The sequence below is a fragment of the Erinaceus europaeus genome, chromosome 1 (genome assembly GCF_950295315.1).
Source record: "Erinaceus europaeus chromosome 1, mEriEur2.1, whole genome shotgun sequence".
Lineage (NCBI taxonomy): Eukaryota > Metazoa > Chordata > Mammalia > Eulipotyphla > Erinaceidae > Erinaceus > Erinaceus europaeus.
In genome coordinates, this window is record NC_080162.1 from 38,045,041 (window position 1) to 38,117,129 (window position 72,089).

At 41.0% G+C, this 72,089-nt stretch overlaps 1 long non-coding RNA gene across 1 annotated transcript; it reads left to right on the forward strand.

Moving 5' to 3' along the window:
- Positions 1-4,120: 4,120 nt before the first annotated feature.
- On the forward strand, positions 4,121-60,161 carry LOC132541810 (uncharacterized). Its single transcript, XR_009552892.1, has 3 exons — positions 4,121-4,294; positions 42,772-42,883; positions 58,899-60,161. It is a non-coding gene; the product is annotated as an uncharacterized LOC132541810 (long non-coding RNA).
- The last annotated feature ends 11,928 nt before the right edge of the window (positions 60,162-72,089 follow it).

Consider the following 72,089-nt stretch of genomic DNA (forward strand, 5'->3'; position numbering starts at 1 on the left):
AGAAGGAGAAGAGAGTGGGAGACACAGAGAGAGGGAGAGATAGAGAGAGATATCCATTACATGACATCAGCATCCATGGAATTCCATGTGGTGCTATTCATGATGGTCCCATGTGCATTAGTGACTCATGCTATGAATCAGTTCTTATGTTCTTAGTGTATTTCTAATATACAACATGTGTATGTCTTGCTCTTATATACTTTGACCATCTCAGTATTCTTATTGGTAGTTATTCACTCATATTCAATTGAAATTAATTTTGATATGATTTTATTAAGCCAGTTTTCATCATTGCTTTCTACTCATTGCCAGAAGCTTCCTTTAGTGCCTTCTCTGATATAATGACTATTTTCAAGATTTTCGGTGTATCTACTCTCAGAGAACTAATTTTACTTCTTTTATTAAAAATATTTATTTTTTTGGGCAGGGGTAGATAGCATAATGGTTATGCAAAGAGACTGTCATGCCTGAGGCTCCGAAGTCCCAGGTTCAATTCCCCGCGCCACCATAGGCCAGAGCTGAGCAGTGCTCTGGTGTTTCTCTCTGTGTCTTTCTCTCTCTGCATCTCTTTCAAAAATAAAATAAGTAAAATATTTTAAAATATATTTATTTTTTATTATTGCATAGAGACAGAGAGAAATTGAAGGGGGAGATAAAAATGGAAAGAGACAGAGAGATGCCTGCAGATGTGTCTCACCATTCATAAAGCTTTCCCCCTGCAGGTGGGGATCAGTGACTTGAACCCGGGTCCTTGCATACTGTAATGTGTGCGCTTAACCAGGTGCACAACTGCCTGTCTCCACCCCCAATTTATTTCTTTTAAAAATATTTTACTGGGGCTGGGTTAGACAGCATAATGATTGTGGAAGAGACTTCCATGCCTGAGGCTCCAAGGTCCCAGGTTCAGTCCCTAGCACCACCATAAACCAGACCTGGGCAGGGCACTGGTCTTTCTCTCTGTATCATTCTCAGTATCTCTCTCAATAAATTAAACAAAAATGTTTTAAAATAGTTTAGCAATTATTCTAGAGTTTCCAAAATTTTTAAAACTTATTTCCCACCAGGGTTATTGCTGAGGCCTGGTGCCTGCACTGTGAGTCCACTGCTCCTGGAGGTCATCCCCCCCCCCCATTTTTGTTGCCCTTGTTGTTTTTATTATTGCTGCTTTTGTTGTTGGATAGGACAGAGAGAGAAACTGAGAGAGGAGAGGAAGACAGAAAATGGGAGAGAAATGTAGACACCTGAAGACCTGCTTCACTGCCTGTGAAGTGACCCCCTGCAGGTAGGGAGCCGGGGCTCTAACTGGAATCCTTAAGCTAGTCCATGTGCTTAGAGCCATGTATGCTTAACATGCTGAGCTTCTGCCTGGCCCCTACATTCCAGTATTTTTAATAAGTACATCCTCAAATGGTTTTATAAAGTTTCTGTGTAATACAGATATTTCATCACATTACATTCTTAGTTGTTCCCTCCTATCCCTTGTAACATAGCTGTCATCCTTTTACATATCCATATGCTGTAATCACTCAATACATTGTTATTGTTTGCTATGTATAGGATTGTGTCCTCTCACCCTCAGTTCTTATAAAGGAGCTCTAATCCCAATGCATTTAAGCTAGGAACTATAGTAGATAATTAAAGATGCATTAAGGTTAAATCAGGTTGTAAGGGTAGGACCCTTATAAGAACAGACACCAGAACCTGATACTGACCTCTCTCTATGTGATTGCACTGAAGAAAGTCCTTCCCCTGCCCACAATTAAACGGGTCAGAACCTTTATCTTGAACTCCTAGTCATATACTGCCCTCAGACAAAATTAGGTAGAACCTCAGTCTTAGACTTTCCAGTCTCCAGAAGTGTGAGAAAATATTGGGCTGTTGGAAAAGTCATAATATATTTGTCTATGTTTTATCATGCAAATAAGCATCATGACTTTTCCGGCAACCCAGTAAATGTTTGTTAGTTATGCTAATCTGTGGTAATTTAGTGTGGAAGCCCTGAGCAGATGAAGCAATGACTATTATCTCAGGCAGCTATGTTTTAGATAAAATACAAATAAGAAAAAATAAGAGTTTATTTCCGTTTATTCTTTTTTCTTTAAATGTTAATTCCAGTTTACGATCTCTTTTTCCTTCTGTCTGACTTTTCTTGCAAAGTGTGTCCTCTGTCAATATCTCTTCTAGCTTTGGTTTGTCTGAGAAAGTCTTTATTTCTTTCAACTTTGAAGAATATTTTGCCTGAGTGTGGAATTCTGAGTTGATCTGCTTTTTTTGGAACACTTTACATATTTCATTCTTCTCTTCTTACTTATATGATGTTTTGATAAGAAGCCTGCTATAATTCTTATCCTTGTTGCTTTAGAGGTAAGGATTTTCTACCCTCCCTGCCTTACCTCAAAAACTTCTCTTTTATCTTTCGTCTTTGATAGTTTGATGACCAAGTGTAGCTTTGTATTCTCTGAGTCTCCCAGATCTATAGTTTCATATCTGCCAATAATATTGTGAAAAGTTCTCTTCCAGTTCTCTTTATTTTTTAAATTGTTTATATTTATTTATTTATTTATTTTCCCTTTTGTTGCCCTTATTGTTTAACATTGTTGTGGTTATTATTGTTGTTGTTATTGATATCATTGTTGTTGGATAGGACAGCGAGAAATGGAGAGAGGAGGGGAAAGCAGAGAGGGAGCGAGAAAGACAGACACCTGCAGATCTGCTTTACCGCTTGTGAAGCGATGCCCCTGTAGGTGGGGAGCCGGGGGCTCGAACTGAGATCCTTAAGCCAGTCCTTGTTCTTTTCGCCACATGCTCTTAACCCGCTGTGCCACCGCCCGACTCCCATCCAGTTCTTATTTCTAACATTTGAATTACATGTATCTTCCATATTTTGTAAATTTCTCTTGCTGCCTGGGGGGTTCTGCTCTGCTCTTATCATTACATTTTCTCTTTGCCTTTTAGTTTGGAAAGTTTGTGCTGCTGTATCTTCAAGTTCACTGATTTTTTTTTTTTTTGCAGCCATGTTCAGTTGGCTGATAGGTTCATTAGAAACATTCCTTCTTTCTTTAGGAGTGGCTTTGATATTTGGCATTTTCTTCTGATTATTTCTTAGAACTTTCATTTTTTGAGTTACATCTGCATTGCATGTTGTCTACTAATTCCATTAGCATCCTTAACATATGAATCACAGTTATTTAGAATTTCCGGTCTGATGATTTCAACATCTGTGTCATATCTGAGTCTGGTTCTGATATTTGCTTTGTTTCCTTAGACTGTTTTTTCATTTTAGTGTGACTGATATATATATTTGTTCTTGAAAGCCAGACAAGTTGTATCAAGAAGTGAAAACTGAGGTAAATAGGACTCTGTGGTGAGGATTTATGTTAAGCTAGCCTGGAGTTGGGTGTATTTAATGTCTCTTGTAACTTTGGGTACTGACTGCTCCAAATTCAGTACACTTTGTATTTTAATCCCTTATTGACTTTGAACTTCTCTAAATCCTCTTCTTCTAGGCGTTCCAGTGTTTTATACCCTTTAGCCATAATCCAGCTATTCTGCAGGAGCCCTAATTGTATTGTGGTGAATGTGGGGCAAGGTAGAATTCCACAACCTTCATTTCTCTCAGTGAACCATTTTTCTACCTTTGACTTGCTTCTCATTCAAAATTCAGTCCTTAGGTGAGACAGGAAGCCCAGAGGGGATTGAATGGAGAAGAATATTCTTCCTTCAGTGCCAGGCTTAGAAAAAGAACATGGAAAAGGGTAACACAAGCTTTGGAAGTACGTAATATAAGTGTCACAGAAAAATCATAATGCTGATTATAACAGGTGATTATGAGGGAGGTATTGTGCTAAGTCCTCTATTTTCCCTCAATTCTCTGCATGCAGCTGAGGAAACTATTGTCATTCTATCCATTTAACAGGAGAGAAATTGAAGCTCAAAGGGTCACATGATTGTTAAGTCATAGAGGGGACATTCAACCTATCTGAACGGCTTCAGTCGGTTCTACTTTTACAGGTTGGGGTGGGTGGGTGGTGGGTTAGGAATGTGGTCTGCAAAATCTGGGGCAGATTCACTATTACGCTTAAAAGATGAAAATGATTTTTTTTTCCTATGGGTTTATAAGCTGTGACATCCTGTTTTTTCAGACTCACAAGCTCATTCTCTTCTTTCCCAGTGACTCCGAGAGACTGTGTGAATCCTACATTTCACCATTCCCAGGACAATCTGCTTTCTCTGAGGGACTTCTCTGGAGCCCAGCAAGCTGAATATCACCCTCACACATGTGACAGTGTGAAAGGTAAACTGTAGAGCCTCTGAACAGCCTTGTGAGCTTTTCACACTGCATCTCATTTCTGTTAAATGATGGTTAAGTCACAAGAGCGAATAAACATATAATTTAGCATATACTGTAATTTAATGAAAGCTTGTATCTCAGCCCCTTTGCCCAGGTAACAACTTCCTGCTTTTGTATAAGGTGCTTTGCACATTAAAGTAATTGCAAAAAAAAAAAAAAAAACTTATGAGGATGACAGGAAAGTTTACTCTTCCTCTTTATGGAGAAAACAAATGTGTTTTTCTGCAGACTCTGCCAAGCCTCAGTTTTAATGATTTAGCAGATGGATCCAGCACATGTGAGCCTGCCGGGCGCAGCTGTCTGCTTTTTCCAGTCTGAAGGGTTTGTGACTGCACCCATAGCACCTACACAGGCAAAATAGCATCTGTCCTGGCAGTTATACTCTTGCTATTCCACAGTGTCACCTAGGGTGGAGTGGGGACCAGTTGGGAGATGAGGGTGAGAACAAGGCCAAAGCGGCAAGTAGAAAAGTCAACAGTTTTCTCTCATTGTTTTGTTTGTGTTTGAACTAAAATTCCTCTGATGTGTCCTTTGTCGGCTGGACCGTCATCCCCCAGACAGTAAGGTCAAGGTAAAGCCATTGCTTTTCTCCAACATCCCCAGTGTTTTGCTAACAACATGCCCCATCAAATAAACCACTTGAGGGCAAGGGAAAGCAAGAGAAAGGATGAGAACTTCACTTTGGAAAACTCCCACGGCTGCTTCAACTACTTTGGCTATATGTGCATTTGTTCTTTCCTTTGCTCACTTTCTGCTTTGAATTTAACCAAATCTGAGAGCTTGGGTGCAATCTTTGACTGCTCCATTTTCAGTATGATTCACTTAGGGAGAAAGGAAATGAGAATTTATACAAGTTCAGGGGCTGGGCTTATGAACAATACCTATTCAAAGTTATTTTAACTTCCCATTTTTGCTCTAACAATATAAGCTTGGTGACTTAAAGCAGCATAAATGTATTATAAATATGGAGGCCCAAACAAAGGTGCCAGCAGAAGTCTTCTTCCTAGGGGCTTCAGGGGAACATCTGTTTCCTTATCTCTGCTTTTTCTTTAAGTTTTAAAATTTTATTTATTTATTTATTGGATAGAGACAGCCAGAAATTGAGAGGGGAAGGGAGATAGAAAGGATGAGAGAAAGAGAGACTCCTGCAGCACTGCTTTACCACTTGCAAAGCTTTTCCCTTGCAGGTAGGGACTGGGGATTTGATCCTGGGTCCTTGTGCATTGTAACCTGCACTCAACCAGGTGTGCCACCACCTGGCCCCCTATCTCTGCTTTTTCTAAAGACTGTCAACTTTTGCTGACTTGTGGTCCCTTCATTCATTTTGAAAGTTAGCAGATAACATCTCCCAGTCTTTCTCTCTTTGACTCATTTACTTCCCTCTTTCTTTTATAAGGGGTTTGGGTTATGTTTGTTTGCCTAGATGACAAAACGATTCAGGAAAATCTTCCCATCACAAGACCCTTTACTTAATCACATTTCAAAGTCCCTTTTGCCATGCATGGTATCATACAGATGTGGACATCTTTGACACACCATTTTTCTCTCTATCACAAATATTTTTGAAAATAACTTCCCCTAAGAATGTTCATAGAAAAGGGACCACCTGGCACCAGATGGAATCATGAAAATAATTTATGTTGTTAAGGATCTTTTGGTTGTACATAATGGAAACCCACTCGACTTACTTAAATAGATTGAAGGTCTAGAACATGAAACAGAAAGATTCTGAATCACTAAGACATGTTTTTTTTTTTTTTTTTGGACTGTAGTCTCTGTGCCTTCAAGTTCCTCTTACCTGCAGCCATTTGTAACACTTAGCTCGGGTTTCTAGACCAAAAAACCACAGACTGGGGAATTAAGCAGGAGAAATTCATTTTCTCACAGTTCTGGAGGCCAGATTTTGATTTTATTTTTCTTATAGTTGGTAGGGCAGCAAGGAATTGAGAGGAGAGGAGGAGATAGAGAGGAAGAGAGGTAGCTGCAATGATGTTTCACCACTCATGAAACTTCTCTCCTGCAGGGAAGAACTGGGGGCTTGAACCCCAGTCCTTGTGTGTGGTCTACAGGGTGTGCCACCATCTATCACCTTGAGATCAAAGTGTGGGCAGGATTGGTTCTTTCTGAAGCTTCTTTCCTTGATTTGTGGAGGACTACCCTCTCCTTGTGTCCTTGCCTGGTCTTTCCTGTGTTCAGGAGTGTGACTCATCTCATCTATAAGAATGTCAACCATACTGAATTAGGGTCCACCGAACTGATTTTCTTTTCCACTTACTAACCCCTGAGAAGCTCTGAAATACTGGAGTTAGAATTTCAAGGTATCAACCAGGGCAGACACCACTCAGTCTCTTACACTACCTGGTAATCCTGTGACTCCTCCTAAGACATATTTTCAAGTCAAGATACTTTCGGTCTCTGAACACCATGCTGAAATTCCCCAGGGGGGACATTTGATAACCCTAGCTTGGGTAAAACAGTTATCCTCTTGCCGGGTGATGTCGGCCAGAAAAGTAAGTCACATGGTATGTTAGGCAGAGTTGGCCGAGTGCTATGACCAACAACATAGCAATCTCAGTGACTTAATATTATCAATATTTGTCTTCCTTAGTGGCATAACCTGGGTAGGGGGGCAGGGAGACTTCTCTACATAGTTGTCTAGAAGCCCAGAAATCATATGCATAGCTGAGAAGTTGGAAAGCTTTTGTTTGAAGATTCAGATAATAGAGTCCAAAAGGTGAAGCTCAGAAGAAGTGACATTTGATCTGGAGACTAAATGACATAGTTCTCCAGTTACTCCCAAAAAGGGGTTTTTCTCTTCAAGCTAATGAGCTCCCATCTGGACTCAACTAAATGTTTCAGCAAGAATCTCTTTGTAAGGTGCCAAATACCCTATTCTTCTATGTCTGAGAGGGAGTTTGTGATTTAGGACTTTAAGTTTTATGTCTGGGACAGTTCTAGACTAAATGGGAAGAGTAGATCATTCTACTGTTTGTTTAGATATGCACTTGTCTTTTTAAAAATTTATTTATAAAATTAACAATAGGATGAATATATATATATATTTATATATAAAACATAGGATGAGAGGGGTAAAATTCCACATATTTCCCACCACCAGAGTTCCATATCCCTTCGCCTTCACTGAAAGCCTTCCCATTCTTTAACTTTCTGGGAGTATGGGTCCAGGATCATTATGGGGTGCAGAAGGTAGAAGGTCTGGCTTCTGTATTTGCTTCTCTGCTGCATTATGGGCACTGACAGCTTGATCCTCACTCCTAGCCTGTTTCTATCTTTTCCTAGTGGGGTGGGGGTCTGGAGATATGAGGTTCCAGGGTACATTGGTGAGGTCATCTGCCCTGGGGAGTCAGGTTCGTAGCATCTTCAACTTGGTATCTGAAAAAGCATTAAGATATAAAGAAGAACAAATTGTTTAATAATATGGAACCTAAAGACAAGAATATAGCAGTTGAGATTTGGGGTCTCCATTTTAGAAAAAGTTGGTAGGTCTATTTTAGGTATATTCCAAGGGACCCATGACGTTACTAATTTTTGCCTGAGCCTGGCAGCTAACACGCAGGTGGGCCAAAGGTATTATCTTGGAAGATGGTGTCAGGGTGGAAATAGGATTAGATATGCATTTTCAATAACTGAGATAACTCTGAATTTTCATCCTGGAGTAAATGAGAAGACACAGAGATAATTCTTCATACAACTATGAGAAACCCTGCTGACAAATGCCTATTTCCCAAATCTCATTGATCAAACTCTTTTGCTTAATATCTGACCTGAAAGCATAATTCAATCGGAGCTTCCTTGGGCCAGGCACCTGCACTGTGATTTCGAGAAAGTGTGAAGGGACCTTTGGAGGTATGAATTTGAAAATACAGATACTCAACTTCTATTGACAAATCTGAGCTCTGACAAAGTGTGGCTGTATTTTCATGTGGTAACAAGTGTCTGGAGTTGTAAGTAGGGGATCCCATGGATGGCATTTGGGATTCCTGGTCACCATTCTCTCTTCTCCTGTGTTCATCCCTTTGACCATAACGTCATTGGACTAGTTGATGAGACAGCTGTATTTGCCATAGTTGGTGTTTTGCTTCTAAACTTTGACCCAGTCTTGGAAGAAGGAATTTTGGTTTGGAAGTTTTCCCATGAGACACTTTCTGGGGAGATTGTAACTTCAAATTCTACCTTAGCTCCCAGGATTTATTTTGATTTCATGGGAAAAGGGGACCAGGAAAAAGGCAACTAACTGGTTCAAAGTTCAGAACACTCCACTCCCACCCCTGACTCCCACTGATTTTGAACCAATCCAGCCATAGTCTGCATCTGCCAGCATCGTAAAATTCTCTCTTTGAAAGGCAGAGGAGCAGCCAGCCCTGGGAAAGCCCAGTGTATTGGGGGGCACACTCAAAAGAAAGTCATCCCCCCTGTCATTTTTCTTAACCACAGGGCTTCCACTGCCTCTTGGGCTTCTCTTAGAGAGTCAGACGTTTCTATTTACCCACCCAAAAGAAGGTAAAAGGTTTTATGCCTACTTTGAAATGGGTGTCTGCAGTTTGAATTATGCTCCTGAGTCTCCTAGTGTGTCTGCTTTTCTCTCCAATTCAAAAGCAAGAAGAAAAAAAGGACAGAACATATAAAAAGAATACTGTAGACATTCTAAGAAAAATGCTGTCCTAGTTTATTCCTAAAGGATGTTATCTCAGCCCTTTTGATGATGGAAATTGGCTGTAACTTTTCTGACTATAGTCAACCCTTATAAACAAATGTAAACACAGTAAAAGGAACTCCAGACATAACGACACAACATGGAGACATGTCACCTCAGGGGTGGGAGAGGAGGGGAGCAACCTGGGGCTCAGTGGGTGGGGCCAAAAGTGATTTTCCTGAGATATTTATTTACTGAACAAATGTGTACAGAGTATCCACTAGGTGCCTGGCACAGTGCAAGGGTGACAGTGGCATCTGGGCAGGTCCTCTTTCAGGCAGGTTGGGCTGGTCAGGGTCTCCAGAGAAACAGAACAGTAGGAAAAGAAATAGAACAATAGAGGAGATGAATCAATTAATGAACATAGCATAAATATATAGGTTAAATTACATATAATTTATATAAATATAGAAAATTATAAAAACTGTTTTAGTCATAGACTAATATATATACATTCTAGAGCAATTTTAATGATTAAAATATTTATATTTTGTGTAAAATATGCAAACACATACATTATGTTATATGTAAATTATACAAAACTTTTGTAAATATATAAAGTACATTTTATATAAGTAGACATTTTATTTATATAATCTGTTTATTTGTACAAATATAACTGGGTAAGGCAGTATAGATAGAAATGTATTTTTTGTTTATGTAGCATATGTGAAGAGATTACTGTTCAGTTTTGACCCTGTTATGTTGGCGGATGAGAGCTCCCACTATCTGTCATCCGCAAGTTGGAGACGAGACCCAAGAGAGCCACCACGTGTCTTTGCAAGCTGGAGATCCTGAACACAGATAGGATAAGCTCCAGTCTGAGTCTGGTACTGAGAACCAGGTACTCTGAGAGCAGGTGCTGTTGTGTCTCTGTGCAAACAGCCAGGTAGTAGTGGATCCCCCTGCCCTCCCTTGTCCTCTTTAGACCCTCCACAGGCAAGACAGTGCCACACCTGGGGGAGGGTGACCTGCTTTATCTGCTTCTAAGTCAAGGTGTTCACCTTATTTAGGAACACTCACTCAGACTCATGCAGGATAATGTTAGAATATTGAGAGGCCCATGGCCCAGACAGGTTGGCACAAATTGTTCATCACCACAGATGGGGTGGCTATGTCCCCGTCTCACCCAAACAGATCAGGGATCTTTCATCAGAGGAATCATGGGTAGGAGATGAAGAAAGAGTTTTGACAATGGAAGGAAGCCACTTATTGTGCCTTTGGGTAGTACGCTTGTGATAACAAGCCTTTTCAGGTCCACGGCCCTTATAGGTGTGCTGTCTCATTTCTTCGTCATTCCAGGTGCTCAAATAGTCATTGGTTTGGGGGAATGAATGAATTAGTCTTTGTGCCTCCCTTTGAGACTTTGATTTCTCTGTATACCCATTTCCTCTGTCTTTCAGCCTCAGAAACCCTTATTTCTTGTGGTCATGTAGCAACAGGGGCTTGGTAACAATTATCATAGTTGATACAATGCTCATTTGCTCCCCAGGTGGAGTCAGAGAACTAAAAATCACCCAACTGAATACCTATGTTACCTGTGAAACATTATTTCTTTCCGCCTTTGTGGAAATACTTCATCTCTTACAGGCAGTGGACAGGGCTTATCTTAAACAATGATAATGGGTGGGGACTCAGGAGATTCTTGGATGGGAGTTGAGACCCAGGTGTGTACTGTGCTGGGGCTATCATAAGTGGTCACAGGACTGGCTTCCTGAAGGCATTTTGCTAGGACAAAGCCATGGAGACTTTTGAGCCAGAAAGCATCTTGTCTTGCCCCTGCCAGCCTGCACACTGTTCTTCTGCTCTGAAACCTGTCAAGAGCTTCAGGATCTTGGAGCATGTCTGGGCTGCATAGAATGGCCTTTGGACATGTCAAATCCAGGATCTTCTGAAGCATGAGCCCTCTTTTTGCCCTAACACACAGGTGTGGCTCCAGACAACAAATAGAGCCCCTTGCCATTCTTTGTAATCCCTCTAATTACCTCAAGGGGAATGTCTCAGCCAACATGTTTTTCTTTTGCTTTTTCTTCATTTTAAATACCTCTCTAACAATTGCTCATCTCCCATTTTAACAAAGAGGAGTAAGACTCAGCCTCCAAAGTGGAAGTGAATCATATTTAAAGAATTCCTTTATATTTATGTCTACAAGGCATCTGGTTTATGGAAAGAGGTGCTTGTTTCTCCTTTAAAATTTTAACTCAAAACTTACTTTTAAATGCATCTAGGATGTAAAAGTCAGAGGTAATTTAGAGTTAATTGTTTCTAGTGGATGTGCCAGGTAATCTTACCTCTAGATACAACCTGCAAGGCATGGTTCTGAAAGCTCAGATCTGGTTACTCACCGTATGATAAAGACCAGGAACTCGTTTCGCCAGGAGATGGTGAGAAGTGCAGAGTGTTGTGCTTGCCCAAGCCTTGCTGGAGGAGAGAGTTTTCACTTTGACAAGAATGCTGAGTAGTTTGTTGCTATGTTTCATACTGCTTTGTTCCCCTTCCCTCCAACTCTGAGAGAATTGGTTTGGCCCTTGCTAGTTTCGCGCCCCTTTTTCTCCCCGCCCCCTATGCTAAGTTCCAGGAACACCCGCTGAAGGAGAAAGATGGGAAGCACATGGTGTGGTGATTTGCCCGCTCGTGAATAAAGATTAAACTGCAGCTTCTCAGCCCAGCCGTGTGTCCTCGAGTCTCTCTCTACCGCCGTGAAGCTAGCCCGGCCAGTTGGAGCTCCCAACGTTAACAACAGTAGTTGAAATGCAGGAGAAAATTTTGAGGTGCTATAGTTTAACGTATTGGCTATGTAAATTCTACTTTTTGGTAGACTCCTTGCAATTAGGGAGAATTTTCCCTAAGATTCAGAGCAACTTGCATCTTAGTTGGAAGAGATGTTTTCTACATTTTGTTATCTGTAAACCCCCCCCTCATTGCTCAACTATCAAATAGTGGAAGAAATGTAGGTATATGCAGACAGAGACAACAAATGCATGAACTGATGCACAGTTCTTACTATGCACACACTGTGCCCCAAAGAAGATGCTAGGTTGTGAGGATGAAGAGAAGATTAGAATAAGGAGTCTGCCCTCAGGGAGGCCTTAGAATCTTCCAGGGGAAACAGAGACACAAATGCATATTTACAATATGGCAGGGTGAGTACTGTACACAGGGGCTCCTGGAAACAAAGGGTGAAGAATACTGGATAGTTTGGGTTAGGGGAAGCTAGGGGACTTCCTGAAAGAGGGCCTTCTTTTTGCTGATTTAGAAAAGTGAAGCAGAACTGGGGCAGAAAAGGAAGAAAAATAATTCTAGGCAGTGCAGGTGGGAGAGGGGTTAACAACAAAATAGTCTTGATAGAGATTTTATCTGGAGAGAGATGTAGGAATATAGTATAGAGACTGAAAATCAGGACTCTTTAAAATATTTTTCATCAGGGGATGGAAAAGGCCAGCATGTATGTTTCAACATGGGACATCCCTGCTCAGGGCAGACAATGGACCAAGGACATATGTAGAATGAAAGTGACTCACAAGGGTTCCACTGGTTTGGTGGTGGTGGTGGTGGTGGGTTGATGAGACTTGAAAGGGGGGAGATGAAGGATAGGGGACAACTCTGAGAAATTCCCTCTATTCCTCTGGGCTAGGGGACTGCTTCAATAGACGTCCAATCTTTATTTGTTCAGCCTAGAACCAAATTTTACCTCCTTGAAGTAGTCAGTACTAGTTAAGGGCATCTTATGTTGAACTTCTTCCAGATTGGAGAAAAAAAAAAGAATACATATCACAGGGATGGAAATATAGAAAACAGGAGAAAGCTGAGCTTATCAAGTCCTGAGCATTCTGGACACCCAGAACTGCTAAGGATTCTGGGGGTTTGTGGCCCCTATAACTGGTGATTCCAACCAAAGGTACTTCTAGCTCCTATCAACTCACAGGTGCCCACCCACCTGTATTCAGCAGTCCCCAACTCTGTGTCCAACAGTACTATATCAGCAGCTCAACAATGGCTATAATGGGAATATTTATAAACCAGTTCCCACCCCCTAATTGGTAAAGACTGGTGGCACACCATGGCCAGGCAGAACAGACCAGCTTCCATGAAAAGTGTAGGGACTGAAAAAAGAGTTAACATATAGAGCCAAACAAATTGTTGACTAATCATGAACCTAAAGACTGGAATAGTTCAAATGAAGAGTTGGGAGGTCTCCATTTTGTAGATAGTTAGTAGTCCTTTTTTTTTTTTTTTTAGCCACCAGGTTCCAGATGCTACCATGGTGCCAACTGGACTTCCCTGGGCAGACGACCCCACCAATGTGTCCTGGAGCCCTGCCCTACTAGGACCCTGCCCTACTAGGGAAAAAGATAGACAAGCGGGGAGTATGGATTGACCTGCCAATGCCCATGTTCAATGGGGAAGCAATTACAGAAGCCAGACTTTCCACCTTCTGCACCCCCTAGTGACCCTGGGTCCATACTCCCAGAGGGATAAAGAATGGGAAAGCTATCTGAGGGGATGGGATATGGAGTTCTGGTGGTAGGAATTGTGTGGAGTTGTACCCCTCTTTTCCTATGGTTCTGTCAGTGTTTCCTTTTTACAAATAAAAATTAAAAAGAAAAAAAAAAGAAAAGTGTGGGGATAAAGAATCATGACTGTCATCCCAGTCACTTCTACCTATCCCCAAGGGAAGGTGACAATAGAATGAAGAGGTGAAATAGTCATTGTAGTTGTGATTTTTTTGTTTAGCTGCAAAGGATGTCTGAGCTGACAACTCCCTGGAGGAGGCCTTGTGTGCTTAAAAGGACCAAGGTTTACCTCAGAAAACCTGGGTTGTAAAGTTGGGAAAAATCAGGAATGTCATCATTAGCCCTCTTGTGGACCTCTCCAGGACCATATCCTCACTATAAAGTAGTAATGGTAGGGACTGCCCCACTCTCCAAGGGAAGGCTGGGTCAATCTACTCTGCCACTCAAGGAGAACTGGTCCTGAAATGAGTGCAGTCTAGAATGTTCTCAGCTGTGACCATGGACTGTGAGCTCAGACTGACTGGGACCCAGAGGTTACACAGGCTCCTATGATAAATATGAATATACATGGGCCCTGAATTAGATCAGTATGATAAATAGTTAATTATGTGTATATATATTTTTCAAGTTTGGAAGCCACTGTCTGCCCTTACTCAGCTTTCAACTTCTAGTCTCCACTCTGACACAGTGCACCCAGATAATATTTCGAATCCATCTTTATGGTAGCTATCAAGCTTTCTCTTTCCCTCTCCCATTTCCTCTCAATTTACCTCTGTCCTATCATATCAAATCAAATTAAAAGAAAAGCTGCTGGGAACAGTGGATTTGTAGTATTAGAATTGAGTGCCAGCAATAAACCTGGTTAAAAAGAAAAAAAGGAAGAGTGTTAGAAGTGAATAAAAAAGGGGACCAGCTTCCACATGAGGTCAGTCATCTTTGCCAAAAATGGCCCACATGCTTCTCTGGTGTGTGCCTTTTCATTTTCCTGATTAAAAGTTTAAAATAACCAGGGAGCAGAGAGAAGAAAGTTAGGGACATCCTTGATAGTCAACCAAGGAGGATGGGTATTAACACATTTTACCATGACTGAATAGCCTCAGGTAGAAATACTACCAAAACAGAAAGTTAAATTGGAAAGCAGTATTTTCACTAGGTCTTATTTTGTTGAGTGAAATTTTTTGGATGGGTATTATGCTACGATGAACTATCAGCTTTTAGTAACTAATTGAAGCTATAGTATTTTTAATCTTACCATCCACTTGTCCAGTTAAATTCTGAGTCTGTTTAAGGACTTGACATCTGCTTTTGCCTTATATTTTCTAGATAGTGGATCTTTGTTAAATCAGCTCTGTGAGTCACAGTCTCTTCACCTAAAAGACAAAGATAACTAGGAGGCTGAGTGGTGGCACATCAGATAGAGCGCACATTTCATCAAGCACGTGGACATGGGTTCAAGCCCCCAGTCCCCACCTGTAGGGGATGGAGCTTCATGAGGAGTGAAGCAGTGCTTTAGGTGTCTTTCTCCCCCTCCCTCCCCCTCTTCTCCTTCCACCTCAAATTCTCTCTGTCTTTATCAAAAACAAACAAAAAACCAAAATGGCCGCTGGGAGTGGTGGTTTTGTTGTATAGGTACCAAGTACCAGCTATAACCCTGGTGACAATAAAAAATAAATTAATTAAAGAAAAGAAGATGAGAATAAACAGTTCCTCACGTACAGTCTTGAAGCAAATGAATAAAAGTGCTTTGTAAGGTATAAGGTGCCTTACAAATATTTCTGATTGTTAAGAATTTATCTTGGGGATGATAACCTTCCTTTCTCCCCCCCCACTCCTACTCCTTCTTCCCTTTTCTTTCTACCTACCCTTTTTCTTTTCATATACCTTCCCTCCTTTTTTCCTACCTCTCTTTGTCCTCTCTTCCTCTCTCCCGTTAGTTTGTTCCACAAACATTTATGAAGCATCCACTGTTTTACATGCTTTGGGTTGGGCATTATTGTATCTCTGAGGTGGAGCAAGACATGGCCCAACTCTCTGTAGGTATCATGGGCTGATGGTGAGATAGGTTTGTTGATCAATAAATGGCTAGCTTCGTGATATGAAAGGAATATGTGTGTGTGCACGTGTGTGCATGTCCACATGGAAGGCATATCAGCACCTGCCTCACTATTTACTGACAGGCTGGCAGGTTCTGTTCTGAAAGGCACTGTGCCTGTCCCCATCTCCCTTGAACATTTGATCTGTTCCAATAAAATCCTATTTCTCTGAATGCCAGTTGATGAAAATTCATCAACTAAGCAGACTCAGATGGAGTACCTCACAGCCAACGTGTTGGCCACAGGTTGAGGCATCCTTGCCACCTTCTGGGGTGAGAACTTGTTCTGTCCCTCTCCTGATGTACCCCTTCCCCACTAGCCAGCTGGGTGGCATGCCTAGAACATGGGCTATGATATCCTACTCAGAAACAGCCCCCTCCATGGTCTGAAAAAAAGACTATAGCAGCCTAAGCACTGTTGGGTGTGCCTATGAACTTTCTCCCTAAATCTGGTGTGGAAGAACTGCCAAAGTCAAGGTGATGAGTGGACTTTCTTTCTGGAGACCTGGCTATTCTCAGACTGGGTGTGTGGAGAGTCCCTCTGGTGTCTGAAGGATGTCTGCAGGCTGGTGGGCCAGAAGAGCATCATTGCTCAAACCACTCTGAGTCACTTCATTTCTGTACCATTCCACTGCCCTTAGCAATTTCTCCTCCCCACCCTTGGCTTTTAAAATTTAAGATAGATAGATCAGAACAGCTGCTGTGCATGGAACTCCTGGGTGGGGTCAGGGGCTCAAACCTATGTTCTTGTGCATGATAACGTGCACACTGTACCAAATGAGCCAGTGCCTGCTGCATGAATTCCATTTGTTTGTTTATTTATTTATTTGCCTCCAGGATTATTGCCGGGGCTCAGTGCCTGCAAGACAAATCCACTGATCCTGGCAGCCATCTCCCCTCCCCATTTTATTAGATAGGACAGAGAGAAATTGAGAGAGGAGGGGAAGATAGAGAGGGAGAGAGAAAGATAGACACTTGCATACCTGCTTCACCTCTTGTGAGGCTTGCAGGTGAGGATCAGGGGCTGGAGCCAGGATCCTTGTGTGGGTCCTTGTGCTGTGTACTATGTGGGCTTAACTCGTTGCACCACTGCCTGAGCCCCTAGTCCTTTTAACTAAATCACGGTACAAGATGACCAGCCCCAAGGCCTGTGACCATGCTATGCTTGACTCTCTAGGGAGAAGTGAGCATGAGATGGGTATTTTCTCTTCTAGTTCATATCCATTTTGTTTGCTGACCTTGTAAACAGGTCATTCTTTTTAGGATCTACCTTCACAGTCAACATAGGGTTGACTCCGTTGGTCTCCGTAGGAGGTAGGAGACCTTGGTCCATGTTAATCAGATGGGTTTATCCCTTCATTCATTATAATGGACTCAGGCATGTGCAAATGAGTGTGCTTGGGCCACTAAAAGCTTAGCACCTAGACTTTGGCTGGGATTGTTGGGGAGGAAATGTCTCTTTTTTGGGGGGTGGAGTGGGGTGGGAGGTGGGGACTGGACATTAGCAAGTTTCTTTTTCACTTTAAGCATTCTGGAATTGATCATTGACACCTTTTAATGTATCAGTTGAAGTAGGGATTAAAGAACTTCTCTTGAGTTTTACATTTTCGGTGATGTCTATGTCATCATTCTGCTTTTCCCTTCTTGAGTGACAGTCCTTGCTTTTCAACCTTTGTCACTGCACTAGGGTGTTGTCTAATTCTGTGGGTCCACTCAGACAAAACATGTTGCATTCTAAGCAACTTTTTCAGCTGTCACAGGTGCCTGAAGCTCAGCAATTCCAGTGTGACAGCCACCATTAGCCTTCACCTGAGGTCCACTGGACAAACGGAGCCTCTTCTGTTTCCCTTGACTATTATAGAGTTCTCCCCCTCACCCTTACACGTTAGGGGCAGTTGTCACCCCTGCCTGCTCCTTTGTCCTACCAAGTCTGGTCCCAATATTTACCCATTTGTCCTACAAGTTAATTGGTTTTGCTAAGCACTTTTGAGTAAAGACCTTAGCAAAACCATATTTTATTACTGTGGGCCTGCCCAATTCTTTGATTTTAATATTCCTTGTCAAAATATTTGATTAGTAATTCTTCTTCTTATCTTTGGTCCCATAGCAACAGTGACAGAATCACACCTTGAATCTCTGGAACGTAGATATCTGCACCAAATGCTTGCTTGTTTTCTTTCTTTCTTTCTTCCTTTCTTTTTTTTTTTTCTTTGTGGTCTGATACTGCTGAGCAGCCTCATAAACCCATTTTTTTATGTACACACATATATGTATGTATATATATATATGTATATATATATATATGTATATATATATATATGTTTTAGAAAGGCAAATCCAGATGTGACTGGCAGCCAGACCTAGAGGAAATTGTTTTTTAAAAAATATTTATTTATATTATTTTTATGCATTATTCTTAAAATAGTTTATTCATTCCACACGTGAAGTCTCTGGACACAGTCTGAGGTGAAGCATGTTGAGGTGGCAATCGTTGCGTTGGTTAGGTTGTGATCGGCGGATGCAATATTATTTGGTTTGGATTGGGAGATGCATACGGGAAAGTGGGCCCTATCCAAGGGTTCCAGGACTGGGGGAAGTACGGGCTCTATAGTGGAGATGTGAGGTTCCTGCTGTCTTAGGGTTCAAAAAGGCAATTGATAGTTAATGTTATCATCACATTATTTGTTAATTGGGTTAACTTTGAAAAGTCCCTTTGTTATGGTTTGCTGTACAGTATCCAGTATCTTGTATATAGCTGTGCCATTGGATGCTTCTAATCTACTTGGTCTAGGCTTTTGAGAGAGTCCGCATATCAAATACACAGCCTATATATTAAAAAGATTCAGTTTGTGTTTTGAGAAACTTTGAGACATACAATTGATTTTCCCCCTCTCATATTAATTAACTACTGATTTATATGTCTACATTTTGCTAGGAGTGTACATAAACACCATTCCCACCACCAAAGGACTGTGACCCATCCCTCCCGCCCACTCCCACCCCCCACTGGCCCAGGAAGCTGCATGTCTACCCCTCACCACTGGGTTTTTACTTTGGTGCCCTACTTACAATTTGATCAGGTCCTGCTTTTAGTTTCTCTTTCAGATCTTCTTAGCATGTGGAATGACAACCCTTCAGCTTCATTACTCGGGTGAGACCTTTCCTTTTATAGTACACTCTAATTTCATCTCAGGTAGTTCACTTTCTAACAAAGTCCCATAACCTAGATATACACCAGTTTCTGTGAGAGAGAGCTTATGTTCACACGTATCCATAAACTACTGCAAAATATATACCTGAAAGCAGAAGTACACTAGAGTTTGCAGTGAGTACCTCCCTAACACTTCCTCTCCACTATTCCAAGCTTGGGATCCATGATTGCTCAACAAATTGTTTGGCTTCGTATGTTAACTCTCTTTTCAATCACCAGGTTCCAGATGCCACCAGGATGCTGGCCAGGCTTCCCTGGATTGAAGACCCCATCAATGTGTCCTGGAGCTCAGCTTCCCCAGAGACACACCTTACTAGGGAAAGAGAGAGGCAGACTGGGAGTATGGACCAACCAGTCAACGCCCATGTTCAGCGGGGAAGCAATTACAGAAGCCAGACCTTCTACCTTCTGCAACCCTCAACGACCCTGGGTCCATGCTCCCAGAGGGCTAGAGAATGGGAAAGCTATCATGGGAGGGGGTGGGTTATGGAGATTGGGTGGTGGGAATTGTGTGGAGTTGTACCCCTCCTACCTTATGTTTTTGTTCATTAATCCTTTCTTAAATAAAAAATTTAAAAAAAATAGGAAAAAAAAGTTTATTTATTTATTTATTTATTTTGGATATAAACAGAAAGAAATTGAGAGGGAGATAGGGAAAGAGAAAGTGATATATTTGTAACACTGCTTCACTATTTGTGAAGCTTCTTCCTGCAGGTAGGGAAGTGGGGGATTGAACCTGGTTCCTTGTACATAGTAATATGTGTGCTCAGCTGGTTGTGAAACCACCCAGTTTTTATTTATTTATTTTTTAGTGATAGAGGCACATAGAGAGAGATTAACACAGATCCACCACCACCACCACCAATGGGGGGAGAGAGAAAGAGAGAGAAGCCAGAATACTGCTCAGCTTTACCTTATGGTGGTATTAAGGATTGAACATGGGGCATCAGACCTTCAGGCATGAAAACTTTTTGCATAACCATTATTCTGTCTCCTCAGTCTTCTTCTCCTCCTCTTCCTCCTCCTTTCTCTTCTCCTCCTCATCCTTCTTCTTTTTATTATATATTTCAACAAAGGAGTGAAAAAGATGCAGAGAAAGTAGACACATCTCAGCACTGCTCCATGCAAGGAATGCTGCCGGTGATGTCCATGATGCTTCTATGTGGTGCCCATGCTCAAACCCAGGATCTTGCAAATGGTAAGGCATATATTCTACCCGGTGAGTTATCTTCTGGCCCCTGCACTGAAATTGACATCTGTGATCAGAAACAAGTAATGCAAGGTCAGTGAAGAGATGCTGCTTCATTGAGGGGGGTATTAGACTGAACAAGGGGGCTGTCAGGATGAGTGAGGGAGTCAGCAGGGTCAGCACAGTGAGTCCTGAACACTCACTGCTCCATAAATCCCTCCATGGACACCTTCTGTCCTTCCTTTCCCCCACTCACTTTCCCCATATTTATTTATTTATTTATTTTCCCAAAACTGTCTTTTCCTTATGTCTTTGTTTTCCTGGAAAAATTTTCTACTTACTTTCCAAAATTTGTTTAAATTTAACATCTGTTGTGATGGAAATTTTATTGAATTTACTTCTTAATTTGAACGAGGCTGATGTGTTTACAGGTACTGAGTACGAGGAAGCACAATTTGTCTCTCATTAGTAAATCCTCTTTTTCTTTTTTTCCTTTCTTTCTTTATAGAAAAGCAGCTATTCCTTAGTTTACCCCTAGATGTTTTATAGTCCTTTTTAAAATGATAATTCTGATGAGACTATACACGTTTCTATGTGTGACTTTTCATAGCCATGTCTATTTCTTGCCTTTCAAAAATATGCTTTTGAGTGTATATTCTGTTTTCTAATCTCTTATTTTTTATTTTATATTTATTAATTCCTTCATTCTGCTCTCCTTAGGCTTTTGTTGTTGCTCTTTTTATTTTATTTTATTGTTTCTTGCTTTCTTCATTTAGTTTAATTATTTTTTGTTAAAATATGAAAGCATTTCAGTCTCTCATTTTCTTCCTCTGGGTGTAGACTTGGTCACAACCCATACATTTGTGTATGTGAATTATTGTCATCTATAACATCTTTCATAAATAACTTCTAATTTAAGTTTTGACTCCTTCTTTGACTGGAATAATGTCACAAAGTGATTTTCATTTCTTGCAGATTCGGATTTTTGTTTATTTTCTTATTTTTATTTATTGTCTTGCTATAAGATTACAGTATGAAAAATGTTTTCATAAAATATGAAAATATTTCTCATGAAATATAAAATATATAAATATATTTTTCATAAAATATAAAAATGTTTTCATAAAATATGAAAAATTTTTCATGTTTTAACAAAAAATAATTAAACTAAATGAAGAAAGCAAGAAACAATAAAATAGAATGTACAGAAAATACAATCTGTTTATTTTTTATACTTTCAAATTTTTAGTTTTCTTTTGACCAAATAACTAGGATTTTTTTTTAATAACTACGCACAAATATCTAGGGAAAATGTACACTCTTGCCTGGATAGAAAATTGAATATATTTTCTAATTGTCATGCATCTAATGAACATTTATTGAATACTTACCAAGTTACTGAGTATTAGGCATTAAAAGCATAAAAAATGAACAAGGCAGACATTGTCTGAGACCTCCAGGCTTAAATTCTAATAGGGGTGAAGGGAGAGACAGTTAAACAGAAAACTGCAAATACTGACCATAAATGTTGTGATAGAATTCATAGAAAGTCTTCTAGAGGACTTAAAGTACTCTGGAAAGTTTTCTGTAGGGTGAAATATCTAAGCATAATGACAAGTCAAATCCATTTAGCTCTTTGAAACACAAAGATTCATGACTACCATATTACCATTGTGAATATGTCTTAATATGTATGTATATGCCATGTATGTAACAGACATCTTTGTTGACCCAGCAAGATAGTTCACTTAGGAGGGTGTCTGCTTTTCCATGCACACAAACCAGACTTGAAACAGACCCCCACCATGTAGGAGGAAGCTTCAGTGCTGTGGTGTTTTTCCTCTTTCCTTTGTCTTTCTGTCTCCCTTTCTCTCTGGAAAATGAAACTCAAGTTAGAGTGGTAAAACCTTGGTGATAGATAAAAAAAATAATAACCTTTTTCTCATGCTTTATGACTGAGATTCTACTATTTAATACTTTTGATAGTCTTTTTCATGGCCATTTCTTTGAATTTGCCATCTGCAGAAACCACACACACACACACACACACACACACACACACACACACACACACACACACACACACTGCAAGATTTCTGTACAGCTGCATCTTTATTTATCTTTTATATGTCTATGCATTTATTCTTGAGTGTAATTTGACTTTAGGTGATTCTCTTGTAAGTAGTGTGCTATCAGATATTCCTTTTGACTTCAATTGGTTTGAATTATTTTAAATAGATTTTATTCTCAGTATGGGAATAATGAGAATAAACTGTATAGGTGAATATTGAAATAAATAATTAAATTTGTCATTACTCAGGCACCCACATGCCTTGCACTGTTCAAGCACGTGACATAAATTAAGTCATTTACACCAGAAGAACCATTTGAGGTAGGAACTGTTACCATGTCCATTCGGCAAGTGAAGAAATCAAGGTCTTACAAGAAGCCAGGCAGGGTGTGCTGGGTGTCTTCACTTGTATGAGGTGCAGCAGGGATCTGATCCCAGACAATCTGGCTGCAGTGCTCATATGTGTCGAATCCTATGCTCTCTTTCTGTCCCCATCAACAGACCAGGAAATTGAGGCGAAGTCATTTGGTAAATAAGAACAGTTAACTGTCTCACTTTCCTGAGGATCCAAGGGGTTCTATTTGGTGGTTAAGTGCTTTTTAGTGCTAACATTAGGTCACCAAAGAGTAGGGACTTTGCCTTCTGCCCATTTCCACACCACTGGCCTTGGACCTCTGCTTCTTCCTGCAGTTGGTCCTAGAGTCCTGTAATGCCCACAGAGAAGTGGAGAAAGCAATGCAGGGACCATCTAGAACTTAGGCTGTAATGTATAGTAAATAGTGGTGGTGGTGGCGGAGGCTTCCTTGGTCCTTTGCTGCCATTAGACCTTCTCCTGCCTTCTCCCCACACAAAGAAATTCTATGATCATTGAAGAGGAAACAATAAGGCCCCTTCAGGGTAGAGAGAAAGGGGCCTCTGTCCTTTGAGGGAGCCTCCCTATCCTGGGGTCAGGGACTGTGGGAGGATCAGAGGTTGTGGGAGAACAGAATTGGGGTGGCCTTGGGGACAGACAGCCTGTGGCCTGGCCAAAATGGGGGTGTGGGGACTTAGGAGGGAGTGGAGGCATCCTCCTCCCAGATTGGGGTCATTTGGAGGTTGCTTGGAGAGGCAACTACCCAAGCAGTGAAGTCCACCCCCCCACCAAGTAAAGTTATTGCTGGGGTGGGATCTTCATGGGGGCACAATGTCCCCTTTGGGCTTCTCCCAAGTAGACTACACTCTCTACTTCCTTTTAACCCTTCATAACTGAGAGTGGTCCATTAACCAAGTCTTCAGTGAGCTACTGTCACCTTTTCCCTTGTGCCACTGCGGGGAAGGTCTCCCCAGTGCATATCTGTATACCTCTCCAACCCTGTCTGCTCCATTCTGCTCCCTCTTTCTTCTTGGCGGTACAATAATCTCTTACATTATATTAGATATTTGTACCTATTCAAGTGTCTTCCTCTGAACTAACCTATAAAGTTAGTAGCACATAGTAGGTGCTTAGGAGACAGCAGGAATGAATGAATGAATGATGGGGAATCTGGCTTTACAAGAAGTAAATGAATAAAGCAGGGGCTCAAGACTAGCACCACCTGGAATGATTTCTAAAGGCACAACCCCCCTAACTTCCAGCTTGTCCCTGCCTCTGTTTTCTCATGACCCTCTATGTCTCAGGTCTCTTTTCTTGTAAGGACAACTTATCTTTAGGGTCAATCCCAAATCCATGTGCTCATCAAGTGACCCTTAACTCACGTGAGTGCATCTCTAAGGAGATTTTTTTTCCAAATAAGGCCACATTCATGGCTTCTGGGGGTCATCACCTAGAATTTTTTGGGAGAGGGGCCAGTTTATTTAACCCACTGCCAGGAATTGAGACTACATGCACAGAACAAAACTGATAGGCCCTCAGTGTGGGCCCAGGCTACCTTCCCCTTCCTCCCTTCAGGGACGAGAGGACTTGGTTTACTTTATTCCTCCTAGCAGAACTTTGTAGAGGTGACAGTGAATTACCCACTCCTCAAAGCTGGGGCAGTCACTTGCTGTGATGTGCACTGAGACATCCAGCACCATCCTCTCCAAACTTGGCTGACATACAAAGTCAGGAGCAGCTGGGCCCAAACCCAGAGGTTGAATTAATCTGTCTGGGGTGTATCCCAGGGGTTGATAGTTCTAGGAAGCTTCCCAGCCAGGTTCAGAAACCACTGCCTGAGCACAAAATGTTGGTCCTATTTGGTCAAGAGTGCCAGATAAAATACTAGATTCCCAGTGAAATCTGAATTTCAGATAAACAACTATACTTTTTGCTTGTGTGTATAATTATGATCCCAACACTGTTTAGAATTTATGCATGTTAGCTTATTGGGCTCAGGCAAAAATTAGTTAAGTCATGGGCCCCTTGGAATATACCTAAAATAGACTTCCTAGCTTCTTCCAGCATGAAGATCTGAAATCTTACCTGCTATATTCTTACCTCTAGGTTTATATTTATAGGTTTATCTGCTTTATATTGTAATGTTTTTCAGCCACAAAATTGTAGATGCTACCATGATGCCAACCTTACATCTTCCCTGGGCAGATGATCTCACCAATGTATCCTGGAACCACACCTCTTCAGATCACTACCCCACTAGGGAAAGAGAGAGATAGGCTGGGAGTATGGATTGATTATTTGAAATTTGTATTTAACAGGCATATTGTACTTATTAATTTCTTAAAATTTACAGTCCTATACTATGTGCTTTGTGGAGGTAGTCCCATTGCTTCATACAAATAAGGCATTATAGGGCATTATACAAATATTTATAGGTCATTTAGTAAGCTTTTTAAAATTTTATTTATAAAAAGGAAACATTGACAAAACCATAGGATAAGAGGGGTACAAGTCCACACAGTTTCCACCACCAGAACTCCATATTCCATCCGATTGCCTGATAGCTTTCTTATTCTTTAACCCTCTGGGAGTATGGACCCAAGATCATTGTGGGATGCAGAAGGTGGAAGGTCTGGCTTCTGTAATTGCTTCCCCACTGAACGTGGGCAATGACAGGTTGATCCATACTTCCAGCCTGCCTCTCTCTTTCCCAAGTGGGGCAAGGAATCAGAGCTCCAGGACACATTGGTGGGGTTGTCTGTCCAGGGAAGTCTGGTTGGCAACATGCTAGCATCCGGAACCTGTGGCTGAAAAGAGAGTTAAACATATAAAGCCAAACAAGTTGTTGACTAATCATGAACCTAAAGGCTGGAATAGTGCAGATGAAGATTTTTTTTTGGGGGGGTCCTTTGTTTTGTAGATAGCTAGTAGGCATATTATAGTTATATTCCAAAGGGCCTGTGGCTTGACTTTTTTTTTTTTTTTTACCCTGAGCCTGAAATCTGATATGTAGGTGGATCCAAGTTATTGTCTGGGGAGATGATGTCATGGCTGGAAAAAGGACCAGAAAGCTGGATCAGGGAAGAGAGTAGCTTCCAAATATGGGAAAGGTGTATAGATATTGCTGATTGTAAACCCCATCAATTTGATGTGATCTGGGGCCCATATTCAGACTAGGAGCCTATGTGACCTCTGCATCTCTGTAGATCTGAGCTCACATTCTGTGGTCATGAGTAGGAACATTCCAGGCTGCCCCAATATAAACTCATCTTCTTCAGGTGTAGCATAGAGTATGTTGTCCAGCCTTCCTTCGGAGGATGGAATATTCTCTACTGTTGTTGATCCAAGTAGAGGGCAAGGTCCTATGGGGGGGCCCACAAAGGGATCTGTTGTGTTGTTCTTGATAGAGATGACTGGTAACAATGGAAAGAGGGATTTATTCAAGATTTAGGCCCATCATGTCTGTTTGGGAATCTCAGGACTCCCCGAATAGGGCCCTAGGTGATGGGGCAGCCTGATAGTGACTAAAAAGTCATCATTAAAGTATGCCAGTATCTTGCCCTTATTCAGCTTTTGCAGTCCTTTCTTTGGTAAGATTAGCTTTGGAGTGAGTGAGGGAAGTGTAATAGACAGTAGGTGAAGAGGGTATCTAAGTAGGCACTATTTCATTATGAACTTCATACTGACTCACTACAGACTATTACGCACTTTTGCTTTCAGGTATTTATTTTGCCCTAATTTATGGATACATGGGAACCTATGCTCTATCTCACAGGACCCGTTCTATATCTAGATTTTGGGACTTTGCTAGGAAGTGAACCACCTGGAACGGAATTAGAGAATCCTTTGAAAGGAATGGTCTCACCTGAGTAATGAATCTGAAAGGTTGACATTCCATGCCTGGCGTCTCTGGACACAGTCTGAAGTGAAGCATGCTGAGGTGGTACTCACTGCATTGAATAGGTTGGGATCAGTGAATGCAACATCATTTGTTATGAATTGAAAGAGGCATGTAGGAAAGTGAGCCCCACTGACGTTTAGTAAGCTTTAAGCAACATACTGCTGAAAAATGGGTGATGATCCCCTGGTTAAGGGTAAGGAGTATGGGCGTTAAAGTTCACACACAAAGTCAGATAAATCCACAAATAAGACACCTACAACCAAGAAAGGTTGCTATAAAAGTGTTCAGCTTTTACATAGGGAGCTTGGGGACAGTGGTGCGGCTAGCAGGACAGAATGGGTATGGTTTGATGAGTCAAAGTGAATGTGGCCAGGCCTTCTAGAGTGGACAAGGAAGGCAGCTTGGGTGGCTATTGGCTGAAGCTCAGAAGAGGCAGAGGTGCCATTCCTGCAAAAAATGCAAGTAGGTGGGAAGAGCAAATGTGATGCTGGGGGGTGAGTGTGCTGGTGAGTTCCTGGAAGAATGAGAGCCCAGTACCAGTGGAGCCATCCACGGTAGGTGATGGGAAGGAAGAGTCAGATCACCTGGGTTTGTCTGTGGGTCTCCGGCAGGGGTAAGGGGTGGGGGAGTGGACTCAGATGGGCCCTGGGTTTTCAGTGTAATGGAAAGCACTGGAGGACTCTGATGAGGGAGTGTGAAGATGTGGTCTGCCCAAACACAAAGTCTTTGGCTACTGTGGGAGCAAGAGTGGAAGGTAGCAGAGCCAGGGGGTGTTTTGGCTTCATCAAGCTGACGGTGCCTAGGTCTGGAATAAGAACAGAGAGGGTTGAGAATGGGAAGAAGGGGGGAAATTTTCTCTCTCCAGCCACAGGTAGTCCAGCAAAACATGGGAGAGCTAGGATATCCTGGCTGATGTGTCAAGAGTGGGTGAACATCATGCAGGCAGGCAGGATGAGGTGCAGTTGTCTGGGTGCATAGACACCAGATGTGAACAATCTGTGAAATTGCCAGAGATCTGGCTGCTCTTTGGGGGATATTCACCCTTTTTACCCTGAAGCATGTCAACAGTAAAAGTACTTCAACATGTCACACCCCTCAGCTCTAAGGGTTTTGCAGCCCATGTGGTTGCCAACCATCATGAATTTTTAATAATAAAAAGGAATCCTGAGTCCTTCAGTGAGGGTAGGTGGGAATTCAGCAACCCAATGTTCCCCAGAACACTTTTCTGGGGCCATTGGATCTGCTGTGTGCTTTCTGTCATGGATCTTGTTGAGGGTGAGTGAGAGCATCTTATTTAATTGCCCTATTATTTCCTTTCAAGATGTCTCAATGCAGGGAATAAGTTGGTGGCAAGCTATCTGAGATGATTTTTTATTGCTGCCAGGGTTATTGCTGGGGCTCAGTGCCTGAATGATGAATCCATCACTCCTGGCAGCCATCTTTTCCTTCTCTCTTCTTCTCTTCATTTTATTTGATAGAGCAGAGAGAAATTGAGAGGGGAGGGAGAGGGAAAGAGAGACACCTGTAGCACTGCTTTACCATTCATGAAGATTTCCCCTTGAAGGTAGTAGGGACTAGGGGCTTGAAACCAGATATTTGTACATGGCAATATGTGCACTTAGCTAAGTGTACTACCAGCCCTCCCCCCTCTCTTGGGTAATTTTTATTGCCAGTTATTTGACAGTTGTGTAAAAAGTTATAAGATTTCAGAGGTAATATTTCATACACATGTGTATGTAAGTTACTGTATTCATCACCAAAGTCTTGTGCCTTCTTACCTCTGATATGTAACATACTTCTCAGAAAGTCTAAAAGACAGTTTGGTTGCTTTTTTTTTTTTTTTCTTCCAAACTTGTTTGCTTTAGGTATCTATATTCCATAGATGAGTAAGATTATTTGGTAGTTGTGTTTCAACTCCTTACTTATTTCACTTAGCACAATTACTTCCTATTACATCCATTTTGTGACAGGTTCCTTCTTGACAAAAACCTGTTCATAGGGGTTAATCCACTCTTGGAAAACCAAGAGGTCCAGCCTTCCATGTTGTCTTGGAACTGGTCCCTGAGAGGGAAAGGCCATTCTTAGGAAATCTCTAAGATGAGAGCTTCCATATGAGGGTCATGTAAAAACAAACTCACAGGACCAGGTGGTGGGGCACCTGGTTTAGTGCACACATTACAGTGTCCAAGGAAGGACCCAGGGTCAAGTCCCTGGTCCCCACCTGCAGGGGGAAAGCTTCAAGAGTGGTGAAGCAAGGCTGCCCATGTCTCTCTTTCTTTCCCTCTCCATACATTCCATAACTTCTTTATCCAGTCATCTGACGAGGGGCATTTAAGCTGTTCCTACTTTTTGGCTTCCATGAATAATGCAGCTGTGAACACAGGGTGCATATGTCCCTTCTAAGTAGTGATGAGTGTTCGTCCACTGGATAAATGCCTAAGAGTGGTATTGCTGGGTCATAAGGCAATTCCATTTTCATTTGTTTAAGCACTCTTCATACAGCCTCCTACAGGGGCTGTACCCGTTTGCATTCCCACTAGTAGTGTAGCAGAGTCCCTTTTTCTCCCCAACCTCGCTAATACTTGTCATTTCCTGGTTTGTTGATATAAGCCATCTCTCAGGTGTGAGATTAACCACTGATAGGTATGAAAAAAAAGTATGTTTTCATATGAAAAGGTAAAGTATGTTTCATTTTCCACCCTCTACAAGGTATATAGTATTACTTATGCAAGTGGAGAAATTCAGCCTTTTTAGATAACAAGTCCAAAGTCTACAGGAGGCAAAGTGAGGATCCCAAGTCTGTTTCCCATCTCTGGGCTCTAATCATGTCTCCTGGACTCTCCTTCCAGGGCAATCTGGCCAAGACTCATTCTCCTCACAATGGGGACGAGAGCACAGAATACAGAACCCAGGACACAGACATCCATGCTTTCTGTGTGGGACAGGTTTCACACCCCGAGCTCACTAGCCTTTGAGTATCTGTCTTCTCCACTCACACGTGAACTGATGGATATGAGTAATGTATCTTCTACCTTCTGTTTTATCTGTGGAAAATAAAGAGAACTTTCAAAAATGAGCCCCAAACCAAAAGTCACTGTACAACAGCAGATGCTACAAAAATAGCTATTGGTCTCTAATTAAGCTGTAGCCTACCCAGGAGCATCTAAAGAGTGAAAACATAGTAGGTATGCTTAAGGAATTTAGCAAAGGGCAATGATTTTCTGATGCGTTGCTGTGCTGATTAACTAGGGATGGAAATGGAGAGCAGAAAGGCTTTCTTTATTGGTTTGTCTGGCTGGCATTCCACATTCAGGCCACAAGAGGGCAGCACCTGAGAGATTGTAATCCCAGGTTGATGCTAATGTCTCCCCTGGGGCATTGCAGGTGTGCTATTTCACTTGACTTGAGTTTTCTTGTTCTGTTCAAAAAATAGTCAAGCACCAGGATTCTTACAAGCAGTCCTCATAGTTTTTAAAGGTTAGTGAGGGGAGTTATGGTTCAGTGAGAAGTACTCTAGGAAGGCTGCCTAGAAGAGATGAATGGTGATGTCAATCAAGACCCCAGCACCTCAGTAACTCAACTCACCATTGTGGCTTCTGAGGTGGGGAAAAGCAGTGTGTGTGTGTGTGTGTGTGTGTGTGTGTGTGTGTGTGTGTGTGGCAACAATAGAGCCATGTGATACTGGGACAAAAAGCAAGTACTCTGACCAATGGAATAGAATAGAGAGCTCAGAAATAAACTCAAACATATGGATATCTAATACACAACAAGGATACCCAAGCCATACAATGGCAAAAACAAACAAACAAACAAAAACCTCTTCATCAAGTGAATCTGAGTGCCATTAACAGGTGACTAGATGAAGAAGATATGTGGTAGATAGAATTGAATACTACTCAGTCATTAAAAATTTGGCATTGTGAGGCCCAAGTCAGGGAATCCTAGGTTTCCTCCATAGATATGATGAACCTAGACATCTAATAGACTCCTCTCTCCACCATCACTGGTCACTTCCACTGGGAACATCTTCATAGACCCTTTCAAGGGCCTCTCTAGGACCTTGGCCTCACTATGAACTGGCAATGGTACAAACTGCCCCATTTTGCAAAGGGAGGCTGGGTTAGCTTACTCTGCCACTCTAGGAAGACAGGTCTTAAAATGAGTGCAACCTAGAACGTTCTCAGCTGTGACCATGAACTGCAAGCTCAGACTGACAGGGACTTGGAGATTATACAGGCTTCTGTGCTAAATATGAAAATACATGGGCCCTGGTCAGATTGATGTGGTAAACAGTTCACTGTATTTATATATTTTCTTCAAGTTTGGGAGCTACTCTCTGCCCTAATTCAGTTTTCTAGTTCTATTCTCAACTCAGACTACATCTTCCCAGACAATATTTTTAGCCCACATCCATGTTAACTATCAAGCTCAGGCAAAAACTACTAAAGTCATGGCCCCAAGGGACATACCTAAAATAGACTTTCTTGCTTGTTATCACCCTAAAATCCCTTTTCTCACCTGCTCTATTCCTACTTTCTGGTTCCTATTCATTAAACATTTTGTCCTGCCTTATAACTTACTGACACCAAGGTGTGTGTGTGTGTGTGTGTGTGTGTGTGTGTGTATTTCTTTTTAGCTTAAGAACCTGTGTAACCACTGAGTCTCTATTGGTCTGAGTTAGCAGTTCATGGCCACAGATGGGGATATTCTAGGCTGCACTCATTTCAGGGCCAGTCTTCCTCAAGTGGTAAGGGCAGAATGACCCAGCTTCCATTCAGAGCCTGGGGCAGTCCCCACCATTGCTGCTTTATAATGAGGACAAGGTCCTGGGAAGGCCCACAGAGGGCCTATGATGGCATTCCCAATGGAGTGACCACTGGTGGTGGAGAGAGGGATTAATTAGAGGCCTAGGCCCATCATACTTGTGTGGGAATCCAAGGATTCCCTGACTGGGACCCCAGATGATGGAGCAGTGTGGTACTGACGAAAAAGGCCATTATTAAGTGAGCCATTCTCTTGCCCTTATCCAACGTTTGTAGTCTTCTTTTTATCTGATGACCTTAGACTGTCTGCTAGTTGTTTAAGTGGTGAGTGTCATTTGTTGTTCTCAACCAGAATTAGGTTTTTCTGATCTGTCTTCTTTGGGCCTTTCTGCTAGATTGCCAAGCTAACTTGGTCTAAGTCTGATCCATTACAGAATCATGATACCTTCTTTCGGCACTTCCACTAGGATTCCAGGATTATTAGGTCTAAGTTTCATCACAGAGGGCTATTAAGCACTTTTACTTTGAATTACATTATTTCCCCTTGCAGAGCCCTATCTTTCTATAGAAAGAAAGAAACAGACTTGGAGTATGGATTGACCTGCCAATGCCTAGCTAGCTTCAAAGCAGTTACAGAAGCCAGAACTCCTCCCTTTTGCATCTCCAAAAGAATTTTGGTCTATATTCAGAGGGGGAGAAATGTTAGGAGAAGATGACTAAAGGGCTCTGAAATTCAACTCCATCAGGACCAAGAGAGGAAAGGGGGAAATAAAGGAAAGTACATTTGGAAGTAGAAATAGGTGTAGGTGTGACAAAATGGATGAGAAGGCAGGACCATAGAAAAAGTGGGAAAAAATATATATATAGTTATAGGAATAATAGTCAACTCACAGTTATAGAAACAACAGCCAACTCATATCTGTGACCTTGGGAGAATTACTGCAGTTTCCAGTGGAGGGAATGGGAGTACAGAACTCTGATAGTGGGGAGAGTGTGGAATTGTACCCCTGTTACTTTGTAACTTTGTAAATCACTAATAAAAAAACATGCCATTGTGTTGTAATGTCATTTATATTACAGTAAAGTATATAATTGTGTGTGTGTATGTTTGTGTGTGTGTGTGTGTATGCACATGTGACCAGTAAAGGGGTTAAGAACCTAAACTTCAGTAGTGAATAGGTCTCAGCCCAAGTCTCAGGTTGGCCCATACTATACTGTGTCCCTCTGAGTAACTTAATTTTTTCATGTTTTCTCACCTATAAATCAAATGTAATACTTGGACTTACTCTATAGGCTATTCTGTAGGTAAATTAAACCATCAAGGAAAAAACTATCAACACCTCAAGAATCCCAAATCACTTATAACTTGGCAATAGAGAGAAACAAAGCCATCCCTTTATTTGTGAACAGATATCTATAAAGCGCTTACTATGTATAGCCACTATGCCAAGCCCTTGGGATATGACACACAGTAAAAAAGAGAAATATTCCCATTTTCATGCACCTGATATAGAGAAATATCAGATAAAAATAACTCAATTCACAGTGAGCCCTAATCACTATAGTTTTTTCTCAGATATTTTATTTATTTTAATGAGATACTAAGGGAAAGATAAAAACATAGATAGACAGACCAAAGCACTGCTCAGTTCTAGATTATGGTGGTGCTGGGGATTCAATCTGGGGCTTCCGAGCCTCAGGAAATAAAGTTTTATTTGCAAAACCATAACACTATTTTTCCATCCCAGTTCACCATAGTTGTTATAGAGGAAATGAGTAAAACAAAATAGAGAATGCCAGTTTAGAGGAGAGGTTGCTAAAAAAACATTTATCTATATTGAAAAAAAATGTACATTTAAATATATTTGGTAAAACATTTAAAAGAATCAGTAGTCATTTCTAAGTCAACTTCTAAGATCCAAGAGGAAAATAAAGAAATCAGGAAGACTTGGTTTATTCAACAAAAAGTTAAAAGGGAAATGAAAACACATGGGAAACAAAAATTGAAATCAGATAACAAATGTTATCAAGTAGATGATATAGACTCTCACATTTCATTTACAGAGCGAAACTCAGTTATAAACTGTGTCCTAGAGATGTAACCTGTAAGCAAAATGATTCAGAAAGACTAACAATAAAGAGATGAATGGGCATAGATGGGGCAACATAAAGGGAAAAGCAAATTTGGGATAGAAATATCAGTATCTGATTAGGTAGGATTGTAGATCAAAGTGGTAAGCAGTAGAGAGAAGTACTTTATATTAATAAAAGTTACAATCCATCAATAAGACATTGGAGACTTGAATTCTAATCCAGCAGGTGTTTCTCTGAGCACAGACTCTGATACAAGACTTGACAAATCCACGGTTATAGCAATAGACCTTGACATTCTCCTCTCAGAATTTGATGGATCACATGGACCAATGGGCAGATAGAGTTTGAGTACAATACCAAGCTTGACTAGTTAATTATTAATACAACTTGGATGGAAAGGAAGAACCTTATTTTCCCTCTTGGTTCATGGAGTTTTCTCACTATTTAAATATGGACTTGGCCCAGTATGGGGTATTCAAATGCAAATAGCAGAAACAAGGGTTCAGATTCATTTAAACAAGTTTCTGGATCTACATCCAGAAAGGTTGGGAAGGTGAACTATTTCCAAGACCTGGACAGGAGACCCCTATTCTCAATCACTGGCCAAGAGGCAGACACTTCTCTTTGATGCACAGAATAAATTTCTCTTTAGTAATGTTTTCTCTTTCTTCCCTACCTGACCTGGACCAAATCAAATGTGCTGACTGGCTTTAACCACTATTTCTATGACTTTTATTAAAATGGACTGCACTCATGATATGAAATGCAAACAAAGGAAAGGAAGGGCATCTCCTTAGTATAGTCTTCAATTTTTCTGAAAAGAAAGTCTAACTGTGCACTGTTTAGTAGGAATATAATGTGCACCATATGTATAATTTCCAGTCATCTAATAAAAACATAGAGACATGCTAAATCTTAGAAATCGATGACATTAATTAAAAAATATATTTTATGTGTATCTCAAATTATCATTTCAACATATAATACATACAGAATTATTGCTATTTTGCTTTTTTTTAAAAAAAATTTTTTGAAATTCAGCAAGGGCATTTTATACTTATAGTATTTTTCAATTTAACTGCTAAGAACAGCTACCTCTTCAGAATTTTGTATAGTCTACAGTAGAAAAAGTAGATTACCATGCCTTAGCTATTCAAAATGTATTGAAAAGTTCTCCCATAAGAAAATTGTGTATGAAAACTCATTGAAGTAATTTTCTGTTAATATTTGGATCCTCACTGATAAGCTGGTCTATCTCTTAAGAAGTGATTTGACCTTGAAGCAAAAGCATATCAATTTTGAAACAAAGTGAAGTGAATTCACTGTGATACTCAGTATTATTAACGTTGAATGCAATTGAAAAATAACTCTTAATTTATCATCAGCAAAGCACTCTTCAGAATTTTTGGTAGCATTTACAGTGAATTTTGCTGTAAATTGCATTTTAAATAATTTGCCTACTGATTCATGTTGTAAAAATGTGAAAGTCATCATTATTCATTTGTATTTTAAAAGTATTAAATTTTATCATAAATTGACAACCCCTTCTCTTTCACTACCTGGCTAACCGGGTCACTAATAAACGTGTATTTTTTAAAAATATTTTTAATATTTTATTTATTTATTTTTGGTATAGATAGAGAGAAAGAGGGAAGGGGGAGGAGCATAGGGAAGGGGGAGAGAGAGAGAGACACGGATGTCACTTGCAGCAGCAGGACGCAGAAAAAGGAGGTTTGGAGCAGAAAGGGACTCAATCCTTTATTTGCGCTGGCACCTCAGAGTTGGGTGAGAGAGCAGCAGTTTTGGCCACGTGGAGGTAGCAAAAATGGCCTCCTCGTGCAGCAACCTTCCCTGCGTCTAATCACCGAAGTGAAAGGCAGGCAAGAGAGAAAGGGGCTGAAGAAGGAGGGCTTTTATGGGAATAGCTCTGGCAAGAATGGGAAGGGGGAGGAGTAACCATAGCTCTCCAGGGTAGGATAATAACTCTCGTGATAATGGGAAGGGGGAGGAGTAACCATAGCACTCCAGGGTAGGATAATAACTCTCGTGATAATGGGAAGGGGGAGGAGTAACCATAGCTCTCCAGGGTAGGATAATAACTCTCGTGATAATGGGAAGGGGGAGGAGTAACCATAGCACTCCAGGGTAGGATAATAACTCTTGTGAGAATGGGAAGGGGGAGGAGTAACCAGAGCACTGCAACTATCACGGGGAATCGACAGTGCCCTGAGGGCACAACATGGCAGATGTGACTGCATCTGCACAATTTCCCAGCAGAGAGAGAGAGAGAGAGAGAGAGAGAGAGAGAAAGCAACACTGCTTCATTTCTCCTGAATTTTCTGCTGTGGGTGTGGGCTGGTGGATGGGAGCTTGAGCCTGTGTCCCTGTGCACTGTAGTGTGTGTGCTCTACCAGTAAGCTTTTCTTTAGAGCTTCAAATTGTATACATTCTATATGCTGTGTGATAACAGTGAATAAACATTTTATTATTCTTATTTATTTATTGGATAGAGACAGTCAGAAATTGAGAGGGTAGGAGGAGATAGAGAGGGGAGAGAGAAACAGAGACACCTGCAGACCTGCTTCACCACTTGCAAAGCTTTCCCCTTGCAGGTGGGAATTGGGGGCTCTAACCCTGGTCCTTGCGCATTGTGACGTGTGTGCAATCAGGTGCACCACCACCTGTCCCCACAGTGAGTAAACTTTAAACCAAACTGCAATATTGGAGTCTTTGGTTTTGAATACATAGTATGTCATATTGTTTCAAAGCAGTCTTGAATTAAGAGTTAATACTAAGCAGATCTTCATAAAACTCTTTCAAGACTCAACCAGTGAGCAAAGAACACAAGATCATTAAATTCATTGTCTTCCACTTCTTTCAGCAGTTCTATAAACTGATGATGATTCATAGCATTTGTACGCAAGCACGCGATGATTTTACTGGTGTTATCAACGACATTTTTCAGAGTTTGCTGCAGAAACAGAGCAGAAATATTTCATATGTATCATATAGTGGAATAAAACATTAAGAGAAACATCAGTCTGTTGTTTTACAATACTAGCAAATCTAAAGATTTTAATCTAACATAGCTGAATTATCGTGTCGTCATAGAAACGAATCTCCTCAATTCTACTGAAATTCTTCTGACACATATAGGAGATGTAAAATTACCTAAGCTCTGAGTTTTATTTAAAAAAATATTACAAGACTTTTTTCAGAGAACAGTTTTAAGGCCAGCAGAAAAATTGAGCAGAAGGTGCAGAGATCTCTCATTTACCCATCCCCACCCATTCATGGACTCTTCTGTTACCAGTATCCCCCACTTGTAGTGAGGAAGCATGAGAGATTCCATCTTGCTATCCACATAGCTCTTATTTTTTTTCAACTCCAATATAGCTTTATTGAAGAAATGCTGGTTAACAGGATTTCTTGTTGTCCCAAGAGTACATTTCCACATTTTGCCAAGATAGATATCAGTGCATTTCACCCCCCACCATTTCATCGTCTTATCTCACCATAGGGTCTTAGGTTTCCAGCCTCTCCTTAGTAGTACTCCCTGCCCACTTCTGAGTCCCTTCTGAATCTGCTGCCATAGACTACGGACCACTGAAGATTCACCCTATATTGCCCTTTGTTTTGCTTCTTTGAGCCCATTTGTGAGTGAGATCATCCAGTTTTTGTCCTTCTTCTTCTGGCTTATCTTGCTCTACATGATTCTTCCATTCATGTAGGAGTAAAGGAGAACGTGCCATTGTTTCTTACAACTATGCAGTACTCCATTTTCACATATATACTTCCTATATCTTTTTCATCATCTCCTTAGTATTAGGAGTATTAAGTATTAAGAAAAAGTCATGTAGGCTTCCAGGAAAAATGTATTACTTAGTAATATCATATCAAAGTTTTAAAAGGGGGACAGACTGCCTCTTATCAAGTCACTGAAGTCAGTTGAATAGGCCAGGGCCCCCTTCCTTCTCTTCCACTACCTTTTGTGTCTTCTTTCCTTAGATACATAGAAACATTCCAGACTCCAGCCTGAGAGTAAGATTCGTTTTTTTTCTTCAGCCAGGAGGCTGCCATCTTCTCAGGTTGCTAGCACCTTAGCAACTTTCCTTTTCTCACATAACCCTTGTCTCTTGCATATTGATTTCCAAGTGGCTGGCAATCCAACATTTGGATTTTTAACACTCCCAGAGTGTGACATTACATTGACACATCATTATCATCCCAAGCCCAACATTAAGGTTCACTCTTCATAATGCAGAGTCTGTGGGTTTGTGTGTGTATCTACACTTCTAGTACCATACTGGGAAACCTGATTTTATTATTTATTTACTTATTTATTTATCTTTTTTTAAAAAATATTTTATTTATTTTCTCTTTTGTTGTCCTTGTTATTTTTCGTTGTTGTTGTAGTTATTATTGTTATTGATGTTGTTGTTGTTAGATAGGACAGAGAGAAATGGAGAGAAGAGGGGAAGACAGAGAGGGGCAGAGAAAGATAGACACCTGCAGACCTGCTTCACCGCTTGTGAAGCGACTCCCCTGCAGGTGGGGAGCCGGGGGCTCGAACCGGGATCCTTATGCCGATCTTGTGCTTTGCGCCACCTGCGCTTAACCCGCTGAGCTACAGCCCGACTCCCTTATTTATTTATCTTTACTTCCCCTGTATCTGTGCCTTGTCTTTATTGTATTTTTTTTAAAAAACTTTATTTTTCAGTTGTCTTTTCAAAGAATGCATTGTCATTTTAAAGCATGTATATTACTGTTTTTTAAATTTATTTATTCCCTTTTGTTGCCCTTGTTGTTTTATTGTTGTAGTTACTATTGTTGTTGTTGTTGGATAGGACAGAGAGAAATAGAGAGAGGAGGGGGAAGACAGAGAGGGAGAGAAAGATAGACACCTGCAGATCTGCTTCACCGCTTGTGAAGCAACTCCCCTGCAGGTGGGGAGCTGGGGCTTGAACCGGGATCCTTACTCCAGTCCATGTGCTTTGCGCCACCTGCGCATAACCCACTGTGCTACAGCCCAACTCCCATCTTTATTGTATTTTTGTCTTTCCCCTGTAGCTTTGTTCCTTTTCTGGAACACCTTATAGTTGTAGTCATACAGTATGTGTTTCTCTGTGTGTGTGTTTTGATTGACTGTTTTTGTTTAATAATGACCCTTTAATGTTCCTTCTTTTTTTTTTTTTCATGACTTGATTGTTCATTTCTTTTTTGACACAGAATGATATTCCATTGTCTGGATACATACACCACAATTTCTTTGTCCACCTACTATGGGATATTTGGTTTACATCTAAATTTTGACAATTATGACTAAGGTTGATATAAACATCTCTGTAAAGGCTTTTGTGTAGGTATATGTCTTTATCTCCTTTCAATAAATACCAAGGAGAGTAATGGATAGCTCATATACTGAGAGTAAGATTAGTTTTGAAAGAAATCATCAAACTTTCCTTCTGTTGCTTTCACATCCTCACCAGCATCTGGTGTTCTCATAGACACCTTACTCTTTGCTTTTATTCCAGTGAATCCCATTGCAGACCACTGACCTCCCAAACTGTGAGGTAAGACATCTGTGTCGTTTCAAGCTGCTAACATTTGGTACTTTATCATAGCAGGACCAGGAAACAGATACAGTAGTTCTACAAAACAATGAAGTTGTTATACAGGAAACACATTTTACTGTACAATTTGAACTCTACACTTTATTAAACTTACATTAAAAATACATGCAGTTTCCTGGATGTGCTACCCACACGGTAGGTCCTCAGGAACCACACACACACACACCCAGTGGCTACTGTGGCTACTGAACATGGCAGAACAGCTGGGTCCTGGCAAGAGCCTGCCTTTCTTGGTGAGTAAAGTGCTGAGGAGAGAGAAGAAACTTGGGAGGTGACTTAGTTCCCTTCGCAAAGAAACTCTTTGGGGGCATCTGACATGTGTTTCAACTGTACAAGTTTTGGGGATATTATTTAGTGTCAAGTTCTACTTCAAGATTGGGAGAGGTTTCAGCATTTGGAAATGCTGTATGGGTGGAGGAGGGGAAGAAATTATCTTAATAGAAACATTTTAAAGTATCTAAGTTTTTAAGGACTTGGACTCAAGACACAGCACTGGGTTGCTTAATAAGTATCTAATTTCAAGATTTCTCATGAACTTCTAGTAGAGCCTGACTCCTCTCTAGGAAGGATGTCTGCAGGGGCTGGTGAACCACATTCTTTCTCCAAGGGTTATAATTTCCATCTCCTCTAAGGGAGGAGTCCTACCTTAGAGGAGGACCCAGTCCATGCTTAAGTCTGGGAGTGCTTGGGAAGGATTTTGAGTTGAGGTAACTGCTGGGCTCATAGAAAGCTGGGATTGCAATGCACAAATAGGAGAGATTTCAGGAAGGGCACAGGCAGGGGAAAGAGAGTGAGTCAGTGCCAGCTGTGAGTTTGCTGCAGCATTTCCAGAGGGAGGGAGGGAGGGGAGGAGGGGTTCCTGCTTGGAGTTCCAGAGACCTGGGGTCATCTTAGAGGGGTGAGTGAGCACTCTTGGGAGTTTGTGTAGGAAACACAACTCTAGTGTTTTCTTTTCAGTCTTTCCCAGCAAAATAGCCAGCATCTTAGAAATCGTTTCTTTCAGTTAAAAAAAATTTTTTTCCTGTGGTTACAAGCTTGTAAGATTACCAAGTATAGTTCCACACTGCATCCAGACAATCTCTTCTTCCCCCCCCCCATTCTAATCTCCTTTCCCATCTTCCCATTCTGCTCTTGCCTCTCTCTGTCTTCTTCCCTGCCTGCCCTTACATTCCCTATCCCTTCCTTCCCTCCATCACCCTCTTCCTGTTCCTGACTGTTTTGTTCTTCCCCTGCCCCTCCTTTCTCCTCTCTACTTGTTGCCCCTTCTCCAGTCTTTTCCCATTTCTACTTTCCTTCTCTTTCTTTCCCTTCTGTCCCAGGTTTTACCACATGCTAGAACAGGACAAAACTACACCAGGAGTGAACTTTTGACTCACCTCTATCTTCTCTAAAAAGTTTAACAATTTGTTTCTTTTCACCATTAAGCAATATACGTTTGTTGAAAACATCTGATAAATACAACATAAAAACAAAATAGAGGGGGCAAGCATTGACATACCCAGTTAGGCTTGCATGTTAAACTGAACAAGGGCCAGAATTCAAGCCCCCAGTCCCTACCTGCAGTGAAAATTTCCAAATTATGGAGCAGTGCTGCAGAGCTCTCCATCTCTCTCTCTCTCCTCCCCTCTCAATTTTTCTCTGTTTCTATCCAATAAGTAAGCTAATTAAAAATATTTTTGAAAATAGAGGCCACCTGCAGTTAGTCTTCATGCTGTATATGTGTGTCTATGTGTGCATGTGTGTATACAAAGTGTTACAGAAATTGACTTTGGATCATTTAGTATCTCACTTTTTTGCAAGTGACATTGAATCAGAGATATTTTCTCACACTAATAAGAGTTTTTCCAAATACTAGATTATTGAAGGCTTGGAAGTTTTCTGTCTTATGAGTGTACCATTATTTATGTGTTGACATGATTTTTTTGGGTGTTCCCCCACACACACACCCCAGAGATTCATACTTGCCTACCCATGACCCACCCTCATCTTTCAATACAAAAACACTGATTTTTATTGTGGGTGACAATTTGCTTATTTAAAAAAGACCACATCTCCAAATGTCTTTTGCAGCAGCAAGTGGTAGTCAAGAACATGCCTACAGAAACCACTTATTTGATTTTCTGAGAAAGCACATTAAGAAGGTCTACCTCAGGCTGATGAAATAGGCCACTTGTAGAGTGCACTGCTTTGCTATGTATGCAAATCAGGTTTGAGCCTGGCCCCTACCACATCAAAGGAAGCTTTGGATTTGTAGTCACTTTCATTCTCTCTGCCTCAAAAAAAAAAAAAAAAAAAAAAAAAAAAAAGGAAAGAAAGAAAGAAAAAAAAGAAAGAGGGGGTGGTCTACCCTTTTTCTTTCATGGAATACAAAACATGAGACTAGAGTATCAGCAATCTTGGACCATAAGATAACCTTGATGACAGAAACTATGCACTGAGGACAAGGCAAGATAAGAACAGAAAGTGCCTACTAGGTCCCAGGGAATACAATATGTCTACACATCAGTCATGGACTATCTACCTTGGGACTTCCTTTATGTGCAAGAAAAATAAACATCCCCACTGTTTGCTTTCTATCTTTTTCTAGTTACTAATATAATTTCTACAATAGATTAATTTATTCTACATTCAAAGATGATAATTTATGCATGACTACCATGGACCATTTCCTGCTGATATGAACACACAATAGTGAACCAGCCACAGGAAAACTTCTGTTCTCAGGGAGCTGACATTTCAGTGGAGAGAAATAGAGGATAAAAAGGTGAACCAGTGAAATATTTAGGATGTTAAATCATAAATGCTAAGGAGAAAAACTCAAGTGGAGCAAAGGGACGTGTAATGCTTTAGGGAGTTGGGATGATGTTGAAATTCTGGATGATATAAGGAAATGGCTAAGATAACTATTCTCTTCCCTACCAATTCAAAATGGTACCTTAACCATTCGCTTCACATGCTTTCTGCTTAGAAATGAGTGGCTAATTTGACTTGGAGAAGAATTGGTCACTAGCGCCCTCTCATGAGGATTATCATTCACATGTACTAGCGGAGCTTCTGGCAAACGCTAGAAGAAGCGAGCTTCTTTATCTTGCAGGCCTAAGGAATTCAGTTCAAATAAACCTAGGAAAACAATATGACTTACAAAATTTACATACGCAGAACATCGTAGCTGTGTAACTGAATCCGGAGGGTCCCCAGAAATCTGTTCCCCTCTCTTCCAGCTCAACTCATGGTCCTCTCAGGAACCCTGCTCACCTGGGGTGGGGACTTTGCTGCCTCTGAGCGATGCCCCAGCATCCTAGTTGGCAGCAAATCTGTCTGGGAGCTCCCTCATTGGGCAGACATGGACCACGTGCCTATTTCTGAACCAATCCAGGGGCCAACTGGAGTCAAACAGGCTGATGGGTGGGGCCTGTGTCATAGGAAACCTTCCTAAGGGGGTAGTGATAGCATATCACCTCCAAAGATGTTTATCTAGCTGGGAAAATAAACTGGGACATGCTATCCAACCCCCTAGGAACTTTCCAGAAGAAAAGGAAGGTTCTCAACAGGCTTTCTTTCTGCTGGCCTCCCTCCAAGGCCTTACAGGTTCCTGGCTGGGGAAAAAAAAAGTTCTGCTTTAGCCTTCCTTTTACCTGGTGATTGTTTTCTTCTGTTTTACAAATGAACAACCAAATGCATAAAGACCATAAATTATAAAGGAGCCCCGTTCAAATGAGGCGAGTGAAGGCAATGAGTGAAATCTAATTAAGCAGCTTGAGATCTAAGTGATATTGTTATTAAAGTGCCGCATTAACAGAGCGTTTGATCAGCTCGCTAATCTGCTATGTGAGTGAGTTGGAGGCAAACTCTGTCTGATTGACATCAAGATCAATTCATTCTGCAGGAGAAGATAAAGTGCAGCTCCATTTAAGGGATAGAATTCTTGATGAGGCATTGCCCTTGGAAACCAGCAGCCCAGTCCAGCCCAGCCTGCCTGTGCCATCAGTCACAATCAGGTCAGAGAATTTGGGAATACTGCTTTTGAAATGCACAGTCACTGGTTTTGAAAGATATCCCTGAACTTCCCCAGGCTTAGTCCTAAACTTCACTCACTCATAAACTCAGAGTGTGTGTCAAGTGTCTCCTGTGTGCCCCTCACAGAGTGCTAGTTGTTGATTGATGGGTGGCAAATGGGCAAGTTTTGTGCCCTTCTGGGGCTCACCTTCTGGGTCCATACTAGTGGTAACCATCTGTCTTCTTTGTTTGTTTGAAGATGTATTTATTTAATGACAGAGATGAAGGGAAAGAGAGAATGCATGAGCAGAACATCGGTCAGGCCATAAGTAGCATTAGGGGCTAAACATATTTACAAAGCATGTGCTCTGCTGAGTCAACCATATGTCTTTTAAGACAAAAGAGGGGGATTTGAGTTATTCGTTCCCCTGGCACTAAAACATCCAGAGAGAAGTTCACTTGGTAATAAGGGACCAGGAACCTCCAGGCTAGGCACATGGGAGTAGAATGTGACTGGGGTGGGAACTCCTGTCTTAGTGGGGTAGTTCCTGCTAGGCCACTGCTGTTTTGCCCATGTTTGCTTCTTTGGACTGGAGACAAATGACCACTCACTAAGGGGGCTCAAGAAAAATTCAGACAAATTCATCCACAGCTTGGAGGCCAGAAGTTCAGAGTAAGAAGTGGGGAGAGCTGTACTTTTTCTAGAGGGTTCTGTGATGTACCAGCTCCTCGTGGTCTTAGTGTTTGTGGGTTTGTGATTACATTCTTTCAGTCTCTGCCTCCACTGCCACTTGGCTGTGCTATTATGTGTCCCTGTATGCCCTTGGGCACTGTTGAGTCACTTGAGCCCCCTCAAGTCTCATTTCCCCCTCATTTTCCCTAATCACATCTGCAAAGACCCTATTTCCAAATATGGTCACTGAGGTTCTAGGTGGGCATGAATGTTGATGGAACACTATTCAACCCACAGCAATGCCCAATGGCTTCTTAAGAAGTGTTGTTATATTCTCTCCACCTGATTTTTCCTTCATATGCTATTGAGAGTAAAATATGAAAAGTTAATTGGGATCATCAGTGGATTTGAAGTCTCCTTCCTCCCACATAAAACTCTGCTGAGTTTGAATTTCGGCTGCAGGATTATATTTAATGATTGTGGACAAGGAAGAGAGATCTGGAGGGCAAGCCTCATTAAATATTTATATGTAGTAATAATCTGGTTTGCAAACTGCCTGGGTACTTGCAGAAGTTAAGGTCACTTTTTTCCTCCAATGCTGTTGATGCATGGTACAGTTAATTATGTCTTGCCAAATATAATTACCTATCAGAATTCATTATCTGAGCAACACCTTGGGAGTCCTCTGTCCTGTGGGGACACTTCTAAGGTCCTGGGCCCTGGGCCTGTTGCCTCAGATGTCTTGGTTTGGTCTTAATCTGAGCACAAAGTTTAGGGTACTAACAAGGCTTTCTGCTTAACTCCTTAAGGTGTTTCTTTACTTCTCCAAGTCTCAGTTACTTAGTCTTTCAAATGGGAATTGATTTAATCAACATGTATGAGTTTTTGACTACTATGCATTAAGCACTGGGATTTAGTAGCAAGCCAAACAGACATGGTCTTTGTTCTCACAAAACTCACTGTAAAATAAGAGTGTAGCGGAAGAAACAATTAAGTGAATCAATGCACAAGGTGATGTGATGCCAGGTGGGAGAGGTACTAGAAAGGATAAGTGGATGGAGAGTCAGATGTGTTACCCTGAGAGATCAGGGAAGACTTCTTGGAGGAGTAGCATTGGAGCAGGCACAAAGTGGGGGTGGGTGGGGAGAATGAGCACCTTGGGACTATGTAGGGAAGGAGTGGTCCAGTAGAGAATACTGAGAATTCTTATTCCAGGAGATGAGTGAATGATAGGAGGGAGACTAAAAGAGACTAGTGGAGCTGAGGGCACCACAGCAACTTGAAGGAAGGAATGGGAGAGGAGGAATTCTGCATCTTTTTCTGGGTGGGATGAAAAATCTCAAATATTATCTATGTCAGACTCAGATCCCTATTTTAAAAACATTGGTTCTTGTTTGATCTGGAGAATAGGCAGTGGTATTGTTTTTGTTTGTTTTTTGGGGGGTGGGGTGGGGTTGGTAGGCATAGGGTGGGAGAGGCAGTATAGGGAGAGCAAGTAAGTGGTGGTGACCCAGGACCAGATCAGTAGGGGATGAGAGGACCTGCCTCACAGGGGATAAGGATCAGGGTAAACAGGAAAGTGCTGATTCCTGTGCATATGTGTGTATGTGTGCATCTCTCTCTCTCTCTCTCTCTCTCTCTCTCTCTCTGTGATAAATCTTGGTTCTTCTGTGGACAATTTTTCTGTAAGCTTCCTTTGGAAGGTGCCCATTGCTAGCTTTGTTCTCCTCTAGTACAGGAACAGTAGCCCAACTTCTGGATGCTGTCTGAGACCTGTTCTACAGTGAGCATGAGGAAGAATACAGCAGTTCATCCATCCATCCACCCATCCTGTTTTGATTGAACAACTCCTGGGTACAATTCTGAGCTTTGGGATGGTTGTACCTGCTGGTGCTCACATCCAGGGTAGCTTGTGGGCTTCTCTTTCAGTCTCTGATGTGAATGGAAAGGTTCCTATAGAAAGGTTGAACACTAACCTTCTTGAGAAGACCAGGGCTCAGGTGTTGGGTACTTCTGCTCAGTCTGTGGCTACCAATGGTGCATCTCTATATTTTCTTGTTTATTTGTGTGACAGTTATGTCCTTTCTTAGGCCCAAAAGGATTCTGGGGCCTTACCATAAAAATTGAAAAAATGATGAATCTCTGGGCACTGTGCAGATAAATCACCACACAGTCGCATACCCCCACTGATCCAAGAATCTAACTGCCATCTGCCTCTTCCCTCAACCTCTCTTCCTGCAACCCCAAAAGATAGAGTAGTGGAGTGAAAGGCTCACTTTGAAGGGCAGGCATGTGACTTTGAACCATTCTAAGCAGAACAAGCATGCAAGGGGTAGGCCCTGGAGAGGGAAAATGCATCTCCTGAGATTTACTAGAGCCATCTGGTTACAGAACTCTCTAGAACATTTCTACTCAGCTTTCAGGGGTCATGAGTGTAGCAGTAAAGGTGACATTAGGTGTCGTTTTCGACGGGTTAGGTTGTTTTCGCCGGGCTGGCTTCATGGGCACGGGCGGGTAACAGACGACCAGGGACTCATAGTTGAGCTGTAGGCAGTATCTCTTTATTCATGCAGGGCGCAGCACAATCTAAGCCGAGCTAAGCTAAACTAAAGTATATTAAAACTCACAATGCTGTCTTTATATATATTTGCCAAGTAGGGTGGAAACAGGATGTGAGATAGAGAGGGTGGAGAGAAAAGTGACTGGTAAAAATCAGAGTGTGACAAGGAGGGGGCAGATTAGGCGAGAATCCTATCACTGAACCACAAATGCCCTGGAGGGAGGGTGGAACTTGTTAACAGTAAATAGAATGAAGTGGTTATGTAAATAGAATAGTGTTAAGCAGGGGGGATTTAAACCAAATGAAACAGAAAGGGTCTCATGCATACCAACAATTAGGGAAGTGCTAGCTAACAATATCTTCTGAATTTAGGGACACCCGTTTTGGAGTGTTTGTCTTGGCCACCAGCACCTGTCCCCTTTTCTCCTGGTATGATCAAGTTCTGATCCTGGAACATATTCTTCCCTGGCAGACCTTTAGGATGAACCAAATAGGGGAGAATCAGAAGCAAGGGAATCAATTTTGTGACCTTCCAGAAAAAAAGTGGCAGGGTAGTAGAATAAGGGAGAATTCCTTCCTTCCTTCCTTTTTAACTTTTATTTATTTATTTATTTGACTTATTTGATAGGAAACAGAGAAATTTTGGAGAGAAGGGGGAGAGGGAGAGAAACAGAGAGACACCTGCAACACTGCTTTACCACTTGTGAAGCTTTCCTCCTGCATGTGGGGACCGGGGTTTTGAACCCAGGTCCTTATGCACTGTAATGTGTCCACTTAAGCAGGTGCACCACTGTTTGGCTCTGGGAGAGTTTCTTCACACTAGAAGTCATTGTGCCTTTACAATCTCATAATCATAAGCCCATCTGACAGGGGCTGCTTCTGGGCCTTGCTGTTATTTTTCTCCTTCTGAAAGGCAGCGGCTCCTTGGACTAATGATAGCCGAACACTGCAGACAGTCAAACCCCTTTCATTGACTTCTCCATAATCCCTGGTCCTACAGACATAAATCACACTGAGAGCTGTCCATCATTTGCTCACAGCTGGCACTTGGAAATGAGAGACTTGCTCCACACTCCCAATCAATGTCTGTCTGCCATCTCTGTCGATAACTGCCTGGCGGTCCAATCTTTCTCCTGATAGAAAGGCACCCGGGGGTCAGCCTGAAGATGCTCTGGAGGGTAAAGACAGTCTTTGATCCAGAACCTCCTCACTGCTGGGCCAGAATTAAGTTGGCTCTTTCTCTAATGAAACTGACTCTCAGAGCCCCAGGGTGTGAGACTCAATGGCTCTCAGGAGAGGCGGTGATGGGTGATAATGCTAGCTAGCGTCCTCTGTGCATGCAGCCTGCGTTCTAATGGCCCTTATGGTGCTGTTAAGACAGTTGGAGCCCTTTGAGTAGCTGTGGTTGTCCTGCTAGATGCTGAGTGCTGGGACACGGTAAATGTGTAAGACAGAGCCTGTACTTGCCTTTTTCATTCTCTGGTTGGGCGTGTGTGTGTGTGTGTGTGTGTGTGTGTGTGTGCGCGCGCACATGTGTGCAATGAATTAGGGGCTTGCTAGTGATGGTTTTGAGGAACATGAATTGTGCTTTTCTGATTACAACAGTTTTCTGCTTACAGAAACTGAACAGCACAGGGAACATACTGGAAGACCAGGGACTCTTTCCCTAGCAAATATATGTATATGTGTATGTGTATGTATATACTTCATTTTACTGTACTTCACAGATACTGTTTATATTTTGCAGTCTTGAGGCTTATGGTAAAAAAGATTACTAATCACTGAAGGCACAGGTGATGGTTAGCAATTTTTTATTTTCTCAGAAAAAAAACTTTGAAATTATGCAATACACATTAAAAAAGCTATAATTCATTAAACAATGTGGTACAAACACAACTTTTAAAAAGATATATTTATTTATTTGGTAGAGACAGCCAGAAATTGGGAGGGAAGGGGGTGAGAGGGAGAGAGACAGAGAGACACTTGCAACACTGCTTCACCATATATGAAGCTTTTCCTCTGCAGGTGGGGACTTGGGGGCTCAAACCCAGGTCCTTGTGCACTGTAACATGTGCACCCAGCCCCTCCATTTTTTCCCTATCTTATTGAAAGGACAGAGAGAAAAATTGAGAAGGGAAGGGAGTTAGAGAGGAAGAGAGAAAGACAGACACTTATAGACCTGCTTCATTATTCATGAAGCTTCTCCCCTGCAGGAGGAACTCGAAACCAGGGGTCTTTGTGCATGGTGATATATATGCTCAATTGAGTATACTACTGTCCAGCTCCTTATTTGTTTTATTTTAATGAGAGTGATAGAGACTAGAATACTATTCAGGTCCCACAACACTCCCTCTAATATCTCATTGGACAGAACTTTAGTTACATCACCAAACCTAGTTGCAAGAAGACCAAGAAGACAGGGAAAGGGCTAGAGAGATAGCATAATGGTTATGCAGAGACTCACATGCCTGGGGCTCCAGAGTCCCAAGTTCAATTCCTTGCACCACTAAAAGCCAGAGCTGAGCAGTTCCCTGATAAACAAACAAACAATTAGGGAACATAGCATTTTATTTTATTTTATTTTCCCTCCAGGGTTATTGTTGGGCTAGGTGCCTGCACCATGAATCCACCGCTCCTGGAAGCCATTTCCTCCCCCCCTTTTTTTTGTTGCCCTTGTTGTTGTAGCCTCGTTGTGGTTATTATTATTGCCATTGTTGATGTAGTTCATTGTTAGACAGGACAGAGAGAAATGGAGAGAGGAGGGGAATACAGTGAAGGAGAGAAAGACACCTGCAGACCCGCTCCACCGCCTGTGAAGCGACACCCCTGCAGGGGAGCCAGAGGCTCAAACCGGGATCCTTACGCTGGTCCCTGCGCATTGCGCCACATGCGCTTAACCCACTGCGCCACCGCCCGACCCACCTAGAACATAGCATTTTAAATGGATGACAGTAGCATTCTGGAAATAGAGGGAAAAGAAAGACACCACAGAACCACTCCACTGCTCATGAAACTCTCACTTTGCATGGTGTTCCTATGCAGTGATCAGTCTTAAACTGGAATCTTTGTATGTTTAAAAGGGCACACTCTGCCAGATGAGCCATCTCTCACCCCAGCAAATATTTTCTTTTTATTATAAGTACATCAGATATTATATGGGCCACACATAGCACTAACACTTGTTATTAGCTAACTTGAGTTATAAGAGAGTTGGAAGGGCTTGGGAAGATGAGGGAAGATCTGAATGGTCACATGAAGATGTTAGGAATCCCTTTCATCCAGACTGGGAGTATGGATCGACCAGTCAATGCCCATGTTCAGCAGGGAAGCAATTACAGAAGCCAGACCTTCCACCTTCTGCAACCCACAATGACCTTGGGTCCATACTCCCAGAGGGATAAAGAATGGGAAAGCTATCAGGGGAGGGGATGGGGTATGGAGATCTGGTGGTGAGAATTGTGTGGAGTTGTACCCCTCCTATCCTACTGTTTTGTTAATGTCTCCTTTTTTAAATAAATAAATAAATTTTTTAAAAAGGGAATCCCTTTCATCTCATCTGTCCCTCTCTTAAGCATGCTGGCCTTCTCCCTGTCACTATTGCTGTGGATGGTCTGTTAAGAATCCTTGGAATTTCTCCACCATCTAGAAAATGAGACAGCCACATTCATCAGACCCTGCTGATAAATTACATATCTAAGTTCATTTAATCAGATTTATGTACTATTCTCTTCCACAAATGATTTGCAGAAATCCCACAGACTGTTGATGAATTGCATCTATAGTATTTTCATAAGATTTATGCTCCCCCCTTCCTAAAGGTTCTGAGGATCTTTTTATGAAATTCATCTCAAGGAAAAAAATAACAGGACAACTAAGAAGATCAAGCAACAAAAGCTACTGAGATACAGAGGAATGGATTTCAGGTTCAGGAAGAGTGAGCTTTGTGCTGACAAGTGTGATTTAACATCTGGGTGGAGATGAACAAAGCAATTTTGCACATTGATCTCAACTTTGTGCATTGAGTCATTTTGCTACTAAAGATAAATTAGGGCATTGTTATATACCTTGTAAAGCGACCCTGCAGGTTGAAGATCCCCTTGGTTTTTTGTTATATCATGAATTCTCCTTGTGGCAGGTGGTCATAAGGTGATAAGCCTGAGAAAGTCCTGCTTCCTTACCCTTGATGGATCACAAAAATCACCTGGAAGTTTTCAACATCCAGGAAGTCCAAGTCATACCCTAGAATATGACATTTGAATCTCAAGGGCTGGCACAGGTACCAGGATACTAAGAGATCTCAAATCAAGCCTACCGACTCGAAATTTCAACTACAGAAGTAAAAGATTCTTAGTTACTTTCCGCCTGAGAAAATAGGCTTGCTCATGGGTGTGGGTTGTTCTAGTGGGGATAATAAATCTGAATAGGGACTCTGGCCCTCTGACCTAATTCATGGCCCATTTGGCATCTGAAATACTTGCTAATCACTTGGCTTTTCAAATCAGGTGAAGAATCAGGATTGCTTTTTCATCTGGGTTTTCTGTAGAGTTGACCAGATTAAGAACTGTAATTTGGATGTGTGGGCCGGGTGGTGATGCATCTGGTTGATTGCACATGTTACAATGGATGTGTGGGTGGGATATGGATGTGGGGTTATACAAAAGTCTTTCATGCCTAAGGCAGTAAAGTCCCAGGTTCAATCCCCTCACACTATGACAAGCCAGGACTGGATAGGAAATAAATTCTGTATTTATTTCTTTATTTAAATTTCTTTATAGGGGGTTTAATGTTTTACAGTGGACAGTAAATACAATAGTTTGTACATGCATAACATTTCTCAGTTTTCCATATAATAATACAGTCCCCACTAGGTCCTCTGTCATTTTTTTCCAGGACCTGTACTCTACCCCACTCCCACCCCCACCAGAGTCTTTTACTTTGGTAGAACATACCAACTCCAGTTCAGGTTCTACTTGTGTTTTCTCATCTGATCTTGTTTTTCAACTTCTGCCTGAAAGTGAGATCATCCCATATTCATCTTTCTGTTTCTGACTTATTTCATTTACCATGATTTCTTCAAGCTCCATCCAAGATGGGCTGAAAACAGTGAAATCACTATTTTAAATAGCTTAGTAGTATTCCATTGTGTATATATACCACAACTTGCTCAGCTACTCATCTGTTGTTGGACACCTGGATGGCTTCCAGGTTTTGGCTATTACAAATTGTGCTGTGTGGTCTGGGATATGACACAGTGGATAAAGTGCTGGACAAGAGAAAGCATGAGGTCCTGAGTTCAGTCCCCAGCAGCACATGTACCAGAATGATGTCTGACTATTTATCTCCTCCTATCTTTCTCAATAATAAGTAAATATTTTTAAAAATGTGCTGCTATAAACATAAGTATACAGAATGTGTTGGGTTCCTTAGGATATATGCCTAGGAGAGGAATTGCAGAGTCATAGGATAGGTCATTTCTAGCCTTCTGAGAGTTCACTAGACTGTCCTCCACAGAGGCTGGACCAATTTACATTCCCACCAGCAGTGCAGGAAGGTTCCTTTGACCCCACACCCTCTCCAGCATTTGCTGCTGTTACCTTTTCTGACTTATGACATTCTCACAGGAGTGAAGTGGTATCTCATTGTTGTCTTTATTTGTATTTCTCTGACAATCAAAGACTTGGAGCACTTTTTTATGTGTTTCTCAGCCTTTTGGATCTCTTCTGTGGTAACTATTCTATCCATGTCCTCTCCCCACTTTTGAATGGGGTCATTTGTTTTTTTGTTGAGTTTGGTAAGCTCTTTATATATTTTGGTTATTAAACTCTTGATTGATGTATGGCATATAAAGATCTTCTCCCATTCTGTGAGGGGTCTCTTGGTTTGGGTAGTGGTTTCTTTTGCTGTGCAGAAGTGGTTTAATTTGATAATACTCTCATGGGTTTATACTTGCCTTAGTCTTATTTGTAATTGGATTAGTTTCATTGAAGATGTCTTTAAAATTTATATGGAAAAGAGTTCTGCCAATATTTTCCTCTACCTATCTGATAGTTTCTGGTTTAACATCCAAGTTCTTGATCCATTTAGACTTTACTTTTGTGTTTGGTGAAATACAGTGGTTCAGTTTCATTCTTTTGCATGTTTCAACCCACTTTTTCCAACACCATTTGTCGAAGAGACTCATCTTTCCCCATTTAATATTCTGGGCATCTTTATCAGACATTAGATGTCCATAGGTGTGGGGGGCTTACTTCTGGATTCTCAATTCTATTCCACTGGTCAGTGTGTCTATTCATGGTCCAGTACCAAGCAGTTTTGATGACAATGGCCCTATAATACAGTTTGAGATCTGGGAGTGTGATGCCTCCAGTTCCGTTTTTTCTTCTCAAGATTGTTTTGGCAATTCTAGGTCTTTTCTGGTTCCTGATAAACATTTGTAGCTTTTGTTCTATTCTCCTAAAAATGCGCTTGGGATCTTCATGGGAATAGCATTAAATTTGTATATGGCTCTGGGTAGTATATTCATTTTGTTAATGTTAATTCTTCCAACACATGAACACAGAATATCTTTCCACTTCTTTGTGTCTTTTTCAATTTCCTTAAGTAGTAACTCATAATTTTCAGTGTATAAGTCTTTCAGTTCTTTGGTTAGGTTTATTACTAGATATTTTATTGCTTTTGTTGCTATAGTAAAAGGAACTGATTTCTTGATTTCATCTTCTTCTAACTTAATGTTTGCATAGAGGAATGTCACTGACTTTTGTATGTTAATTTTGTAGCCTGAAACCTCGCAATATTGCCTGATAATTTCCAAAAGTTTCCTGCTGGATTCTTTAGCTTTTTCTATGTATACTATCATGTCATCCACAAATAGGGAAGAGTTTGACTTCTCTTCCAATCTGTATCCCTTTAATTCCTTGCTCCTGCCTAATTGCTATGGCAAGAACTTCCAGCACTAATGGTGATAGTGGGCAACCGTGTGTCTAGTACCTGATCTGAGTGGAAATGCTTCCAGTTTTTCACCATTGAGTATGATAAGAGTCTGTATTTATAAAAGTGGCATGTGATGTGATGGACCCAAGGACCATATCATTCAAAGTTGCAAGGACTTAACTGTCCTCATTGCTATTACTTTGGGTTTGCTTATTTTTGGTTTGTTTTACTACTGAAAAATATTCTCAGTATTGTGATCCCAAGAGGAGTTTGGGACTGTTAGCATATGAATGATGTCTGCCTGAGGTGTGGCACACAGAGAAGGGAATGCATAAAAGGCACCGAATTGGGGCAGGTCACTCTCTTTGGCTGCTGCTTCTTCTCCTGGTCAGAAGCATATTGGCAGAGGTGCTCCAGGTATCTGCTATGGCTACTTCTCCTGGGAACTGAACATGTGTGACTCTGCTAACTGCTAAACTTTTAGACCCCTCTACAGTCATGAGCAACCTTTACCAGAGCTGATAATTGGTTATTTTATGGGACTAAACTTTTGATAACTATACACTGTATTTATGGACCTAGCATACTCTTAACCCTTGATGACAATTGCTTATTTTGCCTTTTACTTGTTTCACCCTAATAAACCTTGTATTGTTTAAACCCATTCCCAGATCCCTGCTGTGAATCCTTTCATGCACTACATCGCTCTTCAAAACCCCTTTTAAAGTAAAGTTTCAACACTCCGTAAGTATGTGAATACCAATGCACAGTATGGATACTGTCTTATGTCTCCACCCAAGTTCATAAGATCACTGCATTGTGAAGGTCAAATCAAGCAACAGCAATATAACATTATTTCCATTGGGTTTATGTTCCTCTGGACATTTACTACATAGTGCACTTGGCAGCTATGTAAGCCCATGAGGAGTTCTCAGTTCAGTGCATAGGAGTTAACTTTAGAGCCCATGTTCATATTAAGGAGCAAAAATTTCCCCTGCCTGGACAATGCAGAATTTTGAAGGAATTCTTCCTACACCTGCCAGTCAGATTTCTGTCTTTATTCTGATTCTTCTCAAAGCAAATCTGAGTCAAACTTTGGGTATATGTTTGGGAGATGATTCTGAAAGTGTTACTGGAGGACCCAACTTAGGTGTGTGTACCTCATATGGAATTGAAGTCAAACACAATAGCACTTGAGGTTGGGGAGAGAAGTGAGACTTATTGAGAACTGGCCAAAGTGAGAATGAGAGGGCAAAATCTCTCAGCTCTGTTCTATGTGAACACAAAGTGTTTCATGGAGACAGGGAATGCAGCAGAGGCATTCTTCAACCCATTATCTTGGGTAATCAGATTTCTTAATATCACCTATAGTCAGAACAATGTTGTAGGTAGTTAGTGTGAGTATTAGCCAATTAAGCCTAATGACTTTGGTTATATCAAAGCTGATTCTACCAAATTCTTTCAGAAGAGAATCGCCTATTCCCTAGAACTTTTCTTGAGGTCAGCATGACATCTCATGTCAAAACCAGACAAAAACATTTCTCTTTCTCTCCCTCTCTCCCTTCCTCTGTGTATGTATGTGTGTAGAGCACTTATACAAATGTCCTGAATTAAAATTTTTAATTATATTTGCCATATTAAATAATCAATCCATGATAACCAAATAGAGCTTATACCAGGAATGCAGGGTTGATATTAATTTATTTCCTTAAATACTTGAAAAAAATCATCAGTCAAAACATCTGGAGCCAGTTTTTATTCACAAATTTCATATCTCCAATAGATAGTTTTAGGACTATTCAAGCTATTTATTTCTTATAGGGTGAGCTTTGGTGGAATGCCTTTTTCAAATAATTAGCTCATTTCATCTAAATTTTTGAATTTGTGGGCATGAAGTCCTTCATTTTATTCCATTTACTCTTTTGATATCCATACAATCTGTAATTTGTCTCAATATTTCTGACAGTCATAATTTACATCTTCTCTCCTTTTTATCCTGATCAAACTAGCTAGAAGTCTACTGATTTGATTGATCCTCTCACAGACTCATATTGAGATTTTGTTGCTTTTTGGTTGTTGTTGACTGGTTATTCTGTTTCTGATTTCCATTATTTCTACCCCTACCTTTATTGTTTCCACTCATTTGCTTAGTGTGATTTTACTTTTTTTTTTTTTTCGTTGTTCCATAATCTGGGGCTTATGGCCACCGATTTAAGATCTTCTTTTTAAAGAAGGTATATGATGTGCATTTTGCTACCTAAACTAGTTTAGCTATATCACACAAAGTTTGATATATTGTTTTTCACTTTAGTTCTTTTCAGTATACTGAATGATTTCCATTTTGATTTCAGTTTTGATCCTTGGGCTACATAGAACTTTTTTATTAGATTTCCCAGTGACATTTCTGTTGCTAATTTCTAATATGCTCTGTTCTAGATAATCATTCTCTAATTAGATTCAAATGGATTATAATTGCAGCTACAGAACATGCTTTTTGTAACTTTAATTCTTTAAAAGTTTTTGAGAAGAACTTAAAAGAAGACATGGGCTGGGTAGATATCATAGTGGCTTATACACAGACTTCCATACCTGAGGCTCTGAGGCTCTTGGGCTCAATCCCAAGCACCACCATAAGCCAAAGAGCTGAGCAGTGCTCTGGCTAAAGAGAATAATTAAAAAATAGTTAAAACATAAATGAAAGAAAATAGTAAGTTGATGTTGTGGGCTGGAATGCTTTATAAATATTCATTAGGTTAAATTGGTTGATAATATCATTTAAATCTCCTATTTTTTTTTGCTGACATTCTATTTGTCTTTTCAAAGAAGAATAACCAAATTGCTGACTATAACTGTTGATTTTTTTTTCTTTATAGTGACATAAATTTTTGGTTCATATATTTTGAAGTTCTGTTTCTATTTCTAGGTGCCTAAACATTTAAGATTATGTCCATTTAATGAGTTGACTTCTTTATAATTATGACATAAGGATCTTTACTTCCTTGCTCCAAAATTGACTTTGGGGCCCTAATCAGGGAATCCTGAGATTCCCAAAGAAACATGATGGGCCTAGACCTTGAATAAATCCCTTTCTCTATTGTTACCAGTCATTTCTATTAGGAACAACACAATAGACCCCTTTGTGGGTCCCCATAGGACTTGCCTTCAACTTGGATCAACAATGGCAGAGAATGTCCCATCCTCCTAAGGGAAGATGGACAACATACTCTATATGCTACACCTGAGGAAGATTGGTCCTGATATTGGGGCAGCTTGGAATGATCCTACTCATCACAGAATGTGAGTTCAGATATAGAGGGATGCAGAGGTCACATAGGCTCCTAAGCTAAATATGGGCCCCAGATCACATCAAATCGATGGGGTTTACAGTCAACAATATTTATACACCTTTCCCATATTTGGGAGCTACTTCTTCCCTGATCCAGCTTTCTGGTCTTTCTGCCAGCCATGACATCATCTCCCCAGACAATAACTTGGATCCACATGCAGATCAGATTTCATGCTCAGGGGAAAAAAAAAAACAACAACCAAAAACTGGTCAAGCCACAGGCCCTTTGGAATATAACTAAAATATGCCTACTAGCCATCTACAAAATGGAGGCCCCCCCCCCCCAACTCTTCATCTGCACTATTCCAGCCTTCAGGTCCATAATGGTTCAACAATTTGTTTGGCTTTGTGTGTTAACTCTCTTTTCAGCCACCAGGTTCCAGATGCCAGCATGATGCCAACCAGACTTCCCTGGACATACAACCCCACCAGTATGTCCTGAAGCTCTGCTTCCCCAGAGCCCTTCCCCACTAGGGAAAGAGAGAGACAGGTTGGGAGTATGGATCGACCTGTCAATGCTCATGTTCATCAGGGGAGCAATTACAGAAGCCAGACCTTCCACCTTCTGCATCCCACAATGACCTTGGGTCCATACTCCCAGAAGGTTAAAGAATAGGAAAGCTATCAGGGGTGGGGATGGGATACAGATTTATGGTGGTGGGAATTATGTGGAGTTGTTCCCCTCTTATCCTATGGTTTAGTCAATGTTTCCTTTTTATAAATAAAAAATTAATTAAAAAAGAATAACAGAGTTCAGATTTTAACCCAGAAAAAAAAAAGATTGGATTTATCTGATAGGAGGATAGGTGTGGTAATGTTCTTTTGTTTATTGTGGGCATTATATGCCATTTCCACTCTTACTTTTTCTCTATTTGTGTCTTTTGTGTCTTCCTTGCTATACATACACCAGGAAGTTTCTTAGGGGCAGTTCACAAATGAGTTTTTAATTTTGTTTTTATTTTATGTAGTTCTTACATAAATAATGAATTTGTTAGAAGGATGAAGAGGGTGAGAACAGAGGACAGGAAAATAAAGTTAATCAGCTGTCCTTTAGAGAAGAACTGCCCAAGTCTTTTAATTTTAATCTAGATTTACTATCTGCCTTATAATTAGAGTGTTTAGACAACATACCTTTAATGTGATATTAAAATGTTTCTGTTTAAATCCATTATATTGCAGTTTACATTCTATTTTGTATCTATTCTCTATTTCTCTTTCCTCCTTTTTCTGCCTCCTTTTTCATTTGTTGGATAGAGCTAGAAAGACAAGGGACAGTAAAAGCACAGAGGAGTTTATTGGGAGGTGGGGCTATAGAGTATCAGGAGCTGCATTTCTCTCCTTTCTCTCTGGTCAACTAGGAATATCAAAGAAGATCACCTGAGACTGCAAAAGGATGAGACTAGCACTACTTTGGGAACCCACCAAGTTACTGGTTGTTGCGAACATGTGTAGCTTGTGGACAAAGAGGAGCTTAAGGAGAGATTACTGAGGCTAAAGTCCATATCTACTACTGAGCAGCTGGTAATAGTCTGGAAGTTTGCCTGTTGAAGAGCCACTTCCAGTCTTTTTTACCAACAAAAAGACTGCTGAAGGGAGAAGAGAACTCCCCCAAGGCTCACCAAATACAACTGTGAGTCTCCATTGCTACTGCTCCTCAGAGGCTGGAGCAACAGTAGGGAGGCCCTGTGCTGACATCAGGGGGCTGGGGACGGAGAACTGACCAGGAAACTCAGGAGAAGATCTACACCCCAGTGGTCTAGGGGTGGGGCTGTTTAGTGGGGAGCCTTTCTACATTGTTCTCCTGATGATAACATGATGAATAATTGCCTCAAAACCCACAAAGTACAAATGGGACTTGTTTAGAAAATCACAGGACCAAGTAGTGCTGCCTGGCTTGGCTTTGACTGTTGTCAGAGCAGCTGAATTGAGTTTGGGGCTTTGGATCCTAGGGGCGTGAGAGTCTCTTTGCACAACCACTGTGCTATCTCTCCCCCACTCTGCTTTATCTCTTGGCCAGGAGTGTATGATTAAACTGAAAAACCTACTTATAGCTAAAAATCCCTCAGGCTCCCATAACCTACAGGGAAGAAAAAGAACAAAAGGAGTTTTAACAGCCACTGTGTTTGAACTCAGGGATTGAGATAACATTGAAACAACTGTTACTTTACTGTGAACTCTTTAAGTACCTTACTTAGACACAAGTCAATCTAGGCAAGAATGATCAATGGATTGAAAAGCACAGATGGGACTGGGCGGTAACGCCAGTTAAGCACACATGGTGTGCTGACCTACCACCTCTGACTTCAGTTCCTCTTTATACAGAATCCATTGGCTCTGACTTCATTCTTACATGTTTATTGACCTCTCACTTTTCTCCCAATGTTCCTCGATGTTCAAGGAACCTCACCTTGACTTCTAATGTGTATGTACCTCCTCTGTTTGTGTTTTGGTGCAACACCACCCTATATTTTCATGGTAATTCTTCTCTACCTGGTCCTTGCCTTCTAGTTTTGCTTGTTCCACAGCTGACCCTCTATGAAGAAAAGAATTTCATCAGTTGGCGCTGACGACCACCAGAGGACCAGACGTGCTGTGGTTTTTCCCCTGACCATCGCATCGACTGACTGCTCCCCTTAGACTTGCTGGTGGACTTTGGGACAATCTCTCTATGCTGCTGGACTCATTGAAAATCAACTTCAACAGTCCATTTGACTTCACCTCTGACAGCTTGGAGCCTCTCCAGAGACAGATAAATTCCCTTGCTAAGGTGGTAATCCAGAACCGCCATGGTTTCGACTTCATTTATGCTAAACAGTGTGATCTTTGTCTAGAAAAATGTTGTTTCTTTCGTAAATGAAATTATATTTGTAGAACAGAATGTTGATACCTTGCACAAACTCAGCTGTGATATTAAGAATTCCTTTCCCCTTTTCAATACTAACTCTTGGCTTTCTTCTCCTTTAACTGCTTGGCTTCTGCTTCTCCTAGGCCCTTTGCTAGCTGTTGCAGTCCTATTACTGATTGCTCCTTGCCTCATTCAATTCCTCAAGAAATGCATACATGACATTATTCATGTCACAGTGCAGAGGGTCTCTGTTCACCCTTACACTCGTATTCCTTTAGAAGAGATAAATGTTCTTGCTGACACTGATCCATAGACATTGTTAATTAATTAAAGAAATAAGGAGGAGATGTTGGGACTATGTGTAAGCTTGATATAGCTTAGGGAGAACTAAGAACTAAGAACTGAATGGAGGTCTGAGAAGATACCCCCTTGTGAGTCTCTCTCAACCGAGGTGAGCAAAGGGAAGGAACTCAGACTTAGTTCTTTCCTTCTTGACTCTCAGGCCCACAGAAACCCCAATACTTCTCCCAGTTAACTGCAGGCCACATGGCTGACTACTTTAAGATTCATTTACTCAAAGTCACCTTACCTTCTGATCACAGAGGAGAACACACCTTATCACACACTCCATCATACACCTCAGACCCCAGACAAGAGAAATTCCAAACTATATGGCCTTTTGATATCCATCTTCTCTCTGTCTCACCCTACTGGTTTAACCCCTATGCTTCTCTCAAATACCTTTGGTTAATTAAGTTGCTTGTGTCATGGAGAATAACTGTCTTGTATCTCATCAATTCCTGTCATACCAGCCCCCTACCATAAGGGCAAGCTGACCTTTAAGACACCTGTAATTTCTGACATATTTCAATAATTCTCTTTGTTTGGTTTTCTATTTAACTCATGTCCACTGGCTAATAAACGAGATCTGAGCATGTGGCAGTCTCCCCGGTGTCTTTACTTCGTGTCGTCTCTTGTGCAAGCAAGCAAGAACCGGTATGTTACCTTTCTCCTGGAGATCATCCAGCCAGAGACCCTGACAATGGTGCAAAGCAGAAGGGCCAGCTTAAGGATCCTGGTTCAAGCCCCCAGCTCCCCACCTGCCGGGGGTGGCTTTGCAAGTAGTGAAGCAGGTCTGCAAGCGTCTATCTTTCTTACCTCCTCTCTATCTTCCCCTCCTCTCTCAATTTCTATCCTATCTAACAACAAGAACAGCTGTGACAACAATAACAACTACTACAAGCATAACAATAAGGGCAACAAAATGGGGAAAATTCCCTCCAGGAACAGTGGATTCATAGTGCAGGCACTGAGCTCCAGCAATAACCATGGAAGCAAAAAAAAAAAAGAACAGAGCGAGGGACCTCATAACACACTATATACAGTGGTTAAATCATAAAGAAACACTGGAGAAATGAACCAGAACACAGCCCAGCTAAAAGCCCTCCAAAGGTAGAAGCACATAAGGACAACATCGAAACACTAGTTGAGACATTAGTCACAGGAGTGAAGAAGATTTTGAAAGAAATGTCATCAGAAATGGGGAAACACCAAATGAAACTATGAAAGAAAACACTAACTATCTCAAGGTGATTAGAGAGATGAAAACTGAAATAGCTGAGCTAAGAGCACAACTAGCTGAACAAGGTAATACAGTATCAGAACAGGGTAACAAAATAGCTGAGCTATAGAAAACAACAGAGGGGACAGAGAATAGAATAAATGAGGCAGAAAAAAGAATTAGCAAGATTGAGGAGAAATTAGAGAAAACTAAGAAAGAAGTAAGTGATCTCAAAAGGAGATTAAGAGATACTGAAAACAACAACAGAAACAAGTAGGATGACTGCAAAAGAAATAATATACACATTATTGACCTACCAGAGAAAGATAGAGAGGTAGGGGAAGAAAGCATTCTACAGGACATAAAAACTTCTCTAGCCAAGACCACATAAAAGACATAAAAGTTCAAGAAGCCTGGAAGTTCCCAAACAGAATTAACCCATACTTAAAGACACGATGGCACATCATATTTAGAATGGAAAGGAATAAGGATAAAGAAGGATTCCGAAGTCTGCAAGAGAAAAACAAATAGTCACTTACAGAGGAAAACCCACAAGATGAGCAGCAGATTTCTCTACACAAACATTATGGGCCAGGAGAGAATGGCAAGATAGCTATCGAGTGCTCAATGAGAGAGGCTTCAACTAAGACTACTGTATCCTGCTAGACTGTCATTCAGACAAGATGGAGGCATAAAAACCATCTTAGACAAACAAAAGTTGATGGAATCAACTATCACCAAGCCAGCCCTGAAAGAAGTTCTGAAAGATCTATAAATAATCACATTATTATAAGCATGCCATATATCAGAACACTGTAAAAATCTGCAATAATAGCATTAAAATATCTTCAGTCTTTGATATCAATAAATGTCAATGGCCTTAATTCACCTCTTAAAAGGCATGGAGTAGGAAGATGGATCAGAGAACACAACCCAACCATATGTTGTCTGTAGGAATCCCACCTAACTGAACAAAACACACACAGACTCAAAGTGAAAGGATAAAAAACTATAATACAAGCCAATGGACCACAAAAAAGGGGGCAGGAATAGTTATTTTTATATCTGACATGATAGACCTTAAAATAAATAAAATAAAATTTAAAAATGACAAAACTTTCAAGAAGGAGTTAAGCCCTCTATCTTTAAAAGTCTTCCAGAAGATTGAAGACACAGGAATACTCCCTTCCAGCTTCTATGAAGCCAACATCACTTTGATATCAAAAGCAGACAGGGATACAACAAAAAAAGAAAACTATAGACCGATATTGCTGATGAGCATAGATGCTAAAATACTGAACAAAATTCTAGCCAACCAGATACATTAGTATATTAAAAAGATTACTCACCATGATCAAGTTGGGTTTATCCTAGGGCTGCAAGGTTGGTTTGATATATGTAAATCAATCAATGTGATTCACCACATCAATAAATGCAAGACCAAATACTACATGGTTATATCAATAAATGCAGAGAAAGCCTTTGACAAAGTCCAATATCCCTTTATGATCAAAATGCTACAAAAAATGGGAATAGATGGAAAGTTCCTGAAGATAGTGGAATCCATATATAGAAATCCTACAGCCAGTATCATATTCGATGGTGAGAAACTGGAAGCATTTCCCCTCAGCTCAGGTACTAGACAGGGCTGCCCACTGTCACCATTACTATTCAGCATAATGTTGGAAGTTCTTGCCATAGCTATCAGGCCTGAGTAAGGAATTAAAGGGATATCCGATTGGAAGAGAAGAAGTCAAACTCTCCCTATTTGCAGATGACATGATAGTATACATAGAAAAACCTAAAGAATCCAGCAGGAAGCTTTTGGAAATTATCAGGCAATATAGTAAGGTGTCAGGCTACAAAATTAACATACAACAGTTGCAGAGCATTTCTTTATGTAAACACTAAGTTGGAAGAAGAAAGCCAGAAATCAATTCCTTTTACTATAGTAACAAAAACAATAAAATATCTAGGAATAAACCTAACCAAAGAACTGAAAGACTTATACACTGAAAATTATGAGTCACTACTCAAAAAGACATGGAGAAATAGAAAGATATTCCATGTTCATGGACTAGAAGAATCAACATCATCAAAATGAATATACTACCTAGAGCCATATACAAATTTAATGCTATCCCCATCAAGATCCCAACCACATTTTTTAGGAGAAGAGAACAAAAGTTACAAATGTTTATCAGGAACCAGAAAAGACCTAGAATTGCAAAAACAATCTTGAGAAGAAAGAACAGAACTGGAGGCATCACACTCCAAGATCTCAAATTGTATTATAGGGCCATTGTCATCAAAACTGCTTGGTAGTGGAACATGAATAGACACACTGACCAGTGGAATAGAATTGAAAGCCCAGAAGTAACCTCCACACCTATGGACATCTAATCTTTGACAAAGATGCCCAGAATATTAAATGGGGAAAGGGGAATCTTTCAGTGAATGGTGTTGGAAAAAATGGATTGAAACATGTAGAAGAATGAAGCTGAACTACTATATTTTACCAAACACAAAAGTAAATTACAAGTGGATAAACTACTTGGATGTTAGACAAGAAACTGTCAGTTACTTAGAGGAAAATATTGGCAGAACTCTTTTTCATATAAATTTTAAAAATATCTGGGGCTGGGCAGTGGCGCAGCAGGTTTAGCACACATGGTATAAATTTTAAACATATCTTCAATGAAACGAATCCAGTTACAAATAAGGCTAAGGCAAGAATAAACCAGTGGGACTATATCAAATTAAAAAGCTTCTGCATAACAAAAGAAACCATTACACAAAGAGACCCTTCACAGAATAGAAGATCTTTATATGCCATATATCTGATAAGAGACTAATAACCAACAAACAAAAAGAGCTTGCCAAATTCAGTAACAAGAAAACAAGTGACCCTATCCAAAAATTGGGAGAGGACATGAACAGAATATTTACTACAGAAGAGATCTGAAAGGCCAAGAAACATGAGAAAATACTTCAAGTCAGTTTGTCAGAGAAATGCAAATAAAGACCACAGTGAGATACCACTTCACCCCTGTGAGAATGTCATACACAAGAAAAGATAGCAGCAACAAATGCTTTGAGAGGTTGCAGGGACAAATGAACCTTCCTGCACTGCTGGTGGGAATGTCAGTTGGTCCAGTCTCTGTGAAGAGCAGTCTGGAGAACTCTCAGAAGACTAGAAATGGACCTATCCTAGACCCTGCAATTCTTCTCCTGGGGATATATCCTAAGGAATTAAACACACCCATCCAAAAAGATTTGTTCATAGCAGCACAATTTATAATAACCAAAACCTGGAAGCACCCCTGGTATCCAACAACAGATGAGTGCCTGAGCAAGTTGTGGCATATATACACAACGGAATACTACTCAGCTATTAAAAATGGAGATTTCACCATTTTCAGCTCATCTGGGATGGAGCTTGAAGAATCATGTTAAGTGAAATAAGTCAGAAACCGAAGGGTGAATATGGGATGATCTCACTCTCAGGCAGAAGTTGAAAAACAAGATCAAAAGAGAAAACACTAAGCAGAACTTGGACTGGAATTGGTGTATTGCACCAAAGTAAAAGACTCTGGGGTGGGTGGGTAGTAGGGGGAAGGTTCAGGTCCTGGAACAGCTTGGCAGAGCACCTAGTGAGGGCTCTAAAGTTATGTGAAATGTTATGCATGTACAAACTACTGTATTTACTGTTGACTGTAAAATATTAATCCCCAATAAAGAAACAGAGAGAAAGAGAAGACAGTGCACATGTTTCCTTCTATACCAGAGGGACTGGACCTGAACCTGGGTCATGCATATGGCTAAATAGTACATTATTCAAGCAAACTATTCCATTGGTATTGTCTTCTTTTGAATAAGTGTTTTTTTGTTCTTGCAATTTACCTCCTTTGCTTGTTTCTTATGTTAATTGCTTTGCTATGTTAATAGTTACTTTAAAGTTAATAGTACATATCTTTTATTTGTCACAATCTAACCTCAGGTAAAACTATGTTACTTTTATGTATGATATCACTGAACACTATACTTCTATCTCTCCCTTCCTAGTCTTTGGTTTACTGCTAGATGCAGTAATTGCAGTAAGTACTTGCAATTCCACAATAAACTGACATTATATTTCTTTAGACATTCGACTGCCCTTTTAAATATTTATTTATTTATTTGCCACCAAGGTTACCCCTGAAGCTCAGTACCTGCATTATTAATCTGCCACCCTTGGCGGCTGTTTTTCCTCTCTTTTCTCCTCCCCCTCCCCCTCCCCCTCCCCCTCCCCCTCCCCCTCCCCCTCCCCCTCCCCCTCCTCCTCCTCCTCCTCCTCCTCCTCCTCCTCCTCCTCCTCCTCCTCCTTCTTCTTCTTCTTCTTCTTCTTCTTCTTCTTCTTCATTTTACTTGATAGGGCAGAGAGAAATGGAGAGGGTGGGGGAGATAGGAGTATGGATCGACCTGTCAATGCCCATGTTTAGCAGGGAAGCAATTACAGAAGCCAGACCTTCAACCTTCTGCATCCCACAATGACCTTGGGTCCATACTCCCAGAGGGATAAAGAATAGGAAAGCTATCAGGGGAGGGGATGGGTTATGGAGATCTGGTGGTGGGAACTGTGTGGAGTTGTACCCCTCTTATTCTATGATTTTGTCAGTGTTTCCTTTTTATAAATAAAAAAAGAAAAGAAAAGAAAAGGAGATAAAGTGAGACACCTGTAACCCTGCAGGTTGTGAAGCTTCCCCTTCAGCAACTGGGCACCAGGAATTTAAATCTGAGTCCTAGCACATACATGGTGATGTGTTTGTTCAAGTATTCAGCCAGATGTGCATGACTTGCCAGTCCCCAACATTTTGGTTTGATTGTTATTTTTTTTTAATAACGTTAAAGTAATCAGGGACCAGGTGGTGGTGCACCTAGTTAAGCACACATGTTACAATACACAAGGAGCCAAGTTCAAGCCCTGCAGGGGGAAAGCTTTGAGAGTGATGGCACAGGGCTGTAGATGTCTCTCTTTCTCCCTATCACCCTCTTCTCTCTCAATTTCTCTTTGTCTCTATACAATAACTAAATAAAGATAATAAAAAATTAAAAAGCAAAGTTAAAATAATCTTCATTTACCCACATATATTTTTAAAGTTTTATTTATTTTTTATTAATGACTTAATAGTGATTAACAAGATTGTGGGATGAGAGGGGTACTATTCCATACAATTCCCACCAGCAGAATTCGGTATCCTATCCCCTCCACTGGAAGTTTCCCTATTCTTTATCTCTCTGGGAGAATGGACCAAAATTCTTTTTGGTGTGCATAAGGTGGGATGGCTCCTTTCTGTAACTGTTTCTCCTCCGGACATAGGCGTTGACAGGTCTATGCATACTCCCAGCCTGTTTCTATCTTTCCCTAGTGGGGTAGGGCTCTGGAGAGATGGCATTTACCCACACACTTAATATTTATGGTGCTTTTCATTCCTCTGTGTGAGTCCACATTTCCACCTTACATCACATTCCTTCTGCCTGATGTATTTATTGTTCATTGCAATGTGGATCTGTTGATGATGCAGTTATCCAACATTTGCATGTCTGAATAAGTCTATGTCATCTTTGTCATTGAAAGATATTTTTTCACTGGGTATAAAATTTTAAGTTAAGTATTTTCTTTTCATGTAGTTTTTTTTTTTTTTTTTTGACCTCCAGGCTTGGTGCTGGCACTATGAATCCACTCTCCTGACAGTCTCTCCCCCCCCCCCATTTTATTGGATTTAATGGAGGGGGGAGGTGGAAATGGAGACGGAGAAAAAAGATAGACCTGCTTCACCCCTTGTGAAGCACCCCCCCCACACACACACAGTGAGGAGGCATCAAACTTGAATCCTTGCACAGGACATTGAGCTTTGTACCATGTGTGCTTAACCAGGTGTGCCACCACCCCGTCCCCTTCATGCAGTACTTTTAAGATGTTACTCTATTGTCCTCTGGCTTACATTTTCTTTCCCTCCTATCATTTTTTTCTTTCCTGGTAATCCTGAGTTCCATCCCTGGCAGCACATGTGCCAGTGATGTGTGGTTCTTTCTCTCTCCTCCTATCTTTCTCATAAATAAATAAAATCCTAAAAAAAAAAAAGAGTTCTTGTGACCAATGCAAAAAGTCATTTAAAGCCCAGATAGTAAATATTTTAGGCTTTGGTCCCAACGATTCAATACCACTTATAATTGTAGAGTCAAAGCAACCATGAACACTGAGTAAATGAACAGGCATGACAATAGTCTGATTCAACATTATTTCCTGAAATGAGGGAGGGCCAGACTTGGCTCATGGACCAAGGTTTGCAAACTCTTGATCTATAGCACCCGGGGGTCGTTGAAATGTAGAGAAGACAATAATTACAGTTGTATCCACAAAAGGTAGAAGGTATTAAATAGCAAATGCTTAGTTTTGCTCTACAATTTCATTTTACTTTTGCCACAACCTAGCATGAAAATATGACTACACCAAAGTTCTCAAATAATAATCATAAATCAGGTTCAGATGATATAAACTCTTTGCCTTAGGCCACTGGGCAGTGTCTCAGTAGGAAGCGTATGAAGGCTGCTGCTCACTGATCTGAGTTTGGGGGCAGGTTGAATCCTCTCTTGGGGCTCTCTGAGTATGCTTTTGAGTCTAACTGTATTTATTTACATCTAGAACCTCTTGTTAACTTTATCTGGCAGATAGCTATGAGAAATTGATCTCTTGTCTTTCAAAAAACAACCTCCTCTTCTGAGATAAAAAAAATTCTGGATGGGGCTCCTGGTCCCCACCTGCATGGGAAGGCTTCACAAGTGGTGAAGCAGTGCTGCATGTGTCTCTTTTGCCATCTCAATTTCTCCCTGTCTCTATCCAAAATAAATAAAAATTTTAAAAATATGTTTTTAAAATTATAAAAATAAAGTATATTGCTTGGGAGAGAGCACAGTGTGAGGACACGAGACTTGCATGATTTTGGTCCCAAGTTCAACCCTTGGCACTGAATGTTCAATAGTAATGATTTAGTATCATCTCTCTCTCTCTCTCTCTGTCCCTCTCTCATTCTCTGTCTGTCCCTCTCTCTCCCACTAGATAAAAGTTAAAAGTATAAAACTGATATTTTGATTTTTCCTTTGTCATCTTAATGGGAGGTTACCCAGGACCAGTTCTATATCTATATTTATCCATAGACTTTTGAGTTGATTTCCAGTCTCTGCAAGCCAGGTTTGAAACAAGCCCAGCACATGATCATCCTCTTGGTCATGGCCAACTCACAGACACAGTTCAGGAAATATGCCTGGCAAGAGAAACGGGCAGATTGTACCCTGATTTACTTTTCACTCCTAAGTGTTGGGGACAGGGCTACTGTACCATCAGTGCTCGGCAGACATACCTGGTCTGGCTGTTAATTTAACTCTTAACCAATTGTGTGACCCCACTGCCTCAGTTTCCTCTCCAGTAAAGGGGGTACAATTATCTCTAACTCCTTGTAGAGTATTAGCCACCACATAGTAAATGCTCAGCAAATCTAGTCATAATGAGATTCTTCCCTGGAAGTGACCCAAGAGAGCCCTTATTATCCCAGAAAAGGCTCTTTTAAACATGAGTTCAAATCTGTGAATCTACAAATTTACTTCTAAATCATGGACATGGGTATTAGAGACTCCCTGATTTCTTGACATCTGTTACTTGATATTGGAGAACCGTAAATGATCATACCTGTTATGTATTGACAAACACTTATTTTCTGCTATACTATTTCCTTAATTATGGGAAAAAGGAATGCTTGACCATCTGTAGTCACTCATGTCCCTCTCTGGCTATAATTCCTGTCCTCTGAAGGGCATCTGACACAAGCAGTAGGACCACTCAGCTCCCCAAGGCAAAAAAGCCTAAAGCTGCAAACTGTGACAAACACTGCTGCCCCTCATAGACTATGGAATGCATGATATGGACATAGAATGTACTTACTATGTAGCCAGAGGGCTATGTGAGTGTGCTCTGGTAGTCTAACACTAACTGTCATGATTTGTGTGCCCCTGCAGAAATGCTTTTGATGTTCCATGTTCTCATCTAATGCAGACTTTTGTCAATAAATATTGTACAGGAGTTCTTGTGGGTGCCACATTGGTATAGTCTCACTGTAGGGTATAACCGGTGTTGGCTCCTTTGACTCCCCATTCACCACTGAAGGTATTTTGAGGTAATCATATCAATCCTGGGATACATGGGAACCCGGAATCCTAGCAGCCACATCTCTGCCATATACATTTTCCTACTTCTGTGAAATTGGTATAAGCTAGATGGAAAATGCAACTGACTAGGGCACAGTTTGCACCTCCATGGATGCTGTTTGGAGTAGTAGGAGGACAGTGAAATGCCATTGTCTTTAATGCACAGCCTACTCTCAGGTAAGTGCTCCTGTTTCCCAGAACACATCAGGAGTCCCAGCACAAGTTGCCTCTGCAGGTTGCTTTGAGGCTAATCCACAGTTGAACATACCCTGTGTGTGGTGAGTACTCTTTGCCCTCCTTCTGTGCTGGTTAACAATTAAAGTTGTCTCTTGAACAGCTAAGGGTTCAACAGTGCAGGGCCAGCTCTGTACATGATGTTGTTTTTTTTTTTTTTTTGTAAATGGACAATGTGAATAAATTACATAGTATGTGTAAAATTTTCATTGCCTGACTGTTTATGCTCTTGGTAAGACTTCCAGTGAAAAGCAGACTGTTAGTAGTTAAGTTCTGAAGGAGTTAAAAATCAGACCTGAGGTGGGAGTAAATAGAATAATGGTTATGTAAAGAAACTCTCATGCTTGAGGCTTTGAAGTCCCACATTCAATCCTGTTTACCACCATAAGCCAGAGCTGAGCAGTGCTCTGGTAAAAAAAAAAAATAGACATAGTGGTCCCAGTGGTTGTGCAGTGGGCAGAACACTGGACTTATAAGCATGAGGGTCTGAGTTTGATTCCAGGTACGACATGTACCAGAGTGATATCCTAGCATACACTTTCTATCTCTCTCCCTACCTCCCCCTCTCTCTCTCCCTCTCTCATTAACAAATAAAGTAAATGTTTTCTTTTTTTTTAAGTTAGACATGCATTTTTGGCACCAGAGGTCCACCTCTCTTACCCTGAAATGTTCAATGCCAACTTTCTTTTTCATTTGTTACTGTTACTGTTGATTATCAAATGAAGTAGAATGTACCCCAGAGTACAGGAGTTAAGGCTTCAGGGATGGTTGTCATCATTGCCATGACAGTTCCTATCACCTGCAGTGGGTGTGGTTGAGGGCAGAGGCTACATGGATGATTTTAGGAGGGGCAGTGGTTGTAGAAGTGGCTTCACCCCAGAGTTGATTTCAACCTAGGGAATGGAAAATTCCACAGAAAGGAGCTATGACTAGAGTTGACTGTTTGAATTTACTGTTAGCCCTGTTCTCAGAGCCAGCTGGGCTCAGAAAACCATGTCAGCTCTGCTTACTTTGTCCCATGCTGGGTCCTCGGGGACCATGCTGCAGTTTTACTCCTCTGGCACCTCACTCCCACCTCTGAGTAACACACCATGAGTTCTTGGGTCTCTCCCATATGTACAAAAGATATACGTACTATTAATACAGTTCTCTTTACTTTTTCTCTTATTAATCTGTCTCATGCCTGTTTGAATATTTGTCCAACCCCTAAAGAACCCAGAGGGGTATAGGATGATTTTACTCTCACCCTCCAAAACCTTCAGATGCTCTAGACAATTTGGCCTTTGGTGGAGTTTGTGGATGCTAGTTAGAACTAGGCCTCCTGAAAATGTCCATTACATCTCATTCCCAGAGCATTTCACTCTTCTTTCCCCCTTTCTCCATTACCACTTTTCTTTCTTTCTTTTTTAAATATTGATTTATTCCCTTTTGGTGCCCTTGTTGTAGTTATTATTGTTGTTATTTATGTTGTCATTGTTGGATAGGACAGAGACAAATGGAGAGAGGAGGGGAAGACAGAGAGGGGGAGAGAAAGACAGACACCTGCAGACCTACTTCACTGCTTGTGAAGAGACTCCCCTATAGGTGGGGAGCCAGGGGCTCAAACCGGAATCTTTATGCTGGTCCTTGCGCTTTGTACCGTGTGTGCTTAAGCCACTGTGCTACCTTCTGACTTTCATCACTTTTCTTTCTTCTTTCTCTTCCTCCTTTTCACTGTGTCCCTTACCCACCTCCTCCTACCTCCTTTTCAGGAGGACCAGAGCAGCAACCTGGTGGCTTCACACATCTGTGGGTTCCATTTCTAGCAAAGCATCGGGTCATACATAAAACCAATTAACTGTGCTTAAGAGACCCAAGAGACCTGCATAGTGGTGGGGCCCTCTTATCACCTTCCACCCCAGCTCCCACCACCACCTTGTGAACTTCAGGGCTGTACGCTTGTCTGCCTATCAAGTACCTTTTTCTGTCCTTGTTTTCCACAGGGCTCATGCAGTGCTCTGGGCCCCAGTTTGCTCCCAAGAAGTCATTTCTTCCAGACTCAAGAATGTTTCTTTCCTGAATGCCAGTGACTTTGCCTCAGGGCCCAGTGTTTAGCAGACAAACAAGTCATTTGGCTATGGATTAGGCTGGGAGAGTTCTCTGACTCATGCAGAGACCAAAGACGCTGCCCCAGGAGGGCACAGTGGGTGGTGAGCATGAACAGGCAAATGTCAGGCGACTGGGTGGCCTCAGATGTCGGAGTTTTGGGTTTTAATTCTCTTTTGTTCCTTACAACTGGAAACCTTCAAAAGCATTCAGTGAGGGCTCAATCACCGGAAGACTTGGTATGCATAAATGGGCTTTGAAAGCAGCCCATACCCAGTCCCAATGCCCCTTGCATGGATTATGCATGGAGATGAATGGGTACCTCCTTGCTGAGAGCGACCCAGGTCAGCTTTGGGAGGAGCCAAACCTTCACCTTGGTGATGATATCTGTTGCTGACCTTCAGACTGGAATGCCTGGGAGGAGGCCATGAATGCCAGCTTTGCACACATTGGGATTGGGTTTAGTTATGGCTTTATTACCTGCAGAGGGATCTTGAACAAATCTCACTAACGTCTCTGAGCCTGTTTTCTCCTCTGAAGTTTGGGGTAATAATAATAATAGTGCTATCCTTTTACAGTGCTTTCCAGGGCTGGCACTAAGCAAACGATACATTGTTGTTGCTGTTGTTATTGTCCTTTTAACTTCAATACCAATCTGAGTAATTAAAATATATTTTCAGAAGGAAACTGACTTCAATTGGTATATTCTTCCTACTGATGGACTGGCTGTAAA